The sequence below is a fragment of the Gallinula chloropus genome (assembly GCF_964237585.1).
Source record: "Gallinula chloropus genome assembly, chromosome: 1".
Classification (NCBI taxonomy): Eukaryota; Metazoa; Chordata; class Aves; order Gruiformes; family Rallidae; genus Gallinula; species Gallinula chloropus.
The window spans coordinates 27,997,072-28,069,160 of NC_140085.1; the positions used below are offsets into that span (position 1 = coordinate 27,997,072).

At 39.5% G+C, this 72,089-nt stretch overlaps 1 protein-coding gene across 2 annotated transcripts; it reads left to right on the top strand.

Annotated features, from left to right (window-relative positions):
* Positions 1-2,719: 2,719 nt before the first annotated feature.
* On the top strand, positions 2,720-40,955 carry SYT10 (synaptotagmin 10; the record flags this gene model as incomplete). 2 transcript variants are annotated; one of them, XM_084268239.1, is made up of 7 exons in its annotated part: positions 2,720-2,870; positions 16,993-17,350; positions 24,035-24,599; positions 37,129-37,249; positions 37,612-37,783; positions 39,254-39,383; positions 40,884-40,955. In XM_084268239.1, 7 exons carry the CDS (start codon positions 2,720-2,722, stop codon positions 40,953-40,955), a joined length of 1,569 nt encoding a protein of 522 aa, XP_084124365.1. The 2 variants fall into 2 exon arrangements, with proteins under 2 accessions (XP_084124365.1, XP_084124366.1); XM_084268240.1 differs by having other exon boundaries at positions 2,720-2,855.
* Between the last annotated feature and the right edge of the window lie 31,134 nt (positions 40,956-72,089).

The window sequence follows — 72,089 nt, forward strand, 5'->3', positions numbered from 1 at the left end:
CAATAACTTGACTCCAGCAACAAAAGGTATGCCTAGATCTGGTTTAGGACAGCAGCAGAATCATTCATCTCCTAGTGGAACTCATCTCACACTGCTTAGGCTGAGAAAAACTATTCTGTTGGTAAATTAAATTTTATACCCATGCTACTTACTGAAGAACATGATTTAGATGGTAATGCATTTGATAAAGATACAGTGATACTACTTACTGTGGCTGGTATTTTCTGTATACCTAAAAGCATTTCATAAGTTGGGTACCTGTCTCCAGAAATCTACCTGAAAATCACAGTCTTTTTTCTTTTTTTTGTTTTTTAATGACTAATGTAGAATGCACTTGTTTTGCTTTTCTGTATCTATGTACTTACCAATACTATCAATAGAAATACTAGTAAGCTGGTATGATCGTCCCTGAAATGAAGTTCTTGGGTGCAGAGGGGAACAACATAAGACTGTACCAAAGCCTCACTCCATAAGAAAACGAGCAAAGTGACAAATTAACCTATGTAAAAAACTTTGAGTCTATTTATAATCAATGGCAAAAATGCAAATAACTTCCGAGACAAAAAAAAGTCCCTCATGGACTGCATGTTACACCCATGGGCACAAAGACAGGTTGTAGAAAGGGTCAGAAATAGATGAACGTAGGTCCCAGCCTTTAAACACAGTCCTTATTCTCATTAAAACCAATTTCTGTTTAATGATCCTTCCTCCATAAGTCTGCATATGTACCTCCTGATGGCTTCTGCTAGAGTTCTGAATACAACCCAAAGATAAACAGACTGCTTAATTATTAGTTAGTGGTGCATGACAGAATTTTGGGAACAGGGCTGTAAATGTCACATGAACAGTGAATATGTTCCTATTTTGGAGTTTGGAAGTAGGCATCAGTTGCCTTCAGTGTAATGAAAACATGTACATACATGTACATGGCAAGACTATTTTCATGAGATAATTACACACATTTAGGTCCCTATGAAGGTTAAATAAGTCTTCAAATCATACTACACAGTTCTGTGCCCTACCTAGCGATAGTCTAAACATTCCAGGATTTATCAGAATATTTTGCAGAAATAACACAGACTTTTGATAATGTTAGCCTCAGGAACTGCTTTGAAGGGGGAGTGATTTCCTTAGTAGCATCTGATATTTCTGAAATACATGCTGCATCTGTGAAAAAGCTTTATGGAACAGAATTGCTGTTGATGTTATGGTTTATATACAACAGAGTCTATTACTTTCCTAAGATTTTGAAAAATTATATTCAGATGCATAAATGCACAAGCCTTCAAAATGCTACGAGGCTGATTTTTAGAAGTATGATCCTGTGATTGTTACAAGTATCTACAGTATAAAAAGTATGGAATTTCAGAGTTAAAACTGGAATAAACAGTTTTGTATTGCTTCATAATTTACAGTAATTGATGGTTATAAAGCTTTCAGATATTAAACTTTGAAGTTTGTAAGAGAGAGTTACTGACTTTTCAGGTAACAGATACAGAAACCTGAAAACTGGAGGGAAATAAGCTCAGCGGTACACAAGTTAACTTCTCATTCTTACGCAACCAAGCCACGCCGGCTGCAGACTCCAGGGCACGCTGGTAAGCAGGCTGGCAGCAGACTTCAACGCCGCCCCGTTAGAATTAAGTATTGAACGACACACGTTTGTCCGCGAAGTAGAAGCCTTGTTCTTTACAAATATGTCTCAGAATTTCAGTAAGTATATGAGCAGATTAACAGTTTAAGTCTTCTGTGGCCAACAACTGAAACACCCGCTCGCAATATAGGCTGTATTGACTTTTAAAAGCATTCTCAAGCACATGCAGTACCCGGAACTATTATATCTATTTAAAAACAAAACAAATAACTTTACAGGACTCGTTGAGGGAATAGACCGGACAATAGGACTGTTCTAACCCCCTCACAAGTTAGAGAAATAGCCGAAGTCAACTATTCCACTCGTAACTGCTGCCGAGAAGTGCAGTGGAGATGGTGATGTGGTTAATGAAGTTATCTGACGCTGCCCGGTACACCGTATGGGAGATTTAACTGCCCGGGACATCACAGAAATAACGTTTCGGGGAAAACGACCGGAGCGGTGGGGAATTAACTGCGCTTCGTCTTGTCGGCGCGATGATCGACCGCGGAGCTCCGCACGCAGCGCGCCGCTGCCACCGGGCGCGGGGGTCCTGCCATGGGGAGGGGGGGGCAGCACTCTGCCCGCTACCCCAGCGCTGCCCCCGCGCCGTCCCGCGCTCCGCCAGCGCCCCGACCGGGGCCGGTACCCTGGCATTCGCCCCGGCCGCCGCCGCAGCCCCTGCCCGGCCATGGGGCGGGTGGTGGTGGGGGGGAAGTTTCCCCGGGGACGCGAGGAGCAGAGTACCCCCCGCCACCTGAGCCCCCCCGCGCTGGGCTGCCATTGGCCGAGCCGCCTACCGAAGCCCGCTAGGCACAAAAGGCGTTGCTAACTGGATGCCTTTCCCCCCCCCCCCTCTTTTTTTTCCCTCCCCCCCCCCCCCTTTTTTTTGTCTCTCCCTCTCCCCCCACCCCCCCACCCTTCACTACTTCTTCGGATGAGAGCGCGGGTTCACTCGCGTCGCGCCCGCCGCTCCGCTCCCGCCGCCGCCGCTCCGCCCCGCTCCGCTCCCCGCGGGAGGCTGCGCGGGTCGAGTGCGGAGCCGTCCCGCTCCGGCCATGGCCTAGCGGGCGGCCGGGGCAGAAGATGAGTTTCTCCGCGGAGGACGGCGTGGGCAGCCTCTGCCACAAAGCGCTGCAGATCATCTCGGAGCTGTGCCTGGGCGGGCAGGTGGAGAGGGAGAAGTGCGCCGGCATCTTCCCCCTGGAGACCGCCCGCCAGGGCATCGGCGGCACAGGTACCGATACCGGCCCCTCCGCCCCTGGTCCCGGCCGCCGCCCCGCCGCCGAGCCCGTCCTGCCGCCGCCGCGGGGCGGGCAGCGCCGGCGTGGGCGGCCGGAGAGCGCAACTTTTTCCTTTGCCTTCCCTGCGTGCGGAGGGGGCGGAAGGGGGGGCAGTCACACAGCCCGATTTAAAATCATCTCCCTCTCGCAGCCCGCGGAGGCTTCCGCGCTCGGGTGGCAGCCAGGCAAGCGCCAGGACCTCCGAACTGCCACCGCGGGGTGACCCCCGCGCCTGGGGTGGGAGCCAGCGTCCCAGGGGTGACAGGAGAAACGCCGGACTGCGGGCGGGAGGTGCAGGCGTGGGGACGGGGAGCGAGGAGAGGCGCCGAGGGGAGAAAAACGTGCGAGCCCCGCCGTCGGCTGTAGCCGCGCCGCCGGAGACAGCCCCGGTCCCGTCTCCCCCCCGCAGCTCGCTCGCTTGCCCCCCGCAGCTCCGCTTTGGCGAGGTTTTCCCCGCGGTGGGAGTTTCTCTTTATGCAAAGCACGGACCCGGGCTGTTGCATGCGTTCGTGGGGCCGTGCGTGCGGGGAGCGGCGGAGAGGGCTGTGTTTGATGCTCATGTCGCGGGTGGGTAGCGTTCCCGTACGACGGGCGCGCCACGCGTGGTTTGCCGCCCGGTCGCCCCCCTCTCTTCTCCCAAGCCGGCCGTGTGCGTTTGGCGTGTCGCGCTGTCGGCCCCGAGCGCACGGCTGGCGGCGCCGCGGCAGCAGGTTGCGCGGGGGGCGGCGGGAGGGAGGATGGGGCGGCTCCGCGGGGGGCGGCCGGGCCGGCGGAGGAGAGTACGGGCAGCCTCCGCGGCCAGCTCGCCGAGCCGCGGCTCGGGGTATCCGTGTGATGAAACTTGACAGAGCGCCCGGCGCTCTCTGAGCAGGGTTTTGAGGTACAGCTCGTCCCCTCTGTCAGTCGCAGGGGGCGGCAGGAGAGATTTCTGACAGTCAGTGGGAATCTGTGGAGTCAGGGCAGCTCTCCAGGACAGGTCCAGGAAAATTGGGGATGGGGAGGTGCAAGGGGGAAGGAGGAGGGAATTCGGGTTAATTTAACTACTCAGAAGCCAGAAAAATCGTCGGGGTCGAAACCAGGATTTTGATTGCTAACGGTGATATCTTTGGTCACTGATTGCTGGGTTGTCAGGATCCTCTGGGATCTGCGCTGCGCTGTTGGCGTTATTCTGCACAGCACTCTCTGCACCCCGTGGTTTTGATACTTATTTTTAGGACGGGGCTTGAAATTCAGTCCAAGTTCTGCACTTAATTTCTGCCAGAAGGGATTGGTAACCTATTATGTTTGTCCATAAACGTAAATAGACAGCTTGCGTTATGGCCAGCAAACAACAACCGTACAGTGCAAATTAAATAAATTAACACCAAGTCATGAAAAGCAGCAGGTCCTCAGCATGTGCCCCAGCTGCGCTGTTGTCCCCGCCGCAGCTGTTACGTTTATTTTTTTCTTTCTTTTCTTCTAATGCCCACAGCTTTTACAGCGAATCCCGGGTGATGTGTAGTATCTCAGACCAAAAAACTCTTGTGCCAGAGAGGAGCGATTCATCTTTTAGCTCCCGGTATCTGCGCGGTTTTCCCAGGGCTTTGCGCTTGAGACAAGCCCCGAGTTACCAGCCGTTGGCAGGCGGGAGAGTCCCGGCGCCTCAGCCCGGAGGGATGGGAGGATGTGGGAGGGAGGGGCGCGGGGCGACCCCTGCTCTTCCTGACCCGATGCGGTGGGGTTCGGTCCGCCGCGGGCGCCCGTTCCCCGCCGGGGCAGCAGGGTGCGCGGGGTGGGGGTCATAGAGTGAGTGCTTCCACCCTCACGGACCGTGGATTTGTTGTGCTTTGTAAGTGCCAACTGCTGAGGATGTGTGGGTCGCACACTGTGCGTTAGTTGTCTTGGTCTGAATCCTAGAAGGTGCCATGAAAATAAAATTTCCCTATGGACGTTGGAAGGTTCAGCTCTGAAAAGACGAGTTTCTCTATATGGCTTTTAGAGAGCTCTGCATGAGGTATGAGTACTACATGTCATGTAAAAACAAAGTGGATATGTAAAGAGGTGGGATGTGAACGGTATGAAAATGTCCCACCCTGTAAAGTGAGGTTTGCTGTTTAGAAAACTTAGATATTCAGCTGTTGCCTTGGTACTGCATTGTGTGGGGTAACAGGAGCAGCTTCTTAGGCATTTCTTCAAAGTCAGCTATCTTCTTGGGTTTTTTCATTTGTAAACCATAACTAATTTGTAATTGTTGGATTAGGAAAACTCAGGAGCTTCAACCACTGGGTCCCACATCTCAGCTGAGCTCCTAAATCTCACCTTTTTCTCCTTAAAAGGAAACCATTATAAGGTGATGAAGGTCAACTCTATTGGCACATCTATTAAATGACACATTAATAACGCTGCCAGTGAGCATATATTAATGCTTTCTGGCTCCAGAGGAGGAAAAGACACACCGTCTTTGTTGATAATTGACCATATTTTATTATGTAAACACTGGGATAGACAAGGCATAAATATCACTCACATGAATTTTATGAACTGAGAGGTTATAAATACAATGTCTAGGCTGAAAGAAATGGAATCATTGAAAGATGAATCATGCCATCTCTTCTGCTCTTCAAGTGCACGTAGAGTTCCTTATCATCCAGATGGGTAGCGTTAATGTTGTCCACAGTGTTGAACATCCATAGTTTCCTGTTCAGAAATGTTAAAGTGTTCTCCATCATCATCCTGACGATGAAGCCATAAACGTTTGTGTTTCCCGACATACCTGTGTCTTACATGTAGGGTGACAGTATTTGGTGTCTGAGTCCCTATTGTGTAGTCATATCCTTTGGTGACTGAGTAACTTCAGCACAGTTCTGGTGTCTTGTATCTGTGGCTGTATGGTAGAGAAGAGAAATGGCTAATGTAGCCCTATCAGTTTTGCTGCATGTCCTAAATGATGATGTGGGAAGTGCTTTTCTGGTATATTTCCATACCAGTTCAGTTATTTGCTCTCTGGGGCTCCATCTGTAGCAGTGTGTTGGGAATTAGCTCCTGCAACCAGTGCGGAAGTGTATGGAAAATAAACTATGGTAGTAAAAGTAAGAAGATACTTGAGTTGTAAGAGGAGAACTTCTGGAAGATGTGGAGAAAAGACTGTCAGAGAGTTATTAATAATGGTTTATTTTATGTTGTTATGCTATAGAATCACAGCAAAACTTTAAATGAAGAACCAAAAAGCAGATAGCCCAGGAGATGGTGTAAAACGAAGAGAAAATAACATAATAATTGGCTATATAAAGATAGCATATTCTCTTTAAATGGTAGGCTAATTCAGTTTTCCTAAGCTCAAAAAGAAGACATCTCAAGTGTCGCCAAGACAGCATAAGTAAAAATCACTAATGATATTTCATTGAAGAAAGGAAGCCTAAAAGATGAGGAAACCCATATTTGGAAAGCAAAGAATAAGAAACATTTCAGTAAGTAGAAGAGTAGCTGGTAAAAAGGAAAGCGGACCATTTCTATTTAATACAAGAACAAAATGTGGTCTGGAAGCTGAAAATGTTAAAAAAAGGCAACGAGAACTGCTGTGATACAGTTATGTTGGTGGGTGTAATGATTGCTTTCTGTTCAGCTAGGCTGTGAAAAGCAGCCAAGCTTCTCCGAGGAATCAGCTACTTGAGACAAAAGATGCACCACCCAATCATAGGCTTGAAGCAAAATATGAGATAATACTGACCTCATGACCTGAGAGAAGTGTCACTGGCAAACAGAAAGGCTGGGTACTGATTTTTTTTGATAGCGTAGGTGTCTAGGTATAAGAAAGCAGCATAACAAGGATAACAGAATCAAACACAAAGAGGAGGGAGCCAGAGACACAGAACAAAAAAAATCAAGAGTCTGTCTTTGGGCAGGCAGAGTACAACAAAATAAACCAACAAGGGCATTCAGTTTGCTGCTAACAGCAACAAAAAAGCCCTCAAAAAACTTTCATGTGTTAGATTCCTCTTATACTCAGAGAATTAAGAGTTTGAACATTCTTTGTGGGCAAACAGGATTACACCAAAGAAACGGCTGATTCTTCAGTAGTTTTTTCCTCTCGGTGACACCACTGCCACCTTAGGACCCTCAATTACTGCTCACTGCTTGGGTCAAGAAGGGGTAATCATATTTAGTGTAATGGATAATTAATCTATGGAACTCATAACAAAGAATCTTAGTGAGATAAATCATTTCGTAAAATTCTAAGAGCTTTAGACAATTAGTGTAGAAACGACATCTGCTGTTATATTTTCTGCCCTGGTAATTACAAGGACTATTAATTCTCTCATCTCAGGGGAATGCTTAAGCAAAAAGATTAGGAAGCTGTTTACATTTATGGTACCCGTATATAGTTAGATGACTCTGTGAGCTTTCTTCTGAGGGTATTAGCATCTTTGGCAAAATGCTGACTTAGAAGTGCAACAGTATTGTGGGGCTTTTATACACCTTTATTTCCAGTAGATTTGATGAAAACGATTAAGATGTTTATCAACTAATAGGAAGAATTCAGGTGGAAAATAAATGGGAGCTGGAAGTGCAGGATCGCACCTAACAAAATTTATCTCTAATCCAACTAAATTATGTTCTAGAAGTGTCCAAAATTCATATATGCAGCTTGTTTACACCTGTATTTTTACTCAGGTCATCTGATTAATAAAGGACTTTAATTAATTTTTTGCCAGTTAAGCATCCCTCATCATTTTCAAAGGAACCAAGCACATCAAAGGGCCAGCTGGGAGCATTCCTGAAGGTTAAGTCAATTGCATGGAGTGTAGTAAGAGGAGCTTTGGCATCTTGCTCTGTGGAGACATTTAAAATTCATTGCACGTCCTCTGCAAATGGTGGGCACTTTATGCTGTCTTTGCTTTTTTTTGTAGGCTTGCTGGTCCTGCAGAACTTTCCTGTCTCATTACCAGTTCTTGTGGGGAACCAGTGTTTATAACAGAGCTGGAAACCCAGTTGCTTACCTGCCAGAAGGGCGTATTTTTTCCATCTAGAGTAGCTACAGAGTTTAGGGAGTGATGTTCGCTCTTGCTCTTTTGCTTGTCAGACAATGATTTATTTTAAGTTGATTATGCAAAGAGCATCAGCTTCTACAGGATCATTTGTTATTCACTTAAATATTCTACTCACAATTATTTTGTTGCCATGAACCTATTGACTTTCTAGCCCTTCACCTGATAGATAGTTTTCCATAGAAGTACAGAGTGAGTCAGAAAACACTGGAGCACCCTATGCATGCCCATTCTGTAATATAGCTTCACTTTTCCCTGAGGAACAATGTCACGGGTCCTCTTGCTGTAGCTGGAGTAAGTTTCTCATTGGCTGCCATCTGCGTCCCTGACAGCTCTCAAACCTGTTGATGGCAACTGATGATTTACATTCAGTCCCAGTGCCTTTAAATCTGCATGTGTGCACAGACTGCAGACACACATATACCTAGAGTATAAGGTTTAGGTGTATTGACACTGCCTGGAGAAAGAATCGATTTAGCCAGTAGAGTGCTTGTGAGTTCTCAACTGTGCCAAAGCGAGCATGAAGGGGACCAGAAATAGCTTGAATGAGTGTGGAGACTACTGTCATAAGTGTAAGACATCATACAAGAAAGGAACATTTCTCTTCATGAGAAAGTAACTGTGGTGTGAAACAATTGAGCATTCTGATACATAGAAATGTAATAAAACTAAATAATGAATATCTGAACAGTTAACAGACTGATAGAATTATTTATGGCACAGCTCATCACCTGGTCAGAGCAAAGTTATTACCAGAGAGAAACACAGGGTTGGTGGGGGGTGGAATATGCTTTGCAAAATCGGTGCTAGCAAGCTGTGAAAACCAGAAATGCATCTATCTAGTTGAGCAGCTCAAAGGTAGAACATATTAGAAAACATACCGCAGAGACCAGATTTATGTACAATAAATGCGAAGGCAGTCACATCAATGCAGAAGTGCTCAATATGCAGACAGCAGCCATACACAGTAAAAACAAGTTTTACAAAAGAATCCTCCTCTGTACACGATTTGCAGAGAGAAATAGAGATGAAAAATGCAGAAACGGCTGGAACAGCTGGAGAACATATCTGTAATGATGAAGATAAAGAGACAGAGGGATTTGCTGGGTCTCATGATATGTGTGAGGTGTTCATTATATACCGCCGAGTAAGAACGAACACAACCATGACAATTAAAAAATGACACTTGAGCTGTGTGAACCTTGCAGCAGCTATGGTGTGCTTATGATTAATGGCAGTCCAGTGGGGTTATGACGTGTTTTCATTTCGTTTTCTTGTCTGAAAGGATAATGAGATTCTCTTGAAGATGCTTTCAGGGATGTCCTCACAAGTGTGAGAGCAGTGTGAGACGAAGCCCAAAGCTGGGTTTTTGTTTAATGGAAGGCAAGGCAGGGCAGAGATGGGTTGAACAGAGATGGGAGTTACCTCCTATTGAGATTGAGAGTTAACAAGGAAGGAAGTAGGTAGTCCAGAAAAAGCCTTGGAAGTGGAAAGAAATAATTTATGTTTGGTATGTTAGAGAATAGAGGCCAATGTTCAGTGACAACTTCTTTCACTGCCTACACTGCAGGCAAAACACAACAACCCAGTCAGGCTTTAAAAGCGAGAGCCATCGTCTCTAGTTACACACAGCACGAGAATCGTGCTGAGGCTCATGAACGTGCAGCTGTTTTGGCAAATTCCTTCTGATTTCTGGAAAACAGAAGGCAATGTGGGCTAGGAGAAGGCGCTTTTGGGAAATACCCTATATCTGCTGTACATCAAGTAATCTGAAGTCCCGTATCTGCAGTTTCAAAAGGCAAAAGAGGGCATTCCATTTGTGGTTGGACAGATAGAGATCATCTGATACTTTCATAAATAGTTAACTTAGATAAAATTATTTTGATGAGAGATTACTAATTTTATGTGCTGTGATGATGTAGTAAATCATAGTGATACCTGACTTTGATTCCTTTACCATCACGAAACGTACTGCCATAGAGCTCTGTGAACATGCAGCAGTGATATACCAGCCAGTAGATGGTGATGGCTGTTCTCAACATATTCAGACATCAGACTGAATTAACAGCGTAGGAGGGAACACATTCACAACAGGGTTACAGTCAAAAGGTTTGAGGAAGATCTTCAAAGTATGTTTCTCCATGAGAACAGGCAATCACATGTAGACTTGTAAGTGAAAGGCTATTTTGAAATATAAAGTTAGGAGTTTTGACAGGCTCGGGTTATGAGAGAAAATACATGACTGCACCTGCCACTGTCTGAGGCACACTGAAGCATTATATCCCCATCTTCTGGGATTTGGATGAGGCAGAAGTATTTGTGGAATTTAATGCCATGTAAAAATGAACACCAGCAACTTGTTTTGTTCTTCAGATTTCCCCAAGGCAAACTGAACAGCAGAAATAATGGGTTGGACCAACTAGTGCATGTACATGGGGATAGATAGGGGAGATTTATTTGACCCAGACTGTTTATAACTGAAAAAGCTCCTGCTTCCCTCCAAATGCTACAAAATCAGAGACACTTCCCTTTATCTGATTGAGCTGACTCCTGATATTCCAGGTACAAGAGTTCCCTTTAGAGTGGTAGCTATGGAAAGGTGAAGTTCTTCATGGCTGATGAACAAGAGAACAAAATAAAAGTTCAAGAAAAATGTTTGAAAAAAAGTTACAGAGACATTTTACTTTCAATATTTAAGAGAACTGAGATGAGATACAAAAAAGAATGCAATCCCCATTTTTCCCAGGTGTTCCTTTTCCCCCCTTTTCCTTTGCTGATGAGTACCTTCTCTTTAGCATGGTTCACATCAGATATGTGCCTGCCCTTAAATACACGGGCAGCTACCTCATGGCACTTTCTGGTCTCTCTCTCCATTCAAGATCATAGTTTTGTGGAGTATGTTTTCCCAGAATTAAGCATCAAGGGGCACGTGTTCTCAGGGCACGGACTAAAATGTAAATTAATTTAATTTGTTTTGAAAATGGAAGTCTGCCAATGTGCCTGTTTGTGAATTGATTCATGTGTAGGACTTTCTGAGGCAAGTTTCAAAATGTGTTGGAAGCCATAATACCTAAACCATTGCTTAAGACATTGGCTAGCATCTGGGGGGAAACGAGGGGGTAAGAAAAGAAATATGAAAGACTGTCAAGGAACCTCTTACAGTGGAAATGTTTCTGAGAATATTTATAAAACATTTATAAGACTTTCAGGTAAATAAAATTCATGAGCTTCCCAACAAGCCATGCCTTTCTCAAATGAGAAACATAAAATTGGCCAAAATTCCTTATCTTGAATGAGTAGTTTAAATAGAAAACCATAAAGAAAAAGGGTACTCTCTTCAGTTATGAAATTTTATCAAGAGTATGAAGATGACAGTAAGGACAGAGGTCAATAAAGGAATATCTCCAGGAGGGAAATGGTAACTCCTGGGAGATTTCCCACTGATCAGAAAGGGGAATGTGAGAAAGAGGATTTTCTTCATGTTCCCAAGTTTACCCACAATGTGAACAGGAATGGGAAAAGCATAATTCTGTGTGCACAGATAAGTGTGAAGAAAGGTGTCCTGTTTTGTGCAAACATGCAACATTGAAGACATGCTGTAATTAGCAGTTCAAAAAAAGAGTTGTCAAACAACTGCTTCTAGTTTGAGATTATTTTTCTCTTCCTTAGTACCGGAGACCAGTGTTTACATTGTTGGCAAGTAACATTGTCCCAGCAGAGTAAGTGAATCTCCTTCTGCCTCTGAAAGTTTGGGCAGCCCTTGAATTTCCACCAGTTCTGCATCTTTAAACAATACTTGATACATAAAGTTACAACTCTGGTTGATGACGCATTCATCCTTCAGTACCGATTTTCCTTCCCACCCCGGTTTCCCTGACAGGGAAGTGAAGAAGATCCTAGTCTGCAGAACTGTCTGTTAATGTTTTTTATTCTTAAGCCAAACTTCCTATGAAAAGGAATTCAAGAGACATACCCAGCTTAATCAGCGAAGGGTCTGGGAAGCTCAGTTTGACTGCTCTTCTGCAGATGATTGCGGTTTTCACATAACAGCATATCTCTTGCAACTGCTCAGCTGACTGTCAGAAGGGAGGAAATTAAAGAATGTTATTTTTATGCCAATTTATATGACACACTGATTGCTTTTTAGCAATTATGGCAGTAAATTTAATTAGAGTCTAAAAGTAACTCTTTTGGTCAATTTCCTGGAAATGACAATATTTCATGTTTCTTTTCAAGTATCAGTTGTGTCATGAAGTGCCATAGGTCAGTAAAGTAGCAAAAATCATAGAATCATAGAACGTGTAAGGTTGGAAGGGACCTTTAGAGATTATCTAGCCCAACCACCCTGCAGTAGGCAGGGACATCTTCACTAGATCAGGTCACTCAGAGCCTTATCAAGCCTGACCTTGAATGCCTCCAGGGATGGGGCCTCCTCTGCATCTCAGAGATGTATCATTTGTACAACTGTTTGTAGAATTAGATTCTACATCTTTCATCTGCTCTTGAGACTTAAGATGCTTAATGTGATTTGTTTTTAGAACTATAAACCTATTTTCTGTAAAGATTTTGAGACAGGCATAGAATTGGAAATAGTTTAATGGAAATACAGAAGAAAAAGCCTAGAAAAAGTTGAAGTACAGGAGTAGGTGTTGAAAAGAGATACCAAGTTATTTGAAGGCTTGAAAAATGTCTTTCAGTGAAAAACTTGAAATAGAATTGGTTGGAAATGCTTTGATGGAATGTTTTTCAACTGATAGTATCTATTCATCAAATTGAAACTCAGCTGGAAGGGATCAATTTTCATATTTCTGGTTTTGAAATACTTCCATCAGTTTCAAAGTTATTAAAACATCCTGTTTCAGTGTTTCCTAAATGAAAAAAAAAATACAATTGTCACATCTAAAAGCCTTTTTCTCAAAATGCAACCTAATTATGCCAATGTTAAGATGAGCTGGAAATATTACAAATTACCCCAAATTTAATTGGGTTTTTTTGCTCTCTCTCTGGTTTTTTGGGGGGTTTGGTTTTGGTTTTGTTTTTAATTTCTGATAGATCAACATTTTCAAGGCTTCTACTTTTTATCAGGGTTTGAGAATGGAAAAATATTTAGGGCAGTTTATCAAAAAGTTCCTTTAGTACTCCATACCTCTGTATTAAATCATTAAATTAATTTATGACCATTCTCTGGCACTGAGGCCAACTTGAAGGCCACATCCAAACCACCTATTAAGAATGAACACTGGCCTTCTCTAATTCCTCATCCATGCCCGGGAATTGGCTGGGAGACTATGAAGTGGCCCAATTTAAAATAATTCTAGGAACTGGTATACACACTTGAGTTTCAAGTCCTGGGTTTGTTTCCTGGAACATTTTATTTTATTATTTACATTTTGTACAGGCATGTCTTATTAAGCGTATCATATCTTTTCGTCTCTTATACAAAGACGTGGAAGAAGCAATGACTGTAAATTAGAACTACCAAAAAAACACATCAATAATACAAATTTGGAACAAAATGAGTAACTAATGAAAGCTGCAAACTCAGCATCGTGTAACATCATCTTGTCAAGGTAGGACAGTCTGCTGCGGAATGTGAACAAGCCAAGTAAAAATTACTGCGCTCAGGAAGATCAGGGTAAATAGATTAAACCAGATAGTCTAATAATGCTTACTGGGGAAAAATTATCTAGAAAAATCATATCCAAAAGTAATGTTTTCTTCTTGTGTTACATTATTATTAGACATAATTATGCATCCATTCATTTTATGGAAGTATCTTTATTCAGAATTTGCCATACGAATTTCTTATTAGGCTGCTGTGTATTCCAAGGGCTGCATTTTGTCATTTAACTGCAGGCAGAAAAGGAGGACACCTTTTTCAGGACTGTCAGGAACTGGCCAAGGAGGTAGCAGTTTGTGCCATGCTCTTTAAATCAAGAAACACATACCCTGCCAATTCACCCATGACACTGGCCAGAATGTATATAAAGTGAGGTTGATCAGAGCCATATCTACCAAATCTCCAGACAAAATTTTCTGGGTTTTTTAGCTAATTCTCACACATCTTCATGTTGAATAGGCCTTGGAGTCGGTGTTTGTAACTAAGAAATGTGTCTGGGTATTGTATATTAATAAAGAAAATATTCCAAAATTTTGTATTGGAATCTTCATCTCTCAAAGGACACGTGAACTACATAAGGCTTCATGGAGTTAATCATGGAATGGTCTGGGTTGGAAGGGACCCCAAGGATCATACAGTTCCAACCCCCCTGACATAGGCATGGCCACCAACCTCCAGGCCTGGATCTACACAAGGTTGCCCAGGGCCCCATCCAACCTGGCCATGAACACCCCCAGGAATGGGGCATCCACCATCTCTCTGGGCAGCCTGCTCCAGCACCTCACCACTCTCTCTGTAAAAAACTTCCCCCTAACATCTAATCTAAACCTTCCCTCTTTCAGCTTTAATCCATTCCCCCTTGTCCTGCCATTGTCTACTCTTTCAAAAAGTTGATTCCCCTCCTGTTTATATGCTCCCTTCAGGGGGACCTCACTGACCACACCAGAAGCCCCAGGTCCTTCACAGCAGGGCGACTCTCAAGGAGTTCTTCCCCCAGTCCAAATATATGTCTGGAATTCCTCTGTCCCAAGTGCGAGACCTTACACTTTACAGTGTTGAACCTTATTAGGTTCACCTAGGCCCATCTTTCAAGCCTGCCAAGATCCCTCTTGATGACTTCCTTTCCTTTGATTGGGTCAACTGCGCCGCTCAGCTTGGTGTCATCCGCTTGGTGTCATCCTCATCTTGCTGAGGGTGCACTCAATTCCATCATCGATGTCATTGATAAAGTTGTTAAAGAGTACCAGTCCCAAGACAGACCCCTCGGTTACACCACTTCTTACTGGCTTCCACCTAGACATAGCACCATTGACCACCACCCTTTGCATCCTTTTAACCAGTTCTTTATCCACTGGATGGTACACCTGTCAAATCCACATCTCTCTAATTTAGAGATAAGGATGTGATGGGGGACCATGTCAAAGGCCTTGCACAAGTCCAGGTAGATGACATCGGTTGCCTTCCATTTATCCACTGATGCTATCACAGGATCACAAAATTGTAGGGATTGGAAGGGACCTCGAGAGATTGTCACGTCCAACCACCCTGCCAAAGCAGGCTCCCTAGGACAGGTCATACAGGTAGGCATCCAGATGGGTCTTGAATATGTCCAGAGAAGGAGACTCCACAACCCCCCTGGGCAGCCTGTTCCAGTGCTCTGTCACCCTTACTATGAAAAAGTTCTTCTGCATATTGGTGCTGAACTTCCTATGTTCCAACTTGAAGCCATTGCCCCTTGTTTGGTCTCCATAGGCAATTGTAAAGAGGCTGGTTATTTCCCCGTATCCCACACTTAAGATATTTGTAAACATTAATAAGATCCCCTCTTCGTCTTCTTTTCCCAAGGCTGAACAGCCCCAGTTCATTCAGCCTTTCCTCGTAGGGGAGATGCTCCAGGCCTTTAATCATCTTCGTAGCCCTATGCTAGACTCTCCATCATAGAAAGTCAACAGATTAGTGAGGCATGACCTTCCCTTAGTGAAGCCGTGCTGGCTGTCCTGAATCATGCGTTCATCCCTCATGTGCTCTAACATGTCATCCAGGAGGATCTGTTCCATGATCTTCCCAGGCACAGAGGTGAGGTTCTCCAGCCTGACATTCCCTGGGTCTTCCTTGCTCCTTTTCTTATAAATGGGAGTGACGTGACCCTTTATCCAGTCCCCAGGGACCTCTCCTGACAGCCATGACTTTTCAAGTATGATGGAGAGTGACTTGGCAACCACATCAGGCAGCTCCTTCGGGACCCTGGGATGCATGTCATAGTACATACTTAATACATACATAGAGGACTATCTTTGTTCCTGTGATCCTTTAGAAAAAAAAAAATTAAACTCTCTTTGTGTTTTTCTACTGGTTCAGTTTAGTAGCCTGGAGCTATGGACACAAAATATTAGCTGTTAAACTGTCAAAACAGGTTGTAACAAGCAGCAGCAGACACTGCTTGAGGGACATTTAAGCAGGGTTTACTGAATACTTTTAAAGCACACAAAACACTCTTTCAGGGGATTTTTTTAAGTTATAATATTGCATGATACTGGAGAAATGGAACTGAAGCATGTCATATAGAATAAAACTCCTAATTAGGGCTCAATGGGCATTTCTGGTGATCCACCATCCCCTAAAATACAAGTCTGTTCATAGCATTTCATTGGTACGAAATCCGTTCTCATGTCTTTGTCTGTGCTATTAGATAGGCTAACTAATTGTGGCAGAGAAAGTCAAACACAGGGCAGCAGGGGTAGCTGAGCATACTGTACGGTCTCTGTACAACTCAGGGCATTGGAAAGTGTACTCTGAAGCTAGCTGTGTTTTCAGAGCAGAATTTCAGATGCTGATGTTTATGTGCTGTCTTAGTCCAGAGCTTAATATTTAACCCTAGAATTTCTTACTTGTGACAGGCTGTAGCCTGTCCCCATTTATGCCACTTAAATGCTGGGTTTTCACATGTTTCTGAAGCAGTTCGCACACAGAGTCAAAAGTTTGGCCAGAAATCTGTGTGTCAGCCTGGCGTGTTAGAACCGGTCTGTCTTCATGTGCACTTACAGAAAATGTGGACCGTGGTTTGACTTTCTCAGCAAGATGTGTTCCTGAGCAGACAGCCTTTGATGGCAGTGGCTAGGTGTGTTTGGGACCATTTGGGTAGTCCCTTACTTCCTAAGAAGTCTGACTGAGTGCATGGCAAGGGATACAGGTATTGGCCCCTGGCCTGAATAGCCATTAACAGGATATTTGTGACATAGATGTTAGAGAATGATGACATTTTAAAGTGGAGGTTTAGCTACTAAACGGAAAAAAAGCCCTACATTAAATAAGACTTTAAAGCTCTGTGCAAGATAATGTTCAGAATGCTTCTATCTCCTTACCTGTGTAATTTTAATTCTTTTCTTTTTCTCCATGTTTGTCATGATGATCTTTGTTTCTAATTCTTTGCAGACATCTCAGTCAGTCTGTTAGCAGTAGTTGTCAGCTTCTGCGGGCTCGCCTTGCTGGTAGTCTCGCTTTTTGTCTTTTGGAAGTTGTGTTGGCCCTGCTGGAGAAGCAAACCTCTCACTTCCAATGCCAGTAATGTCCCTCAGAGCAACTCCAGTGCTCCTACGGAGGTTTTTGAGACCAGTGAGAAAAAGGAAGTTAAAGAAAATGGGAAACCTACAACAAAGGTACTTGAAGCTGCATTGAAAATTAGCCACACTTCACCTGATATACCAGCAGAGGTCCAGAACGCGCTGAAAGAGCATCTGATCAGACATGCACGCATGCAGCGGCAGATCACTGAGCCCACATCGTCATCAAGGTAAGTTAGGGGCACTCGCGTTTGTGGCCTGTTTCCTGGGAACGGGTAGAGGCACAACACTGCTGAAAATTCCAGGATCCTGGGTTACTCCCTGACTTCCTCACAGATCTGTGTGAAGCAGCAGTCACGTGAATGCAAAGCCTCGGTGTCCTTTAAACAGAATATTCTGAAACATATGGTGTACCTTCAGTTGCATCATTATTTTGACACATGAAGATCTATGTCTTTTACTACTTTGTAAATACGTATGCTATTCCTTACAGCAATTCCATTTTAGGTTTTCTTTATAGGAAAATCTGTTTCAGTGTTATTTTTTAAAGTACTGCAAGTGTGGCTTTTCACAGACATAGTTTTATAGATACAGCAGCTCCTTTGCTGATGAAAGTTTTCCTCTCCTCGAAATAAGTGACAGATTTGTTGTTGGTGGCACATTTTTTAAGACATGGTTTGCCATTTTTAAAGGAATTAAAAACCCAGTCTAGAATATAGATTGTTATGGACTGATCTTAAAGCAGTGCAGATTTTATATAAATCATTAAATAAACTGCAAGGAGGTAGCATTGCCAAAGTGATGTCTTGTATTAAACTGGAGGACACAAACTTTTGTTTTGTCTCAGTTACTGCTTTATATTGAAAAGTAGTGACGACATGTGCAGTGACCTATACTTTCAAATGAGCCTTTCTTCAAATACTATCAGCAAATTTAATGCATGCATAACAAACAGTGAACTGGAAAGATCATTTCTACAGCAAGGAAAAAAAAAGCGGAATGCTTTATAGACAGAGAGTAAGACAGTGAAGGCTAAAGGAGGCATCTACTAATGACACCTTACCATTAGTAAGACCACAAACGCTATTTAGGAAGTAGCTTTCCCTTAATAAAACATTTGCTGAATCACAGAATCAGAGAACTTTAGGAGTTGGAAGGGACATTGAAAGATCATCTTGTCCAACCCCCTGCCAGAGCAGGATCACCTAGACTAAATCACACATTAGTGTGGAACTAATTTGGTCTAAATGGAATGCATCGAGGCAGGTTTTGAATATCTCCAGAGGAGGAGACTCCACAACTTCCCTGGGCAGTCTGTTCCAGTGCTCTGTCACTTTCACAGTGAAAAAGTTCCTCCTTATATTCACATGGAACTTCCTATGCTCCAGCTTGCACCCATTGCCCCTTGTCCTATCATTGGACATCACTGAGAAGAGCCTGGCTCCATCCTCCTGACTCTCAGCCTTGACATATTTATAAACATTAATAAGGTAACCCCTCAGTCTTCTCTTCTCCAAGCTAAAGAAACCCAGCTCCCTCAGACTTTCCTCGTAAGGAAGGTGTTCCACTCCCTTCATCATCTTGGTGGCCCTGCATGTGGACTCTTTCAAGGAGCTCTATGTCCTTCTTGAACTGAGGGGTCCAGAACTGTACACAATATTCCAGGTGCTGTCTTACCAGGGCAGAGTAGAGGGGGAAAAGGACCTTTCTAGCCACACCCCTTCTCATACACCCCAGGATGCCATTGGCCTTCCTAGCCATGAGGGCACATTGCTGTCCACCAGGACCCCCAGGTCCCTCTCACCTACACCTCCAACAGGTCAGTCCCCAATCTATACTGGTACCTGGGGTTGTTCTTACCCAGATGCAAGATGCTATCCTTGCCCTTGTTAAATCTCATTAAACTTCTCCCCGCCCAGCTCTCCAGCCTGTCTAAGTCTTGCTGAAGGGCAGCACAGCCCTCTCGTGTGTCAGCCACCCCTCCCAGTTTTGTGTCATAAAATGAAGACATGAAACAAACAAGCAACAAAAACTCACATTCACAATACTCAGTGGAGGCACAAAATTGTAGAAGGCACATGCTTTACATTTAGTGAGCACATCGCTGGCCTTCTGTAAGTCCCTAAGACAGCGCTTTGCCAGCTCTGTGCACTCATGGTGAGTGCTGCAGTTCTTGTTCCCAGCTCTTCCACCAGCGTGAAACAGCCAGCAGGCAGTCACAGCATGCTCCCAAAAATGAGACCCCTCCAGCCAGGACAGGTCTGACTGACTTCAGCAGCTGAAACGTGTCCTGAATTATGAGCTGGCTTGAAGCCACACTGCCCAGGCTATGCCTGGCTCCAGCTACTGTCTCCGTCTGCTGAGAGAAGGAGCACAGTATCCAAGCCACACTGAGGAACATTTCCAAAAGACTGAGAAGACAGTTTTGAAATGTTAACTGTTCTACTAAACACAGAGGGACTGAAATTGATGCAGCTTAGCATGACAAAGGTATTCTACAACTCACTATTACCTAATAGGATATTAATTGGAAGTTTTATCCATCATGTACCAAACAGGTAAATCCATAGGTAATTAGACTGTCTGGCTTCCTGAACAGAGAGAAGAAATAGCTGGCTGGCAAATGGGCTTGAATACTCCCTGTGGTACTGAAGGAAGAATTTCAGGAGACGTGATCTAGAGCTACTTTAGGCAGTGAAAATATTCCTACACACCTCTAGAGTGATTTGAACTGGGATCTAATTGCATATGAAATATCTGTGAAGCCAAGGACAGTTTTACATAATTAAACCATGCCATCAATTCTTCTCTTTCTGTATATTTGTAACTTTGCATGGGAACTTTTTCTTGTTATCTCCTCTAGATTAGCAGTTAAATCTCTCCTGAGGGACAGTTCCTTTGCTTTGAGTAACCCTGCTTGAGTTGTCCCCTCCTCCCCAAGCTGTGTTTGTAAATACATTTTTTTTCTATATCTCTGCCTGCCTTAAGCGAGTCTTAACCTTCCCACAGCCCGTATTAATTATGACTGCCAAGAATATCATGTATGAGATGAAGGCTGGACATTTAGGCCAGCTTTCTGTATTATTCCTTCCTTGTGTCACAGAATATTGGATCACAAAATGACTAAAAACTGCCTCTGGTGTCTTTCATTGGTGACCTCTAAATGAAGGAGAGCCATTAACAGACACAGAGGTAGCACAGCTTTCTCCTACACTGTCTTCAACGCAGAACCGCTTCATTGTACTCGGGAGGCCCAAGTGACCCAAATGCACCATCTCCTGACTGTATTCCACTGACAGAGGATCTAAGAGAAATATTTGCTGTCTGGATTGTCTCCTCTGCCTTGATCTCCTCAGAGCTGGGGCAAAGACAAGTATAACCAGTTCTGTGACAGGTTCTTGCAGCCATCAGCTCTTAAGAAAAGAGAATAATATTAAGCCATTGTAATTGAATCAGAAGGATTTTAAGAAACCATTCAGAGGAGTAATAAAATGTGCCTGATCACTTTTTAGACTGTATATTTATCATGGAGACATGTTATTGTACATAAATGATGAATTTCTGCTTAATTAGAACTATATCATTTTCATAGTTCCCAATAATATGAAAAGACCCACTTGTTAAAAAAAAGGTTACCAAAACCAAACCTCTTTAGTCTTTGATCCCAGTTAACCAGTAAACTATGATAGAAAGAGAAGTCCTGCAGCAGTGGTGCATGTTTACAAGCATTTATGCTTTGTGCTGCTGAATGCCACTCTTCCCAGTACCTTATGAAAGTATTCTGTAATGTAGTTTATTGCTTCTGTGGTATTCCTTCCCTCAAATGTTCATCTGTGTTTTCAAATGACATGGGATTTGCTCTTTAGCATTAGGTGGGAGAGGAGCTTCTCATTCGGCTCTGCAAAGAGCAAGTCACTTCCCAAGAGGCACAAGAGGCACAAAGTGAGGTGCTTGGGAATGTTACAGTTAAAGAAAAACAAGCAGGTCTGTTGACTTTAGTGATTGCAAGAAGGAGACAGAAGCATCTGTTCTGTCTAAATACCACAAGTGCTGGTGTCCGTTCCTGGATTTGGTCCAAAACATTGGTCTAATGTCATCTAGGAAAGCTAGACCAGAGCCAACCCTTATAAATCTCAAGTGATACCATAAATCCACATCCTGTCCTTCTCTTTTGTCTTACATATGGCAATATGAGTTAGAAATCAGATTCATACTGTCATTGTCCTTATGCAAGCCCAATTTTATGTTAGAGATTTGCATACAGATGTACCGTCACTCAAAATGTGTTTGTTCTAAGTTATGGAAGGTATGTCTGGTGTAGGAGTGCTTCATGTAGCAGCCAGTAAGGGTTGAAGTACCTGGATTTGCACACGTTAGTAACTTTGCAGCATTTTCACAACCTGGTTGCCTGACATCCTTGTACTTCATTATCACAGTCATTAGTTCCTTTGTTACTGCAGAACAAAGGAAGATAAATATGTTGCTATGACAACAATGAAGCATCTTAATAATTAACAGACCAATTAGCTGTCTTGGTGAAATGCTGTGACTCAGAACAGATTCTAGGCGCTATGTAATTAGGACTTTGGCTTACTAGCGCAAAAGCACGGCTGGTTCCTAGGGGGAACAACCATACAGCTGCACTGTTTTACTTGGTGATATCTCACCACAATAACTATGTTTGTTAGAGGACGTTACATGCATAAAGTTTGAAAATTTGGAAGAAGGTTGGCACCTTAGGGATAATAGATTTGGGGGTTTATTCTGCTTTTACAAGAATTAACCTGTAACTTTTCATCGATGCAAAAGAAGTCAATGAAAAGAGAACTTGTTGGGTATCCATCGTGACTCAAACTGTGAATGCCATGCAGTCAGCTTCACTGCTCCCTCTGCATTGGCAGTTTTCTGCACTGCTTGTCTCTGGCAGGGTTTGAACATGATCCTCTGGGAAACATGCTGTAGCACAGTGTGAGGAGCACTCAGGAAGGCACACCTGCACAGGTTTCATGAGCACAGACAGAAGTAGCAGTGACACAGGTCTTCCTGGACTTCATTATGAGGCAGAGATACTGGAGAGCTGATGCCTGAATTGCTGCGTGCCCAAACTTTTATTGGCACTACATTTTGGGTGGAGGCCAGTTCCTTCCCTGTGTTGAGCACACCTATGAGGCTAGACTTCTCAGAGGACAAAGGTACAATGACAGCCCTGAAAACTGCTGAGGGCAATATTGTACTTTTATGAACTAGCTTTAGGGCCTTTTGATTTCACAAGCCATTCCAATGTAGACAGTGTATAGCATGGATTTAGTGAGTTTTATCATTTAAGAGAAAAGAAAACAAAATGTAGACTTCCTTGTGAGAGGGGTGTGTTTTTCATCTAAACTTGAGAAAACACCTGGATTTTTTTGAGCTACACCAAATCCAGACCATGAAGTTCTCCCTCTCCTATTCTTGTGTTGCAACAGGACTGCTCTGTGCACCTACCAGTACTGAAACAGCCAAAAGGGGAAATGTTCTTGTCTATTATTTAGTGGCTGCTGATTATCCTCTTTTATCTACACTCAGCTGAACTGCCGTAGTTTTGTGCTTCATGCCTTCTGCAACCACTTCATTCTACAGCAAAAGTACAAATAATATCTATGAAACGAGTTCTGGTTGCTTCCAAATGGACAATGTGCATTTCTGATTTAAAGAAAGAAACACACAGCTGTGACACCTCTTGTTTTCAGAACACAACACCACAGGGAAACCAAGCAGTAAGGAACGGCTGCATTTGGCATTAATAAGCAATTGATTGCAAAAAACCCAGAAGAAATTCTGACAATTAAATTGTTTTTTAATGGCTACTAAGTGTGCTCACAGGAGGAGGTATTGAGCTTTTCCAGTACAGATTATTGGGGTAGTGAAGTACTAAATAAATGTGAAAACATCCAAAAAATAAACTGGACACTGTGGTCATAATGACATCTGATGATGATTAATTCCATGAAGCTTTTTGACCATTTTTTTTTATATTACTGTAAGGCTGTGTGGCATACTGGAGCTTTGATTTTACTCTTAGTAGGAAAGGCACAAATTTCCACTGATGCTTTTTGAGTCAAGATAAGCCCATAAATACATATGCTTATGCAACCCTGTGTTCAGAATTATAAGGATTTAAACATATTGTTTCTTGGTAGGAGTACAGGAATCGACTTTCTAATTATGCCTCATAGAAGAGTATGAGAAGGGGAAAAACCCAATCACAAAAGAAGGTTGACCAAGACTTCGAAGTGTATTGCAGCCAAAACAAAAGCTTCCCAGTAGAGTTGGAGAAGGCAGCCTGCATCTCAGTGTAGCAAATACCAGCATACATAAAATGTTGTAGGATAGTAAAGTGCTATGCTGAAGACCTCCAGACATAGCTCTGGTTGCCCTTTTCAGGCACCTTTCACAGTGATCAGTGTGAAACTTGGTAAATATTTAATTGGAAAACCACTGAGGAATGCCTCCAAAACTCAGGAAGTACTGATGACAATTCTGCAAGTGATTTTTTTTGTCTGCCTGACTCTACTTTGCTCAGGCCCTAGCACAGTGGGATCAAGCAGTGTTGGAACTGTCAGCTTGTTCTGTGAATGAACCTGAATTCAGCTTCAGCTGCATAGCCTGAATACAAGGTTATACATTCATGTATTTCCAGGACACCGGCTGTCTCTTGCACCAAGAAGTTCATTCTGAATTATCGTTTCATCTCAAGGATGTTTTAACACTTGCAAAACTTTCTGGTTGGTTGGTTTTTTTTTGGGGGGGGGGGATTATTTTAAAGAGAGGAACCCTTACTAATTTGGCTTTGTCTGTTTTCTACTTAATAACAGCCAGGCCTTTTCCCATAGATAACCATGGCTTGTTTTGTGTGTGTGTGTGTATTTGTGCAGGCACAATTCTTTCAGGCGACACTTGCCACGGCAGATGCAGGTGTCCAGTGTTGATTTTAACATGGGGATAGATCCGATTTTACAAAGGGGAGAGACAACGACCAGCATTGGGAGAATAAAACCAGAACTCTACAAACAGAAGTCTGTGGATTCTGATGGGCAACAGGAAGATGTGAAAACATGTGGAAAACTTAACTTCACTCTCCGGTATGATTATGAGAATGACCTTCTGGCTGTCACAATTGTCAAAGCCTTAGATCTGCCTGCTAAAGACTTCACGGGAACATCCGACCCCTACGTTAAGATTTATCTGCTTCCAGATAGGAAAAAGAAGTTTCAGACACGAGTTCACAGAAAGACATTAAATCCTGTCTTTGATGAAACCTTTCAGTTTCCTGTAGCCTATGATCAACTCAGCAACAGGAAATTGCATTTCAGTGTTTATGATTTTGACAGATTTTCTAGACATGACATGATTGGGGAAGTTATTCTTGATAACCTTTTTGAAGTCTCAGATCTCTCCAGGGAAGCCAATGTATGGAAAGACATCCACTGTGCCACCACAGTAAGTAACGTGTTCCAAAAGCATTAACGTGATATTTTCGTTTCTCTTTTATAGTTTGTGGCAGAGCATCCTGTTTATCAGTGGAGTCTGGAAGGAAAAAAAAAAAAAAGTTGTCAATATTTTCCTTCAAGCATAGAGAACACTTAGGGAGCTATAAAATTTAATTACTAAAAAAATCTTCTGGGAACACACCACCACCCTTATGGCTCACTGTGCAAATAGAAATTAGGTTTATTAATTAAATAGTACATCACAAAAGTTGCTGCTTAACAAGAACAATTAACATTTTTTCTGTTAGCAAAATACCCTGTCCTTCAAATGATCATCTATTAAGGAACTGCTCTTGTTAGCAGATTTTCATGTGCTTAGGGTCCCCGGTAGATGTATATGCTTTGCTTCTGGTTACTAGCAAATCTCAAGAGGCACAAGCAAGTAGACTTAGGAAATAGGAATTATCTGTTTAATGTTGCAAGCAAGAAAAGGAGGCTTGTGCATGGATGACAGGCTACCAGCAGGAAAATCTCCAGTTTGCAAACATTGTCCTTATTAACCTTGAAATCCAAACTCATCTTACTTGGCTGAAATTTGAGAGGAAAAAACAAATTAAATAGTGAGGTGTGGTGTGGTTGGGGTTCTTTTTGTTTGTTTTGCTTTGTTGTTGTTGTTTTTTAACATAGAAGTTTTCCCATCCCTTGTTGTGTAGTGATACCCAAACCATCCCTGGTTTTGAGGATGGGCTGGATTTCCACAGCAGGGATGAACATGGACACAGCAGTACTAGACACTGCTTCAGTGACAGAAGCTTCATACCATCCCTTCAATGGAGCTGGAGACTTCCCATGCCTCTTTTCCCAAACGTTTTCATGTGTTTGTACCTGCTAGGCAGGGACATCTAGGTCTGCATGACAAGGAGGACAGAGGGGACTGGTATTTCCTCACCAGTTTGAGCATGAGCACTGTGTTTCCTAAGAAAAGATAAGGGAGTGGAGCATAGTGGAGACAGTTTTCAAATATGAGTTCACAAAATCAGCTATTTATTTTAACTGTTGGGATGCCACTGATGGATTAAGTGACTGCACTTCCCTCATTACAGAGAAGTATTCATTTGTTAATATAAAATAGTTAACAAAGTCTGATGGTTAACGCGACACTGATTTAGCAAGATTCATTGACAAGGTACATTCGGTTATTTACTGCACAGAGAACAGGGTCAGACAGAGCTTACCAGGGCGACCCTTCCGTTGAGTCATAAGGTTCAGAAAGGACCCCCTTGCATGCTAAACTCCTTCTCAGACAGGAATCTTGGAACAGCTGGATCCAAACTTAGTCCCAGAGTTGGTCAACGGTTTACATCTAAAGGATTTTATTTATATATATGTATATATATATATATGCAATCAAGTCTCTATATCACTTAGCAAAGAATCTTAGTTTCATGGTTCACTTACTGAGTATCAGTGTGATAAGGATTCTCTCATTCTTGAGGAGTAACCTTGAGAGATTTTCCTGCTCAAGGGGAGTTCCTGGTGTGCAGCCTGCTGCTGTGCAGGAGAGCTCAATGGGCTCTCAGGCTGTGCACTCTTCATGGAGTAAGGTAATTGACTTATATTTTCATAGCTGATGTGTATTCAGTAGTTGGATGCTTAGTTAACCTTTGGCTGTAGTGGTGTTATCTGCTTCCTCCGCATTCAACTCAAAAGTTGAATGAGCCATTTCGATGCCACACCTATTTGTGGCTTTAAGGAGAAGGGAGGAGGGAGCATACAATCACATGGGACTACCTAAGTGGTCTGAACGGCCTCTGGCACACCTCCAGAAAACTCTATCCCTGTGCACTTAGCTTGCTCAAGCTCAAATTTCAGGTAAATGTAAGAACCATGTTCTCAAGCTTAAAACTGAATCTGTGTTTAAGGGCTTGGTGTTACAGCCCAGTAACAGTTTTTAAAAATTTCCTCTAGCTTTGGTATTTTCTTTAATAATGCTTTATTTTTGCAACAGACGTGTGTGAGAGACTTTTAGCTGATAACTAGAATGGTTTCAGCACATTAGAATCTCTGTACTGTTCATCACTGGTTTTGAGCAGATTGAAGTGCCACACCAAATGATGCAGTTGGGAGAGATACTAACATACATCTGGATGAAAATAGTTGCTACTCTTGGCGCTGAATTCTGATTCAAGTTTCTTCCTCACTAAGGGCTGGTACATGTAGTTATAAAGCTTAGTTCTGCTGGTATTTTACTATGTGTGAAGTTCAAGAGAAAGCATGAAGTTTGGGATTTCAGCCTTCCACCTAGTATATTTACAACATTTCATGTGTGTGAATATGTCGACAATAAACACATGCAAATGAAATATCTTTGGTATTGGGTGACTGCATCAGCTTTCACAGATGCAGCATTAAGCTTTTAACAGCCTTATGCTATTCTGAGAAAAGTTTGTAAGAAATTGATCAATTGAATTTATTTTCCTGGCAAAATGAAACCTTCCTATAAGATGTCCTGTTACTATATGTGCAGTGTGCTGCCTTGGTGTTTTATTTCAGCTGTTTCATGTAGATTAAAACTGGTTAGTAATAAAGGTTTCTAGTTCTGCCATTTCAGAAACTGTAAGATAAGGGAGCCAATCCTGCACAGGAATAAACAGTTAACGAAGGGGGAATTATATGGTGGTCTTACCCACCAGACCTAAAGTTTATGAAAGTCACTAACAAACAAATAACTAAATAATTATTGCTAGAGTCAGTTGGACTTGTATTAAGTCTTAAAAAAATAATAACAATAAAAAAGATATCAAGATGGTTCTACAGTTAGTGAAAAATAGCTGTACTCCAGGCAAGCATATTTTGGTGTTTATAAAGAATCTTTAGAAAACAATCTGTCTGTCTCAGTGGGAAGGTCCTCACTCAGCAGAGCGTAGGAAGCAGGGTACCGTTATGCAGATATATTTCTCTCATGCTTTTTCAGTCTTCGACTTTGCACTGTTTTCTTGCATGCCCTGTGGAGTTTTTCAGCCTTTTGTTCAGACATGCTTCCTAGACCCAGTGATTTACTCATTCAGCTTGTTAAATGGTAGAGGCAGGTAGAAGTGATGGATGAAAGGATTGGTCCAAAACACAGCAGAAGTAGCCATCCCTCAGCTGGAGTCTTTCATATCTCTTCTATAGTCGAAAGTTTTCTATTTGGAATGCAGAGTGAGAGTAAAACAATAATTTCCTATTACCTCCCTAGAAAGAACCTGGTTTTGTGACACAAGTTGCTGCAGTCTGAGAGTTGACTGTGTGCTAGACAGATTTACCAAGGAAATGAACCACAATTTCTCAGTGAAGGATGTTACCGCAGCAGATGGGGAGATTCTCTGCTCTGCCAAGACTCTCTGTCAGTAGTTAAACATCATTTTGAAAATGTTAGCTTGCACTTCCATAAAGTGAGGGGAGGAGGGGACGGGTGGGACAGGAAATACACAGGCCAGAGAAACTCAGACTGGATGGTTGCAGAGTCCTTTTGGCCATAAAACCAATGACTCTGTGGGAATCCAAGGTTGCAGTACTTTTTTCTTTGCTTGTTATAGTAATTTGAAACTACTTTATAGAGGTGCAGGATTGGCCGCCCCACTTGCTTGTTTTTATTCTTATGATTTTCAATCGTTGATATTTATTCATCTTTTGTAGCTTGTGTTTTGTTCCTTTTAATTTTTCATTCGCATCATTGTTTCTCTGTGTTATGTTGAAAATCTGCAGCTATTGTGTAAGATCTAGTATATACCTCTTGTAAGTGCTAGTGTTTGCATTTCTTAATGTTATATTATCAAGGTAAATTTAGTATAAATCATTCATGGAAAAGAAATATCCTAGGTATCTGATGATCTTAATATGCCCAAATTTATTGACTTTTCAATAAATAAACCTTCATTTACTTCTGTTTGTTTGATTAATTAATGAAAAACTCGAGGCAGTTTTAGACCACCTGTGAAGGTTGTTCAATACATTGGAATACTGTAATTCTTAATACACTTTAGGAAGTTAATTCATAACATCAGGGGTGAACAAGTAATATAAAATTATTTGTTTAGTCAACGTATCTAGCTTCTGTTTTCGTGAAGTGCTTGTGTGTTGCATACATTTCTGAGCCTTGTTACCATTAAAATGTACGGCATCCTTTAAAAAAATAACAAACCCAAAACTCATTTATTGGAATTGCTAACAAATACTTCAGTGCAAATATTTAGCATTGTAAAATTGTTTAGGCAAAAATACCCCGCCTCTTGTGATCTAACACGTGCTGGGTGTAAAAGTTTATTAACTTCCTATTATACTTTTTTAAATGATTGATTGCTTTGGAAATCTCTGCCTCTAACATCATTGCCTAAATAAATTGGCAAGTGACTGTCAGAAATGTTTTCTTTCCAAAGTTATTCTATGAACTCTGTTAATGTAACCAATTATAAGAAATTATGCAATTGGGGAAAAAAAAATGGGCTCAGAATTTATATGAAAGCCATTTCCAGCACAGTGGTAGTGCTTGGGAATGTTAGTTGTGGAGTTGTCATATATTTGAAACCACTTGGATTATCTCATGTAGACGGATGGAACTTGATTATTACTTAGTTGTCGAACACCAGGCATTTCATTTTTGCAGTTTTCTTGTTTGTGAAGTGGGATATAAAAGAAGGTTTGTAAGGACAAAGACTTCATGTCGTGTACTTGATGTGTGATTGCTGTTTCTAAAGCACTTGGAATAGCATTGCTGGAGAAGATATAAGTGCTTAAACGCCTTTTTTAATAAACAGGACAGTAAAATTTGTCACAGTAGACCTATCTCAAACCCTTTCCAGAGTAGGATGTCACCCAGGTAATTCTGCTAGCTGTTGGCTTCTGTTATGGAGAGAGATGCTTCTGGCTTCCTGATCAAACAAGAATAAACCCCACCTTTACCATTCACCCAGAGCAATTGTAGGTGGTGTTTTTTGCTTAGCTTTCTTCATAGTTCTCTATTATGTAAGTGGATAAAAATTGGCACATTGGACCTTACTCTGAGTAAGGAAACAGTGGCACGGAGCTGACAAAGATTTGTCTTGAGATAGTCAGACTTTGAGGGCACATTATAAGGATTGTCCTATTGCTTAGTGTTCAAAGAGCAGCCCTAACAGGAAATGTTTATTACTGGCAATATAGGGGACTATGCTCTACAAGTAGCCGTCCTCATTAGAATGGACTTAGACTGTTGTAGTGTCCAGAAATGTTCATAAAAGCTTTAACACAATGTTAAACACATGCAAAAGAGTAAAGGCTTGTCAGTATAGGAACATTTATCATCTCTATAATGGGAATAACCCCTTTAAAGCCAAGAATACCTGGCATTTGCCATATCTAACCAGGATACACATGATGTCCTGCGGCTGTGTACATGAGCAAATACCCTGGGTTTACAGGAAATGTGTAGATATTTTTCATTTAGGTTTGGGATTGCTTTAGTTCTGGGTGATAACTAGAAAAGATTATGGAAAAAGCGTGGATTTCTGCTTTTCTAGAGGCAACCTGCTACTTTTAATCTACCTTTAAAGTGAGAAATATTAGATGAATATGGTTTCCTCGAGGGAAGTCAGTATCTTCACACCCAGGTGGTACAATGATGGCTATGACAGGGCACACAGCATAACTTACCTGCAGTGCCCTCAGTACTCTTTGAGTTTCTCACTGCAAATCATCTCTTTACATTGTTGCTTCAGAAGAGCATCTTTGTGTTGGAAGACACATATATTTTGTTTCGTTCACCTGCTGGTGGATGCCACAGTTAGTTCACAGAAGTATCTCTGTTCTCAGCTGTTCTGAAGCAGGAATGGTTTTTCTTTCTCCTGGTAAGATGAAACTACCCCACTGGTGCACAAGACCAATGGTTGTGTACAGAGGGAGTGACAAAAGAAGCACCCAGGAGGCTTTCTGGGGTGCTATTGAGAACATTCAGACTGCTTGACCCAGCGTGCATCTCCTCTCTTATCAATCAGGACTGCAATCAGCAGCTACGCTTACCCACAGCAATCAGCATGTCAGGCTAAAACAAGCATTAGGCCTCCACAATGCAGTCGTTACAGTCATTATGAAGTCATACTTCCCCACATACTTCTATACAGAGGCAAGAACAAACACAGACCTCATTTATTCATTTCCCAAGACAACAGCTCAATCAATAAGCAGTGCTGGGAGGAAGAAAAAGAGCTGGGTTTGATATGCAAAGAACAACAGGAGAGGAAAATAAATATTAGCTGTGGGTACAAGGTTTCCAAAGTAAAATCCGCTTGAGATGTGCCAGAATTACCTCTCCAGTTTGAGCTTCATGTAACTTTTGACAATTTCTGTGATAGCATAAGTGCCATGAAATTCTAAATGTATAGATGAGAAAACAGACAGAGTGGTAAATTCCTCTACTGCGCTTTCCTGTAACTCTTTCACTCTTAATCTATATCTCAAAACCATAAATGCCTTCATACATTCTTAACTAACACTCTGAGGGAACAGGTTTCTCACTTTCTTCCATCCGACCCCCAACATTCATCATTTTGTTTTGTTTTATACCTGATTCTTAATGCTTGAGGTCAGTAATTTTTTTTTATTGGAAAACAGGAACATATATATAGGTATAGATCTACAAAAACTGTTTCTAAACAGAACAAGAAAAAGAGAAAGAAATCTGTCCTTTGGGGGAATTATCTTCCTGGGTATTCAAGTAATCCAAAAGTCTAATTCTGCTGATGTATTTTTTAATTTGCATACTATACAGAAAATGGGTTTTCAGTGTGACTGAAGGAAGCAGCTAAAAATCTAGAAATGCAAATTCCTGAATACTGCCTTTGATAGATAGAAAAGTATTATTACTTAGTACAGATACTTACTCAAAATAGGGCAGGAAAATTAAGAGAAAAAATTTGCAAACCTGTTGCTTAGGTATCAAGGACAATATAAATTCATGGCACCCTTTGTATTTTCATTATGCTATTCTCAGAATCAGTCTTTAAATCATCTTTTAAATTACAATTAATAGGAAAATAGTTCTGGATATTTAAATTGAGATTAAGAATTAAAATGTTGAATTGCTGTGGATTATGATAACCTGAATGATAATGAAAGTAGCAACAAAGATTATTTTAAGGAATTCCATTTGTAAGGCAGTATTAATTGTAGAATGTTTGTTTATTTTAACCATGGAGATTAATGGCGCTCTAGTAACAATAAAAGTATATAAATGTTTTAGTTCCAGTAACATTTACATAGCTTATTGTAAGAATCCATTGTGAGATGTTTGTTTAAGACTTTGCATTGCAAAAGTTCATAAAGGAAGGTTAAAGAAACAACCATCAGTTGAAAAAAGGCCTAGAGTTCATTTCTGATAAAAAAAAAAGCAAAAATGACATCTTATTTCACATATCGTCTCTATAAACTTTTCAATCCTGCAGGCATAAATCAGTCAACATCTTGGAATATAGGAGAGTGATTATACAAATTCTTACACTGCCAGTAAATATTTTTTCCCATTCAGTTTAGGATTATAAATGAGAAGATTACAATTATGTGAGAAGACACTACCCTGAACATGGAAAGGTCTCTGCCTAACTTCCTCACTGAAATTGTGGAGGTTCCTAGCTAAAAATTCTCTCTTCAATTGAATTTAAAGGAAACAACTGGGAAAAATAAAAGTAGTAAAAAACCAGCAAAGCTTTCTCCAGCAGCAGTGGTTCTAAACCCTTCAGCAGACTAATCAGTGCTGCCCTTGTACAAGAGCTTCTTGTCACATCCCTCCAGGTTATCCACATTGTGCTTAGGGAGCCTAGCCTCTATAAACATGCTGCTACTTCTTCCACAGGTCTAAGTGGGAAAATAAGAGTGCTGGTGTCCACTGGATAACAAAAAATGAATAGAATAAGGACCATCTTTTCCTCTGACTTTGTCAACCCCTGGACTGTGATTTCCCAAGAGCCTGTAAAGCAGGGGATGAGGACAGATCCTTGGTATCCTAATGGAAAAATGATTAGCACATCCATTGAGGTGTGGTTACTTATGTAGGATGAGAATTACACTATTTCAAGAACCTGTATGCTGCAAGTAGCTAAAAACCCCCAGGTTTTTATCTGAATAGCTGACATATGCATTTGAGGTTGCTGTTATCTTTGTTTTATTTTGTTCCTGCATTGCTGTACCAAAAAATGGATTGGATAGTGAGGTAAACTGGGAGCCATAAAAACAACTGAAGCGGGTGCAGCACTTACCACCGTTCCAGTTCCTTAGTTCTGTATGATGGCTTGTGTACACAGAAGGGAAGTAAATGAAGAAGAGATACGCAGTACAACAAAATTCCTCCTTTTGCATCAGTGCAGCTGTTCTCAGTGCTGGTTTCTCTGTACCCATTATTGGAAGTTGCGGGGGGGGGGAGTCATTATGAGCAATTGCAAAGCTAGCTTTTAATTGAAATCTAAGTTTAATTCAAGAAAAACCCAAAATAGGCCTAGGAAAGAGGTAAAATTTCATGAGAGTTGCCTAAGTAATGTGCAATTCCAGATGAATATGTGAAACCTGTAATACAATCTGAAGCATAGTTAAAATTTTGCATGAATTGCAACCACCGGGTCCAGGCTTGTGTCTTCTGAGTCATGTTTTGTGTGAAGTGAACTGTAATGGAGACATGATTGTCGAGGACAGTCTGTGCTTTGGTTTCCTTAGATTTCCTTATACTGAAGGGTTCCTGTCACATGAGTTGTGTGAACTTGATTATAAAGTGAGATAAATACAAATTTTCAAGAGCAGTGGGATTCTGAAGTAATTTAAATCCTATTTTTAAATCTCAGTTATAATCAATAGTACTTAAGGATCCAGAGCATTTAAAAATATTACATATGATAGTCAGTGTGGTAGACAAATAAGGCTAGGAGTGGTTTAAATGCTGAGCCTTACTTACTTATCTAGGTCTGAACTTGTGTTTTCAGCTCCAAATTCATGAACCTGTAGGGCTTAAATTAACACAAAAATATGTGTGTATGGCGGGGTGGGGGCTGGAGAGGTGGGGCAGAGAATGGTGATGCTACAGCTATTTTACCCAATACCCAGTCTCTGACACTGTCATTTATATATGCATAATTTTAATTTTAATCTTCCAAAAGAACTTTTAAAAGTTTTTAAATCTTGGGCTTCACCCAAATTCAAAAAAATACTTATTTCAATGATGCATTTTAATATCTTAATCCCCAGTTGCCCTATCAGTTCTAGAGCCCCTAACAAATTGTACTTAATTCACCCAAGTATGAAGAAAGACTCCCAATCTTGTCAGGTACTCAGAGTAGATGCTGAGTGAAAGTACTAGGATTTTTTATTCCTTGCTAACCAAAAAGACACTGTCTACCAAACAGCAGATGCCATAACCAGGACCAAACAAAATGAAAAAGAAAATCATCCAGATTGTCTCAAAGGATTCTGAAAGGACTTGCATTTGAACTTGATGTGAGAACCATGTGAACTCTAGTCTGTGGTGGCGATCCAGGACAGCCAGTTCTCTCCACCAAGAGAGTTAATTAATGACTGCAGACTAGTGCAGGGTAACTACTAATTCTATTTCTCCACCTTCGATCTTACAGTGCATGACTCATAAATGTCTTCTATATAGACAAGAGTGTTTATTTGAAATAATGTCTATTGTAGTCTATTGTAGAATTTATTTATTGAAACAGTACATAGAGGAACATGAGTGTTTTTCCACTAAATGAATATCAGATATTCCAGGGCAGCACAAGCCACATTTTTTTCCAGTTATAGGTCACAGGTGTCAGAAAATGCTTGTGTAATGAATGGAATAATAGGGAGTCTTTTCCCAATTCTAGAACCATCCCTTACCACTTCAAAGTGGTAGTGTCAGTAGACAAGTTACAGAGCTCTGGTAACTTGAGTGCATCTGCCCTTTGGATAGTCTGCTGTGCTAAACAAAAAATGTTCCCCTTATTTGCTGTCCAAGCATTTCTTTTTGAATTAAGGCATGCTGCTTTTTAATTTCATGGTCAAATCTTCGGGTTTGAATGCAGGTGATTTTCCAAGCTGTTTTTCAGTATAACTTCAGTATGTGATGTTCAGAAAGGAAAGAAAAAAGACCGAGCAGAAGTCTCAAATGATTGTCATTTTTGTTAAGCACTGAGGATTTCTCTGCTCTTCAGAAAAGTAGGGTAGAGTAACCACCATACGTAGTTCTGCAAGTATTTTGAGCAATGTTTCTTCTGAAATATTAAAGTCATGGGAAATAGTCCTGTCTGTATTCTTGCTTATCATTTGAGCTCGCCCAAACCTTTGAGTGTCTATCCAATTTTTCTTCTAAAAGAAATAGTAGAATACTCAAGTTCATACTCCCATCTTGCAAAAATGGCTTTTTCTCTGTTCACCTACACATGTAATCTCTGTGAGGAAGGAAGAATTAGACCCATTTATGAGCTGCCCACTGTGTTTTTTGATCGAAATCATCTTCATCACCTCCTTCAACATAGACCTTAAATGTTGAAGCACTGGGTGTGAGAGAACCTTTTCTTTTTCAAACAGAAGAGTGAGGTCTCTCTCACATATGGATATGAGAAACAACGATCAGACTTGGAATTCAGAAAGTAGTGCCAGCAACAGAAGCTATGCTTAAAAAAGATTTTGGGTATGACAAAAACTGCAGAGAACACTAGGCATTTTTACAAATTATCCAAAATAATTACACTTCAAGTTTTATTTATATTTTCTGAAATAGAAAACTGAGATCATTAATGTACTCTGTGGCACAAAATTCTGTGCCCTCTGTTGCAAAGTAAGGGGATGGGCTAAGGAGGTGTCAAATAGCTGGATTTTTTCTATGTGGACTGAATGTGCTAAATCATTTTGAAATCCTGAGAAATCTGAAATCCTGACAAGCGTGAAATTTGCCCACAGTGCATGTTCACATACTTGTCAATCTGTTAATTCTCAGAACAGATTCCCAGCAAAATGACTGAACATGTGAATTGACCAACCCACACAAAAGTCAATATTTTATTAACAGTGCAACAGAAAATTTAAAGCTGTCCTGAAACTATGTTCTTTGATCTAGAGTGTGAGACACAGGGAAAAAAAAACCAAACCACCAACAAAAGCCCTGAAGCAGGTGATTAAGTCCATCTTTACTTGAGAAGGATCTGAAATATCTATTTCAATTTAGACACAGCGTTAACCCGAAGGGAGTCAATAAAACTATTCATATAAGCCGCTGAAAAATGTGAACAAGAAGCCCCAGTCTGTCTTGTAACTATAAGCAATGTATTTGTCATCCACACAGCAACCATTATTTTCCTAGATATCATTTTAAAATACATCATGCTTGCCTTCTGATGCTAGAGCAGCTGTGCCATAACTCCAGCGGTTCTCAAACAAATTTGTGTTCTTGAAGTAGCTGGAGGTTTAACAGATAAAATATTGAAGCTGGGATATTAAAAATAAGCTTTTCTAGTAGTATTCAAAGAAAGTCCTTTAGCAGGCATGAGAATGGCTGCATTACAGAAGTGACTTGCTTACATGCTCTTTACAAGCTCATACTTAAAAACCTGGAGTTGTTCTTAATATGCAATTTTCATTGGCCTTTTTGGGGGGCGCTTTAAAAATCATAGATGTACAGGAATTACAAATTTAGAACACAAGATCTCAACAACTAAACATTTATGGAATAAGGAAAGTTGTGCAACTGTGAAGAAAGTAAAAGTAAGAATTGATGGAACCTCTCTTAGATTCCATTTACACTGGTGTGTGGCAATGTCATGAATTCACAACATGTTGAGTTCAACAGGCATGAATTCACAGCACGTTGACTCAACATAGAAACTGTCTCTTTTACGAGGATTATGAAGATGGACCTTACCCGTATTTCAGAGCATATTATCCTCCAAAAAGTCACCCTTAGGGCAGGAAAGGTATAGGAGCTACTCCTTTTCTTTGCCTTTCCCTAGAACAGAACACCACCTCAAAGAACAGGGGGACCAATAAAGACAGCAACTTCTACAAACACTTTCATCTTTTTAAAGCACTTAGTGTAAAATTTTTATACGCATACCTGTGTGTGGAAATAAATGTCCTACAGAAATTCCAGCAGTTAAAAGGTGTGTAAATGTGTGATCTAAATGTTCCACAGTATTTCTTTCTGAAAGGAGGATAAAGTCTGAGTCTTTTCAACATCAAAACTTGATGTGCTACATTCAGCACCTTTTCATTTGTGTGATTCAACATGTGCATATCAGGAATACTGAAAGTTTTGGCTCTGATTTTGTTTTAATTTCTCAGTGTAGTAATTCTAGATCCTGTCACTAAAATATTGTATTGTACTGTTGGTACTCTTTCCCTATTTTATAGAAATAATTTCTGAAAATTGTTTGTGACCTCTTCAAAAGCATCTGAGCCCGCAAAAGAAGTCTCTTAAAAACAAAATTAAATTTTTGCATGATCTGAACTGAGTTGTTGGAAATATGGTCAGGTTTCTAATAGTTTCTTTTCTTTTTCAGGAAAGCATAGATTTGGGTGAAATAATGTTTTCCCTCTGTTATTTGCCTACTGCTGGAAGAATGACATTAACAGTCATCAAATGTCGGAATCTCAAAGCAATGGACATAACCGGTGCATCAGGTGAATCTACTTCTGTTTAAAATAACAAGGCAGAGTCCATTCAAGAAGGGGATAAATAGGAATTCCTTGGGGTTTGTGTCTGTAGTGCAGTTCTGAAATGGAAGTAGCAGGAGAATGGGTACAGGCCCGGTTCAAACCTCCTGGCTGTCTCCACTCCGGAAGTCAGTATGTCTGTTCAGAATGTCTGTACCTTTCCTTGGCACTGACAGCATAGCGAAAGCAGTCTTTGCCAGGGTCAGTTCAATCTTTGGAATATTTTATCAGTCGAATTCTTACCAAAGACAAATAAAAATGTTGCCCCTGTGCTACATATTTGAATGACATTAAGTCTAAATTTCCACAACTGACATTCTCTTACTCAGATCCGTATGTCAAAGTGTCACTGATGTGTGAGGGTCGAAGACTGAAAAAGCGGAAAACGACCACAAAGAAGAACACGCTCAATCCCGTTTATAATGAGGCCATCATCTTTGATATCCCTCCAGAGAATGTAGACCAGGTCAGCCTCTCCATTGCAGTGATGGATTACGATCGGTAAGCACAGGTTGCTTTCTGAACATTAATCTTCAATGAGAGGTTACCTGGTCATTGCAAGGAAATGCTCTCTACCTCCCTGAACTTTCAAGTGGGTTCTGTGTCACAAAAGATAAAGCCTTTGGGTCTTTTTTTTTCTGAAGAGGTTTAAAGCTTCCATGCCTTTTAGAGCACAGGACATTTTATCTGCATCATAAGTAGCCATGATGAGGAAGAAACATGGCTCAGACATCTTATGGGCCACTGCTACCATTGGCATACATTTCTGTCCCCATCTGGTGACTGGGCTGTTTTAAAGCTTTATGAATCAGGTATGTCCTGGTTTAAAAAAGACCTTCAGACCTTTAATTTCTATTTAAGTTCCAGGTATTTAAAATCAAAGAAAAATCTTGATGACTAAAAAATAATTAGATGCTAATCACTGCATTGAATTAAGTAGTAATTATTCAGTTGACTCGATAAAGAAGCTTTGTAACCTTTGGGTTCAGCACTCACTGATAACACATCTGAGCCTCAATTATCTATGTCCTCACCGAGAACTGACAGGAAGAGACTCCTGTTTAGAGCAGCTCAACGGCTGCTGGTTAAACTAGACAGTGACTGACAGAACCATGTCTGAGCCAAGTCTGCTTCATTCAAGTGCTATTAGTAATGAGCTCCTGAGACCGCAGGGCAAAAAACCAGCGAAAGTCCAGTTCAGTAGAGGAAACCAGATTATTGTTCATTACCATTAGATTTCCAATAGTCCCAACTTCTATCAGGAAGACTTTCCCTGTTGGATGTGAAAGGGGCACTGCAGTGCCATTAGGGGAAGAAGAGCACAGCAGTTTGCACACTTCCAGCTCTTTCCAGCTGCTCCTTTCAAAGCTATTGCTAACAGGAAGTTAAGAAATGTTATTCTGAGGTACACAGAGGTCAGGTATAGAAAACTACTTTCTGAAGTCTCTCAGCAACTCTATGGCACACTGCTAGGAGTATGAAACATTAAGGTTATACCCATTGCTTTCACACTTTTGGCTGAAGTTCCAATGACCACAAGAGTCAGGCTTGGGAAATGGATTGTGAAATAACATCTGAAGCATTTGCAGCTGGAAATGTACTCTCCACCATTTTCCTTGACCTTCCTCTCCTACAAAATTTAATTGTATTTTCCTTCTGGATCACTTGGTGTGTTGTGGTCCTTTTCTATCCTTGTGCTGTTTGGGTTGTAACCTATTAATGGCAAAGGTTATGTCTTCATTGCTATTTTTACAGCTATTAGAAGCACTCTGGTAGTGGCTGGAGGTTTTTGATGCTACGATTACAGAACTTAGTATTACTATACTCCCACTGCAACTAATATCTGTAATAAATAGTGTGAAAACTTTGGGCATGTGTTCTGGGCTGCACTAAACCAGTAAACTGAATTATACATCAGATGTTATTAAAACTATTTTTATTAAAAAAACCTTCTGTCTCTGCAATTCTCAGAGTAGGGCACAATGAGGTCATTGGGGTATGTCGGACAGGAATCGATGCTGAAGGGCTTGGAAGAGATCATTGGAATGAAATGTTGGCTTACCCACGTAAACCAATAACTCACTGGCATCCACTAGTGGAGGTAAGAAGTAGCAGAATTCTCTCTTCAGTATATCGAATGTTTTTGTCTCTCTCACACTTACATGTTTCTGAGAATTGTGAAAATGAGCACAGCATGTATGGAGCAGCTCCAAGATACTTAGAACAACCTAATCTAATTGCATGGGTTTATTGATTGCCTAAATGCACCACTTCAAGTTTCTATGATGTGCCAACTGCATTATATCATTAAACAATTAAGACAGTTGAAATTTCTAGAGATTATGATAAGAAGCTTACATCCACTTAGAAAAAATCATTTGCAAGTAATTCAAAAGCAATTATTTCTTATTCAAAAAAAATTAGCGTGAAAGTTTTGTTGCTGAAATGTTAATATGAAACTGGCCTGCTAAGTTGAGGCAATATACCAGCAGCTATTTCCAGAGTTACTCAGATGCTTATTGGAAGCTTACTGAAATGCATGTGTGATTACAGAATCATAAAGTCATAGAATCATAAAATCTTTAAGGTTAGAAAAGACCACTAAGATCATGAAGTCCAAGCAGCTGTCCAGTACCACCATGTCAACTAAACCATGTCCTGGAATACCACATCTACGTATTTTTTTAACACCTCTAGGGATAGTGTGACTCCATCACACCTCTGGGCAGGCTCTTCCAATGCCTGACCACTCTTTCAGTGGAGAATTTTTTTCCTAATATCCAATCTAAACCTCATCTGGCACAATCTGAGACAACTTCCTCTTGTCCTATCACTAGTTCCTTGGGAAGAAGTAACCAACCCCCACCTGGCTACAACCTCCTCTCAGGTAGTTGTAGAGAGTGATACGGTCTCCTCCTATCAGCCTCCTTTTCTCCAGGCTGCACAACCCCCAGTACCCTCAGCTGCTCCTCATAAGACTCCCCATATATATATATATATAAATATATATATAAATATATATACATATACGGGTTCCAGGGCTTGGACTTCCTCTTCAACTTGCTGTGGATACATCTTACTCTTTTTCTCTATACAAAATGCTCACAGCTTTTAGTTCAGAAAAAATTACATTGAAGCATCAAGAAGCAGCAGACCCTGCTGTGGGAAACAGAGGACACACTGTTTAGCCCTCCCCAAACCCAATCTCTGTAGAATATGAGTTGTTACCTGAGGCATAACAGGACATTTGTTTTCCCCACTGTGTAGCACATGGCTGCACAGCGTCTCCAGTGGCTGTTGGTAAAAGTCCAACAGCAAGATTTCAGTAAAACACCTAAAGTGTGAAGGCAGAGAAACTGAGTCAGTGCAGCAGAGAGGCCTCTTTTCAGAATTCCTGGCTTTCCCTGCATTATGTACCACCCCTGACTGCACTTTTAAGGAGCTCACTTTAGGAGATTTCTTTTAGTTATTAGTTCTGCCGAAGACTTAGATCTGGACAGGAACTAGATGTGATTTGGGTTCTTCTTTGAGGGAGTTTCTCACTTTCTGAAATGAGTGTCTGGATATGATGGCATTTGTAAAACTGACATTTTTCTTGCAGTTACCTGGCCGAGCAACCAGTTTCGATAGCCAGGGATCTTGTTCATCACCGAAACCACCGCTTACACCCTAAGGAACAAGAGTGGATTCATCATGTTCAGTGTCCAAAGCTCCCTTGTAACTCACATCTACATAAATAGAAGGTTTGGCTTCTGCAGATGAACTGTATCTGTATTTTTTTATTAAAATACATTTTTCTGAGTCTTATATTACAGTTTATAATAATTTCTTAATGTTTGAATCAAGTTGAATTGAGCCAAATATAACCTCCCTCATATAAATCCATTCACCTGGTTTCTCACTGGCATATATCCAGTGTCATATCCAAGCAGTATTTTGATATGACCAATAACTTTGATAGGCAAATCAGAAAAAAATACCCTCCACAATTCAAAACCACTGCAGCTTGTAATGCCTAATTCTCTTGAGGGAAAGCAAATAGTAATATATAGCTCTTGTTGTAATCTTCTAAATTGCACTAAAATCCTATATGACTTCTCAAGATAACCTTGAACTGAATGTTGCATGAAAAATACCCAACTGATGTCATGTTTTGAGTGTCTGGAACGTCAGTTCATTCCTTGGGCAGGGAGGAAGGGCTGATCAAAAGCCCACTGGAGCCAATGAGAAGGACCATACTGGCTTCACTGGGTTTTAGTTCTGCCTTTATGGAACAGAATTCCAACTGGATCTATGCAGTTATAATCTTCCAGCAATCAAGATACCCACTGCACCTACAAGAACTTGTTAGCCTGTCCAGGCACATGTAGCAAGGCAATTGGCTGTGCTCAGTGGCTGTTTCCCTTCAGCTACCCACCAGCTGAAGAAGAGCTAGCGCGGATATCTCTGCATGGCACTGAACAGCACACATACAGGTATCATTGTGGAAAGCAAAGGTGTCTGCAAGGAACTGTGTGGAAATTTACATGGCTCCACAGGGATATAGTTGTCTGCTGATGAGGTACATCCAGGCCCTTTGAAACAGTCCATTTGTTGCTGCCCTTAATGCAGTCCTTATTCGGTCTTCATGCAGGTCAAACTAGGTGAGAAAATGGTCTGATGTAAAATAATTTATTTAATCTATTGTAGTTATTCAAAAAATTGACCAAAAATGCAGTAACACAGAAAATTTTTCTGATTCTTGATTTAGTGTGACAGTATTAGATTTCTTTGAAGTTACTTTGACTGATAGCTCACGTGGAGCAGTGTCTGGTCCCTGTCTGGCTGCGCCTAGAATTATATGTCAAATATGAATTTGAGATGTGTTTTGTATCAATATATGATGAGAGAAATTTAAATGTAACAGTTTTATAAACTAGTAAACTCATTTATTAGAATACACAGTGACAGAAGTACAAAAAATAGTGTTGGCTGAAGTGAGCTGCTTTAAAAACTGGAAGAGAAATATATATTATTTTGCAGATTTAGCTCTTTTTAGCACTGCAGTTTACCTCAGACAGACAGGTGTTTGGGTTTTTTGGTTTCTTTGGGGGGATTTTTTAGGTTTTGGGGTTTGGGGGGGTAGGGTGGTAGGGTTTTGTTCTTTTTTCTTTCTGGAAAGCATGGCAAAGACTGTGGGATTGGGCCTGAGATTTTAAAAGCTAAACTGTGACTAGAAGAATGTTGGGATGATAGCTGGTTTTGTGTCGTTGTAATGTGCAAAGAAAACTGTGAAGACAGTCTTTTCCAATGTCATACAAAAGTGTCATACAAAAAAAATGCCAATGGAAGATTGTTTAATGATAATGGAAGAATTTTTCAGAATTTATCTAGTTATGAAGGGAAAAGTCAGTTTAAACAGATTACTGAAGAATAGTTTTACCTTGATTAGTTTGGCCTGATTGACACAAAATATGCTTATGAAGATCCAGTCCCTCCATTCCACTCACTAAATTCTAAGACAGATGTTTCTTGAAGTGTCTTAACTGCACCTGGAAATTTAGGAAGGATGGTCTTAACATTACAGAGGCAAAAAAGGAGGCAGGTTTTATACCTTGCCTTCTGTGCCTACAGACACAGAAAACAAACAAATAAATAAAGCTTTCAGACATTCTTTAGAAATAAACTTTTTTAAAAAAATTGAAAGAATAAAAAAAAAGGCTCCAGAGCAAGGTTTTGAGTGCCTGTTCCAGGTTGCTATTATTGGCCTCTAGAAATAGTTTTTCCCAGAGAGGGCTGGTAATGTCAAACACTGATCCTTCCTGCTCAGAATTGTATTTTCATCACCGTAAAGACAGAGCAGCCTTGCAGAATTTTGTTCTTCTGTTTTCTCTGGCTGAGTAATGTTTTAATAGGAGAACAAGCTTTCCTCTGTGGGGCGCTTTTTTTCCTCCCATCATCGTTATTGTCATCAGATTCTGAGGCCTAGATCATTTTCATCACGATTTTGCAAGGTTGATATAGAAACAGGTATATATATATATATGGAGATCGAGAAACTATTTTGTGTATACATTTATCTTAATATAATTATTTCAGCAGTGGCCTTTGTGGCCTAGAAAATACTTTTTGTAATGTGGTACTGTAACAGTTAACTAAATATTCTTTGCACTTTTTTGCACCTAATATCCAAAAAGCTAACAAATTCATGATCAAATGTAGCATAAGTGTTCAGCAATGAGCAACATCTTTTTAACTATTTCATTGTTCTTTGTGAGTATGCTGTGTTTCATCATAAGTAGTAAGGTATTTCAATATTCATTTTTTTTAAATTGTTGTCAAACACCAAAGGAATAATAGCTTAATTTGTGCCCTCTTGTTGTGTTATTTTTGATATTGTTAATAACAGTAGTTAATGACTTCTGTGTCTAAACTTGATTTATGGGTGCTCTGCATCTAGGAAAAAAACAGGCTGCAAAATTATCAGGACATTTAACTTCAAAAATGATCCCCTAATTAATTATTTTAGTCCTTTATTGGTGATTAATACAATTAATGTGAAAGATTATATATTTTCCTCCCCTACCCTGACTGCTTTTTTAGCTCACTCACAAGACAGGATATATATTTAGTATAACCAGCACATTACCTTTAGATCCTACTTCACATGCTACTCTCTGAGTGTAGTGACAGAAGCCTGGAGTAAAAATTTAGCACAGTTTTAGTCAATGCATGTGGTTTTTTTATCAATCCGTTTATTAAGAAATTCCAAATATTTTAATTTGGAGAACTTACAAATTCCCTGTTCCCATCCTGAATGTTTTTTAGAGTGATTATCCACATTTCTGCTATATCACAAAAATTAGCCTCTTGTGAGCAAAATCAAATCTGGCGAATGTAGTAATTTTACAACAGTTTGCAAAACTCACATTCCTAAAAGCCCGAATTATTTTTATTGAAATGATTTACTGGAAACACTAACAGTACTTAATAAGAATTGTATTTTGCACTGTAGAGCTTTTTTATACTTTCACAACAGTAAACCACAGAACTGTACAGAGAAAGTACATGATGGATTAAGTGGTTCCAGGGGAGCTGTTACACTTTTATATTTATTTTCAATAATGCACTGTAAAGTGAAAAAGCCCACATACAAATGTATCTAATGAGCCATTCTAGTCTTTCGGGTAAATATTGTTTTCAAGCAATTGTTTCCCTTTCCCACATTAAATAAGTTTTCAGGGACCATTAGATTTGCTCTAAGCAACCATAAAATTCTTATTATTAGGTCTATGCAATATGTTAAGTAGGACCCTAAACCACAGGTAGATTTAGGATTCTAGTGGCATTGCAGACAATAGCATTGGTGAGCAGATGCCCAATGAGATCTAAGTGATGTATTGCAGTCTGTGATCTCAACTTTAGATTGCTGTATTATATATTTCTTCTGAGATGGCCCTTCCCCTCACCATCCCAGCAAGTAACCGTCTCATTCCCCACCATCTTTTGTCTATCTTGGGCTTCAGTTCAAGCAGTGGAAACCTGACCCTTGCTTTTGTCTGCAGTGCTGAAAGCTGACTCCTGGCCTTAATAAAATAGTCATATGAACCCTATGGGGTCTTGACCAAAAGGTGTAGGATAACTAAATCTCTCATTTTCATTCTCTGAAGAGCTGTCAAGGAAATAACTTCCCTTCTCCACAGTCCTTTATGATCATCAGACATTAAGAAGTCAGTAATGCTGGCTGGTTTTTTGCTTCTAGTAAGCACTGAAAGAGCAATATACGTATCTTAAGCCTATGTATATTGGTCAGGGACAGTGAAAGCGCCAGAACTGAACCAATAAAATGAAATAAAACTTAGCATATCAGGACAAAATTTCCCCTGCAAAATTTCTTCTTCAATGTGTGGAGTGTTTTTCACTTCTTATGTTTAAGTAACAAAACTATACATTTTTTCTTAAAGAATCACAACCATATATTTTTGACGAAAATTTTGAGCGAACATGAAATGTTTTTATTGGGTTGATTTCCAAGGGAAAAAAAGTAATCACTTCCTAATTTCTTTCATGGATGCATTTTTGCATCAATATTAAGAAAACTTTAAGTTTCAAAAAAAGAGACTTAGGTGATCCTATTTCTCAGTGTTTTTAATTGGCTTCAGTGTAATCCTTTTGAAAGTTTTTAACATGATGATGCACTACAAAGACATGATATTCTAGTTCCAAGAATCTTCTGCTATATCTTTTTAATCTTTTAATCTTACAAACTTTTATATGTACTAAATTTTTATTACAATGCATTAATTTAACAAGCTTTATACATCTGAAATAATTTGATTATATTTTTTAAGTGTGTAAAAATTTAAAGGAAGGGTGAATATTTTAGAACTCAGTAATAGAGTTCTTCTCTTGCTGAAAATAATAAATTTTTCAGCGTTCCAGAAATGTGCCTGTAAAATTTGAAAATCACCTTATTAGAGCATGCAAAAACCTAGATTTGCACATGTAAGCATATGTACTTGAAAAATGTGTATACCCATTACTACTTAGCTCTCCTATTACAACAGAACACCCACACCTAATTAGAAATACGTTTCAGCTCACGATAAATACTGGACAAATCTGTGCTGAGTGACAGTTTCTTGATCTGAAAAGTTCATACGACCATTTCTACAAATCAATATGTTCAAAAATTCTGTAGGTGTTAAAGTATATGATCTATCTGTTAATTAGACAGTGAGGCAACTTTTAGATATAATATCTGCTCATATAATATCTGTCTGACCATCCAAGATATTGATAAAAAATATTATATGTGACAGGAATATTAATGCAGGTTTTGATGGAAAATCTTCTCTCATTCACACCACAGATGAAATTCAGTTTAACCCTTTAATCAAGATTCACTTTCACTTGGCTTCTGAGGCTTCTCAGTCTAAACCGAGCACTCTGGTGTCAGAAAATAACTAAGCCTTGGCACAGAGGAGACTGCAGAGCTAAGAAAGACAAAGGAAAATGTGGCAATAGACACAGGGCTATACAATGCAACTGCAAATGCTCTGAAATGAAAAGCCTTCTTTCAAAACTGACAATCGTGACAATATTCATATCACTTGTCCTTTCTTTCTGTACTGTAAAGCGGGAAGAAAGAGAGGCGTTCCTGAAGAAAAGGCAGCATCAGGCATAGGAGATAATTGAGGTGCCGATGACAACCATTTGTCACTTTCAAGGCAAATAATGCCTTAAATTCAAAAGTGTCTTTTGTTTACTTGTCCAAATGACTAAATGTCTCATACACAATTCCCCTTTTCCTTAGCCCTGGCTGGAAACTGACAGGTTTTTAACAGCACACAGGAAACCAAGAGCTGGAACTCAAAGAGAAAGTGAAGCTGCAGGTGAGATTCAGATATCACAGGGGAATCTGGCCAGGAAAATGGAACTAACACCATCAGTCTTGTTCTGAGTGCTAGGGGATGCTTGATGATAGCAAGTGCTCAGGGCTGTGATTTTATGTTTTATCTGATAGCACCTCTACAGTGTTGCTGTTGCTGGGAAACCTCTTTACTGGCTCAGAGGGGAGAATGCCGTTGATATTGCCATGTAAAATTTTTCCACTCAAGTATAGACTGTAAATCTTGTGTTACATAGGACTCAGCCCTCTAAAAGGGCACACAGCATGTTAAACTTGCATAACATAAAAAAAAAAAATATCAGTTAAAGCTTAGCAGTGTACTATCATGAGGACTATTCACTTTGTTGATAGTAAGGACACGTTTTGATGCCTTACTTATCCAAGAGAGCGTTTCCCACAGTACACTAGCAAGCCCATGTTGGTGAACTATGTCAGCACTGATGAAGACCCTCAGTAACAACATTGTCAATATAATAAACACAAATACAGGTTATATACATTATCAGAGTACCAAAGCTCTCTCCAGTGGGAAGGACATACCCTGATACAAGGCAGTGTCTAGAAGTTACATCTGCAGGAAGTCACATAGCTGCTGTGATGAAAGTGGAGCTTCTCTGTAATAATTTATGAATGCAGTATGTTGACTTGGCTATTGGTTTCAGATAAGGTGAGTTCAATACTTAGGCTTTAAGGAAAAAAAGACAGGCAGAAATGTTTGACAAGGCAGTGAGTCTTAGAAGAAAGATTCAGAAAACATTAATTGTCCGCACTAGTTGCCTGGGAGATTCTACCAACACTACAACTGGTCTGAAAAATGCACCTCATCTAAAATAGTGAAAACCCAAGCAGGCATAGGAAAAAAAGCATAGGAAAGATCAACAGATCTGTTTCAGAACAAGCAAGATTTATGTCTGAGCAGGCTGGGATGCAGACTGTTGCTACAGTTTATTGAGAAATTAGGCTGGATTAATGTCTCATTAAGTGATGGGAAAGTTTGAGGCAGGACAGATATGCATATGGACTGTTATTTTCATGTCCATGCATTTTAAATTCCTGAGCTTACATATTTAAGCTTAAATATTTAAATAGAATTCTTTTTTAATGCACTGAAGTATTCCCAGACTCCCTTAAAGAAAAGTTGCAAATCCCTCCAGACCGCCCAGGTTAGCATGGTTACTACAGAGATGGTGTCCCAGAGCCCAGTATAATAGGAGAACTGCAAAGTCCTTTTTCTCCCCTGGAGAGATGAAATCAGGAAACCTGACATGAAGGGAGAGCTGAAGACAGACAGCTATTTCATGACAGCTTCAAAGCTCACACAGAGTTGCCACTTGTTTATTACTCAGGACATAGCAGAAGAGTACCACCAACATGTTTAGAGGACAGGAACATAGCCTGTTCGCACAGCTTTACCCTTCCTGAAAATACAGGCATAGAAATGTTTTGGAGAGATTGCTTTTTAAATAGTTTGCAGTTTTCTTCATACCTTAGAAATTCAAACCCCTAAAGTAAAGCAAAAAAAGGGGATGGGGGAGGCATCAAAACCTTCAGTAAAGCTCTAGAACATGCCTACAGTTGCTTTTCTGTAGAGAACAATGGCATAAATTTAAGACCTTATATCTTGAGATCTCTTAGAGTTAAAAGGAAAGGCTGTGTCTCCAATTATAAAACAATATTTTTCAGTAGATACTCAATTCCTACTTGCCTAGTCCCTCTGTGATTCCAAATATCTGAGATGCTTGTCAGCATAACAGACAGGTATTTTAGGCACTTAACATTGCCAGAAAGGAACCTGTCTTTTGGGACAGCACGTAGGTTAGTTTCAGGGCAGGAGAGGTTGTGGGCTGTTAGCTGGTCTTGTGAAGTAGCTATATTTATGTGAACGAAGAGATGAGAGGGCAAGCCTGTGCAGCATGTAGATAGCACTCTAGAAAAAAAGCTGTTGAAAGTGGGAAATACAAAAAAGGGGTGAATTGGCAGCATTTTCAGTCGTCAAAAATGTGTGTGTAGCAATCACTTTCAAAAGGAAAAGATTTTTGATGTAATTCCCCTACCTCATACCTTTTACAGACATTTCCAAGCTTACAGGGGTGGAGGGAGCCATGTTGCAGAACTCAGGTCTGTTCTTAAAATTAAACAGAGCCCTCCAGCCCACAGATCCTGATCCCACAGGATTCATAGTGCAAAGAGCACTGGCAGCTGCTCATGGCGCATCCTCTCCCTCCGGTCTTTCTTTTGCAGTGTAATTGAAGCAAAAAAGGTACATTGCATGTGTTCAGAACCATTACTCTCTCAATGCTATAATGACCTCCTATTTATTTGCACCTGGCACAGATTGGAAAATCTCCAACAGGTGAAAAATAATTTTTATATAATGTCCCCTCTTCACATTTCCGAAGCTTCTGACAATCAGTAATTGAATTACCAATAGGGAAAACCTTTGAAAATGCTGCTGTGGTACACAAGGTACTGGTTTTGTTTTCAAGTCAAGCCTAAACTAATGTCACACAATGGTGGACGAGTCATTGGGCTCTCACAGGTGCTAATTCTCCAATGACTCACAATACTGAAGTCATAATTATGGTGTATTTCTCACTTAATATACCCCAGGTCTTTGTACACGAACAGGGCCCTGGAACTGATGTGCCAGACAAATCCCATCTCCTCCTGTTCTTCCTATTCATGCAGCTTCAGATGAATAATGAATTCTTATTCCTTTGTCCTAAGTTGTCACATAGGGTTGGGTGTACCGTGATTATTTCACCCTGGGAGTGGCTGCCTCTTAGTGAAAATCAGAGTGATCAATAGAGGACCATTACTTCCCTCACCACGGTTTTCTGAGGCTTAATTGCATAATAATAGTTATGAGGGAAATGACTGCATAGCTGAGCAAGACATAGAATAATTACCGCCAGTTGTAATTATTTTTGGCAAATGGGTAAGTGTGGATGGGTGTGTCTTTCTTCTTTATGTAAGTGGAGATTTGGCTACCACAGAAAATGAAAAAGGAGATTTGGTAGACTCTCCAAAGAGCACTTTACACAGTTACATTTATTCCTTTCAAGCTGTATGTAGTATAAGTGTTTAATGATCTTAATTATCCTCATAGCACAAGAACTTGATTCATTTGCTTAAACCTACAACCTTTTCAGTTCTTGGTCTACCAAGGTAACTTTGGGCCAGAGAATCAAAATCGCTCATGAAAAAATATAGCTTTATCTTAGCCAGCAACTGAATCTGCACTGCTGGACCTTTTCTGCATTATTCTGAAAGGGAGCCTGGCACTTTCGCACTTTAGCTACTCACCAGTAGCAGGAAAAAAATTAATAAATTGTAGGTCATAGCCAGGTTTCAGAGAAGCTCTGAGGATTAAGCTCTAAAATCTTGGATCTGATTCTACACACCCTCCAGAAACAGGGCAACCTATGAAATCAAAGAGGGCTGAATAATGAGCACTCTGTGCTGAGAAAAGACGTTTCATTCAAATTATTCCAAGGCATCTTTTAGAATTTGCTGCCTTTTTTTGGTACTGTTGCTAAAAATTAACGTAAGACAAAACTTTATAATTTAATCTCTAGCAGGGCAAAATGTGGTACTAAAGTACCGATCTACTCATGCACTGAAAATAATATTCACGCAAAAAAAAATAATTAAAAAGCCTTCAGCAAAAATACTCATAGCATCAAAATATAAAGATGCTGGTGAAAAGACTTTTTTTTCTGTGATTTTTTTTTACTTTCCTTTTTAAACAGAATTAGAATACTTCACCTCCCTTTTTGGGCTATTTCAAGAAAAACACAAAATGGTAAATGTATCTATGTAGCTTTAATATTTATTGAAATAGCGTAGCACAAAAAAGCGATTCAATTCAGCCTTTTAAGGTGTAGTTTTAACAATACACATCTGTATATTTTACATTACTACAAAAGCTTACCAAAATCTATTCATTACCTTTTTTCCAATATACAGGAATTATAGCGTGCTTTCAAAATAGGTTTACTTTTGGTTGGTCTCTTGCTGCTTTATATGACAATTGTTCTTGTGTTGATTAAAATTAAAATATTTTTTAATATCGTGGCAATAGACCATTGAATATATACAACAGATATAATACGTCATTTCATTTCAAAGAATAGTGTTACATACTTGAGCAACCCACCACTGAAATTGAGCACAAGTGCTGCGCTTGATTTCTCTTGGCTTTGCATCAGGTTGCATGTGATGATATATCATAACATCTTATAAAACGAACCCAGAAAGAAGTCTCAAGGCAGGAAGAATGAATTCTCTTATATCCACCATGGATGTTTGTGGCTTGCTGACAATTGAGACTATGTTAAAAGTCTTCAGTGCATGTCTAGGGTATGAACTATTAGTGCAATTGCTTATTTTAATAGTAACAGTAAGGAATATGAGCCTCAGCTGCCTGATTTGGTAAATAAAAATATCTGGTCTCTGTAGTCAGGCATGGAAGTTAGATGTATTTTTACTGGATCATTCCTTTTTAATAGTGGCCTATAGTTTTTCACATGATGCCATCTTGCTATTGAAGCTCAGAGAGTCTCTGTATAGATTAAATCTATAATATGTAATATTTAGATAGTCCTGTTGCACATCAGATATAAAGCACTTCTTTTCACTCTATATTTCTATGGAATAATATCGAACAGAATTTACTTTTGTTAAATAAGTAGAAATCTATTTCTCAAGAAAAGGAAAAAAGTATAGATATATATTTCATATTGATTGTTCTTTTTCTTCCAAGTGTGAGTCTAAATTCTTCTCTAATCTTCTCTATTTAAATGAGTAGTCTCAGTAGGATACATCAGAATTAAATGCAAATGTCTACGGATGGGATATGGCTAGTTCTGTACCCTACAGGTAAGCACTGTTGGCATCCTGATTTTGAGACACTCACCTGGCCATGCTTTCTCCCCTTTCTGGTGGAGATTATCAGGGCTTTTGTTCAGCAAACCATGTGAAGTGTTTTTTAAATATGACCTGCTAGTTGAGTCTCCGTGAAGTCAGGATGGCTTGGGCATGCACCCTGAGCAGAGTACACTCTCAGGTGCTTTGCTGGCTGAGAATAGAGTGGTGTGGGGAGTCTCATGGCTAGTCTGCTAAAAGCACATCTCAGCATCCTCCGTGCCAGCGTGACCATACTAGCCAAGATGAGTGGGCAAAGCCAAGTTGCATTTCTCCATTGTCCTGTTCTGCCCAGTCCTCACCACCTTAGGCAGCAGAACTGCAACGCTGGTTCCTCTGCCCACCAGCCAGACGCCCCTCTAGCCACTGCAAGAGGCGTCTCAAAAAGCCTCTCCTTTCTTCTCATGAGCCTGTAGTCTGCACTGCATTCGAGCCAACTGGCTTCAGTGCACTTCTTGTGAGAACTGAAGTGGAAGAGTAGAATACAAAAATTAGCCACATCTTCAGTACAGAACATTACAATTTTCTAGTATATGCTTGTTTGTGGGGAAGGCATTCTCCAGAGTGTATGCTTCAAAAGGTAGGAAGTTAAATTGGAGTTCCCGGCCACAGGAAGCATTAGCAGCTCAAAAAAACCAACCCCAAACCAAAACCCCAAACCACTCAATATTTGAACACTTAGTAGATTGACACGTTAAAAGAAAGCACCAATACAATGCCTGTCATAACAGGCATCTTTGCTATGACAATGTGAGGTTCTGGATTAGGCCCGAACTGGCCCAAACTCTAACAGAACTCCCTACCTTTAAAATTATCTTTATGATTAGATCAGAAATATTGCCAAGTCTATGTAGCTTACAAAGAACTGCAGAGTTCTAAGGTTTTGTCTCTTCTTGCTATGTGGTGTTGGCTGACCAAGATCTAATATTAAATACCTGACTGTTTTAGTACCCTTTATTCGGTGTTCATGATGTGACTTTTTAAATGAAGTCTGTGATTTGATACCTAGACATTGTTCAAGTCAATATCCTTGGCTTCTGCATTATAGAGACAAGAAAACAAAACTTTTTGAACTTGTGTTACTGGCTTTTTGTATGCGCTAAATGGCCATTTGTGAAACTTGACAGCATAAAATTGTACTACTGATAGTAAATGTTATTTTTTTGCACTAGCCTTTGAGAGCTGTAACACATTTCAGTATTTTTACAATGTATTATCTAGAAAGTGTGAATTTGTCAGTTCTGAAAAAAATATGTAACAATGAAACCTCAAAAGATGTTATGAAGTGTACAGTTTGTGATAATTTTATATTAAAAAAATACAAGAACAAGAACTCATTTGAAATAATTTTATTCTAATTGTTTCATATGTATTTTGAACAAGAAATAAAGTGATCAAAATTATTAATTTTTTGTCTTTCTTACAAAAGCAAACTGTTCAGAAGTAAATAGAAATAAGTTGTTTATGATTGCAGAGGTCATGTTTTCCTCTTTATTCTCTCCCTTTTCCATGCCAGCATTTTTTTCACAATTACAGAATATTCCTGTTGATCTGATACCTTAAGATCAACTCCTAAGACAGAAAAATCAGTTCATTTTCATTTCCATGGGTGGGAAGAGCAGCCTTCTTCAACTGTTTACCCCAGGTTGAGCACCCCTGTCTGTATCCAAGTAACATTACAAAATGTTTTTTTCTTGTAATTCTGGTACTTTAAAATTCTACACTATTTGGAGGTGTAGGACATTATTGCCACAAGCTTTACATGGCTGAAGACAGATCCTTTTGAATGAAAACAAATTAAGCAGCTCCATTATTAACTAATACTTTTGTGTAATACTTTTCACATTATCTTCCATTTGCTGCTATGGTATTGTTTAACATAATCTTCAAAGTCATTAGACCATATTTTAAATAATGGTTTAATTCTTCAATTTAAGGTTATTAAAGTATTTAAGATTAGTGAAATATTTCGCTGAAGACACATAACCTTAGTTCTCAACTTCATTGCCCCTGGTTGCCTAATCATTTCAATTAAACAGAAAAGGACTTTACTTCCATGCAAACAAATCAAAACAAAGCAAAAACCCAGATTTGTACAGGGCTTAATTGTTGCTAAAGACAGTACAGTATGAAGTGATGACGATCCAGTGTAGGCAGGCTCAAGCATGCAGATACTTTGTTGGTTCTTAGCAGTGCAGCACCGTTTAAAGAAGAAACCTAAGCTGCAAGTGTTCAGTTTCAGCTGGACATGATGGCTTTTTCATTCTACCACCTGTTTAGTCAAATCTGATAAAAACTGGGGAAAAAACACCATTATAGTGTATCTACAGCACTGGAGAATATTGCCTGGAGAAAAACAGTATACAGGTTCAACATACAAGCAGTTGCCCCTTGTCAGTCTTCTGCAATTCTGAAGTGAAATTAGATACACAGTATTGAGGTTCCAATCCCGTTTCTGTTCTCTGCTGAAAGAACATCAATCTACCCTAAGTCAAATTTCTGAGAAGTTATTAAATGCAATTCTGTTTCCTGCTTCGATTCAGGGACTTGGTTTGCGTCTGTGACGGAAAGATTCAGTATTCTTTCCAAAACTGCTTGTCTTTATCTAGCAAGTGTTATGTCACTCTAGGTTGCCATTACTTTTAAACTTAGTATATCGTCTTTCATATATAAAGTAGTCATTTTCATTAGAAGGATGGCATCTGATTGTTTTGAGTAGCGTAATTTATTTTGGTAAATGAGCCATAAGCTGCACAGAAGCAATGCCACCTTATTCTAAGATTCTGTTGAAGTCTGTGTAATGTAAATTCCTTTTAAAATCCTAATTCTTCCACTTCAATCATTCCTGAAAGTATCTGCATTCCTTACAATAATAAAATTTACTAGCCCACAGAGGAGCTGGAGAATATGCAACTTAAAATGGTCCATGACCCAGAGGTGAAACCAGGGGCAGATCTGTTGTGAAAAGAGAAGAAAGGAGGGAAAATGAATCTCTGAGACATTTAGTCTTTCAGTTAGTTCTACTCCAATCAAAAAGCAAGAAATGGGTTGTCTCCAGGGCAGTGTGGTGACTTCTCAGCTCCCTGACACAGGCTGCATGGGAAGAGGTGTTGGGCTGGTGTCTCCCCCTTTGTCAGTCCCACATCCCCCGAGCTGGCCCCTACACAGGGGAGGCTTTGCCCTGGTGGGAGGTTTTGCCCCTGCTCCTCGTCTACACCTGCTTCTCCAAGTGAAAGGACTCATAGAGCATCATGATATGTTGTTTCCAGGGTTCCACTTGTTTTCAGACAACCTTATGGTTTGGAGAAACTTTTTGTGGCTGTTGCTGCCCTTTTCAGCTTGCCTCAGAAACACCCTAAACAATTACATCCTGTAGACTGCAGGAGAGAAGAGTGGTTCCTGAAAAAAGCTGCACTGTTCTACCCTTTAGCCCAGTGAAACATGACATAATTTTACAAATATTCTTACACACAGAGAAGAGCACTGTCTCTGCTAACACACAACAACATTAAAAGCCATGCAGAGAAAACCAGGGATCAGAACTGAAACCAGATCTCCTGTCTTCCAGGCCACAAAACCACCATTCCTCTAGATGGGGTTTGTACTGTGTGTGGAATATATGAGAGTCTCCCAAAGGAAAAGTTGTTAGGCATACTGAGGTGGAAAATTAAGGTTTTTATAAAAACATATATAGATGCACATTGTGTGGTCTCCGATCCGGCTGGGGAACATTGGTTCAAATAAGGAAACAGAAATATTTTCTCACTATATTGCCTACTGTGTCATTCTGAAAGTTGAATAGAAGCCCTCCTGCTGCTACTGTTGTAGATAACAGAAACTGTTGTTTAACTCACATGACAGACACATGTATTTTTAGAACAAAAGGTCCTGCATGAACTCCATTCTCTGTGCTGCTTGTATGCAGCTCAGTTCATCACAATGCTGGTTATAGTCATACAAAACAGAATATTTTAAAAGCTTTAAGTCCTTGGCAGCAGAAAGACAGAAATCTTTATCACTTGTCACATTCTGAAGGTGGTATTTTGGGAACAGTGCAAGTGCCCTGATTTGCACATGCACTGATTTTGCTTGATATGCCCACCGTGCTTAAATTGCTCAATTACTCTCCCCTTTGGAATTTAAAAATGCAGCAATCACAGCCTAAGCTCTTCTGCTGAAGTGGTGAGCATACTCACTCCCACTCAGGTGCTATTTTGCCTTCTCCAACATGCATCTTTTATGTCCTCAGGCTTACACACTATACCTCTTCAAAACACAGCAGTTCTTTGTGTCAGAATCATACATACCCACGGCGTAGTTCATTTCCTCTTCAGATGACCAACCACGTTTTCCCATTTCGATTTCTTTCATAGTTTTTAAAAATAAATTCTCTTTGTTCTAATGGTGCTTCTCAAGGAAAAAAGTGATGAAAATCAAGAATCAAGTCAAAATCTGAGAATTTACATACTAAACACCATATGCGATTTTATATAACACCAAATTATTTGTAAAATCTTTGGATTGGGTAGGCAGGTTTTATGCAAAGCTGATTGTGGTTCATTTACTGAATATTAATTTTGTACTGTCAACAGTACAAAAAAAATTCCTAACAATATATTTAATTATAATGATTTTGTGCTTAAATATAGATGAAACTAGGAAAACAGAGGTATGGCTCACATACTCAAATTTTATTTAACTTAGAGTTTACATTCGGGAATTCTTGACATTTGAGCTCCTCATTTCTGAGCTCTGTACCCATTAAGTCTGCAAAGAAAGCTGTGTAATAAACTTCTCTGCCCTTTAGCCTTATTCTTAAGGATATGTTTGTTAAAGCCAGCTTGTTAGAAACCAGTCAAACCTATCAGTTTCAGACAGCCCTGAAATAAAAACTCGTTACATAGGTTTTCTTAAGGAAACATCCTGCTAAAATCCCTCTGCTACCCAGTCAGTCTGAAACCAGCTAGCAAACCATCTTAGGCAGTTGCCTGCCACATTCCTCATCATTACCAAATTACAGCCCAATAAAAAAGTTCCTGTGCCCAGGCTCTTAAAGGACAGAGCCCTGACCAGCACAGCACTGTACCTCCCAAACCTGGAAGGTAACCAGAGAGATGACATCAAGCAAATTTTGTTGATTTTCCTTTGTGGATTGGGCTTCTGACTTAACTGTGATGAGATTTATACAAATATTGACAGGTCTTCTAGCTGTTGAGTTGGTCTTGGAAAATACATGGCTGCAGAGCATCATCTCCTTGCTGATCACTGGTACAAGGAATCAGCAGCTTAGTTTTCTCCGCATGTGCAATCAGCAGACGAAGCATTTTGAAGGAGGAATTTATAGCAAAACTTTGGAACTGTGGCTGGTGGCTAAAAAGTGGATGTAGATGTTTTAGGAAATGTATGTCTCTTCCTTATTCTTAAACCTTTATTCCTAAACTTTTGACTGGTTCTTCATTCCTAAAACATGGTAAAATCAATGCACGAAGTTTAAAGGCTGGGGATTGAACCCATCACACAAACATGGAGTAGTGGCAAGCATAGGAAAAAAATATTTCCTCCTCTTCTTCCCAAGCTCCATGACATCACTTATGTATTTGAAATGACCATGTCCCACAATAACACAGGAGATAGTTTTCGTTGTCTCACATTTTCCTTGGCAGCAGAAACGGGTTCACACACTAGCTGTGGCATGAATGCTCTTGAATGAGATCAACATAACCATATATTCAACCACCTTTCAAGGATCTTTCTGAGAACCAGCCTTTGGGTGTCAGACAGAAGGAAGAAATTAATGATAGTCAAGAAAAAGAAAACAAAATATACTGTCACACTATACAGTGTTTGGTTGCTGTCACATAACTCCCTTTACTTCTCTTGCCCTGATTTTAAGGTGCTTTACATAAATATCTCTATTAGAAGAATAAACGTCAATCAGGCAGATAGAATCGTTTATCTGAATAGCAGGAGAGCCTGGTTTCCAAGTCTTTCAAATGGGAGAAGGAAAGGTGTCTGACACTACCCATCCATGGTGCCACATGGGCTCTTAGCTAGCTGATTGTGATAACCTGCCTACAATGCGGTAATACATGCTAATTTTAGCATCCATATTATTGCTTGAAGAACTCACAAGCTCATATAAACTCTAATTGTCTTCCAAGTGCAGTGAATTATGTGTAATTTTGAATGACATTGTTGTCTGATAATATTTATCTGTGCGCTTGACTGCTAGTAATAATTTAATTTAAATATTTACATTGAGCTCTAATTCAATTTGGATATTTAAGTTATATTATGCAGAGAAATACAAGCTGCATACTCAAGTAAAATGATACCAAGCATAGCTTTCAGAAATCTAATTGAAAATCTGTAAGTAATGTTTTAACAGTGCATGCTGTATGAATGACTCTGTGTGTTATGAAATTAAATTTTTTTAAAGTTTTATTTTTTTCTCCTACTTCAGGAATGGCACGTTTGGCTAGGAAGATCACATCAAGATTCTTTCCTGCTTACCAATGAACATAAACTCTTATTTTGTTTTAACTAGAGACCATATCACCACAAGCTGTGGGACTGGACTGAGAGGAACTATTGTCTTGTTCTTTTTCAGGTATGTCACCCCAAAGCCTTCTGCAGTGCTCAATTGTATCCTTTCCTTCACCCTTCATATTTAGGTGGCTGGACTGAGCCTCACTTCTTTCCGCAGGAGCAGGACTTTAGAAAATCCGGGACCAGCCTGGGGAAATAAATGTAACCTGTGACATTTCACTGCCTTCAGTGGCTTCTCTTTTTGCTTCAGGAAGGAAAACATGTGTGACCAACCTCCTCATAATGGGTTATTCTCTCCTTAATCTGGGTCATTTCCATTTGAAATGATACTTTCAAAAAAGTCAAAGTTTAGTCCTTTTCCTCCCTTCTCTATCTCCTTGTCTGCACGAAGAAGAAGAAGATGACATGAAACCTCCTCTTCTCTCCGAAGGACTGCAGTCCTGGCATATTGCAGTTGCAGAAGACAGTGTGGTCTGCTGGTCTGTCTTCCTCCACTGTGTAAACAAGATCATTTCTTGTCCCCAATTCCTGTATTCCATGCAAAAGTGGAGTCCCACCAACACAGCCTCAAAACTTTGTTTCCCACCAACATAATTTTCAGTTGCAAGATTGACTCTCTGCCTTGCTCATTAGTATCTGCTCATGTTAAACATTTCCAACCTAACTAGAATGACAAGGAGTTAACAAAAAAGAAGAAAGGAAAGGGAAGGAAATAGTAAATTCTAGTGAAAGTCATGCAGCTTTGATTCTATAAATGTACCACAGCTGGTGTTGCTTGGTTTTGTTCATAAAATTTAGTGTGCTCAACACTACACCCTGGCAGATATTTCTAAATAATTGTTTTGTCCGAAGAAGTTGAATTAAAAAAATTGAGCTACCATTAAAACTGATTGTGGAAGGTGAGATGCTAAAGAGTAAGAATATATTGTTTCATATCTTCAAAAGCTTTCAAAGTTGGAGCTGATTTTCTGTTGAGTGATGACGCTTGCCAACTGCTGGCTTCAGTCCTAGGCTTAAGAGAAATCCACTGAAAATATTTTTCTATGTTGAATTGAGGATGCCTGCTGCTGTCAGTATAGGATTAGTCACCAGAATATGTTATTCTTCTTTTGGTCCACTGGCATAGGGCTTGATGATGTCAATATTAATCAAAATGCCCTAGGGCAAGAATAGAGGAACAGAGACACATTTCCTTCAGCTGTTTATCTAAGAAACAGAAAAAAACCTCAATGAATTTTATCATCCATCTTCAATAGCAATGCTTGGTGACAGCAGTCAGCAAATCACTTTGAGAGTTTAATGTCACTTTGTATTATTTAGATTTAATAAACCAATGAATTGTCTTATTTTGGAACATACATTCAGATTGCAAGCATTTTGATTCAAATATAACTATGCCTTTCACAGAAACAAATGATATACCAAAATACATCTTTTGATGTACAAAGGTGTATTTTCCCCTGAAAGAGGAGTGTTCTTGTTCCCTGCATCCAAAGAAGAAATTCTGAATATGCAGGTCGATTCATTACAGTCCACAGCCCTGACTGTTTATAAAACAACCCCATTGCCCTCTGTGATGAATAAGGCCAAGCTAACACTATTCAGGTGTTGTTTTTGAGGAGCACTGGTGCACTGGCATACAACACTGGCTGCTATACACAATCTGTAAAGGGTTTTCAAATTAATAGATCCAATTATTGTCTATCAAGATTACTGCACCCTTTGTTTTAACCTTGGTATAGGGCTTTTGTCTGTAATGTACAAAGGAAAACACAGAACTGGGAGTTGCCAGATATCTTAAGTTTCTTAGGAATCTCACAATATTTGTTCTGAGGGTTTTTTTGTTGTTGCTTTGTTTCCTAAAACCTCAGGCTTTGGCCCCACAGCAAGGTGCTAGGTTTCAAGCTTTTATTAAAGACATTTTTTTCTTTTTTTTTTCTTTTTTTTTCTGTAAAACTGAAAGTACAGCTGAAGTATACCTGGAAGACTACAAATTCTGATACATATAAATGTTGGCATTCACTATCCACAAGTACATAGCACATACATTTTTAAATAGTCTGTGAATGTATAACTACTTGGACTGAGAGCATTGCATTTGTGCTCTTGAAAATTCTGTAGTTTCTTTCACCTGAAGTAATATGGCAACTAAAGCCAAGGATTTATTAGGTGGATTACTAGAGAGATCACATGCAAGAGTTTCCAGGATATCTCCTTCTTTATGAAAGGCACAATTGAGCCTCCTGACCTGTAGAGAGTATGAGCAGAACTAAGATCACTTTATTCATTCAGCACAATTTAATACTAACCATAGGTAACATACAATTTGGCTATATGGCATCATAACAACAACTTGTTATTTGAGATTTACCCATGTATTACTTTAAAAAGGTCAAAAGTAATTCTTAGGCTCCAAAGGAAAAAAAGTCTCCTTTGTTTGCCTGACTCTTGTCATATATACAGACATTTATATATGAAGAAAAAGCCCACTTATCTCCAACTATAGTAGAAAGGATTTTGTGTCATCCCAGGGAGGATCCCACAAAGCAGTGTGGCTACTAGCATGAATATGAACAGACCTCAGTGACAGCACCCAAATCAATTCTTTCAGGAGATCAATCATCCCTCATCTTTCATTCATGCCAAGTTCTTACAGAAGAGACCCCAGACAGAAGGACTAGGTATATCTGAACATGTCCTAATAGTCAGAGCAAGTTATAATCTTACTTTTGTACATGCCAGTAGTGGAAAGCTGGATAGTTCAGTTCACAGTGTCTACCTGGGCTAGAAATGGAGTATAACTGTATTCCAGATGCAGGATTATTTCTTGAATGAACAATGAGAACATTTGCAGTAGTGAGAATTTGGAAGCATGCAGTACTCCTGCCAATTTATAAAGCATAAACTGTAGGAGAGAGCCAAAAAAGAATCAAAATAAAAACAGCAGGAGGAAAGAAGTTCTTGAGAAATAAAAAAGAACGCAATCCTTTTGAAGAGAATTTTTCCCCTGAAGAGAATTAAATTTCCCCTGTGGTTCCTCCTTACATATAAACTGTAATTCCACCTGCAAGTCTTCAGTTCTATGTCTGTGGTTCTTCACAAAAGATACTACCATTTTTGCCAGCAAGTACTAGTTAATGATACATAGAGATTCCCAATAGATACTCCAAGAACTCTAAGACCGGTGAAGTTTAATTTGGTCTAGTCTGATTTGGTCAATAATATGAAAATGAATCCTCTATCAAACAGCTAAACTGATTTCATGTCTTTTGAGAGACTTAGGAGAAGTAAACATACCCCCTTGGAAGCCTTCTTCAGACCCCCATATATACCCAGAGTTCTGTCATGTAATCAATAACAGATGCAGGTATTACGCTGCTTTTTCTGTTTTCTATAATTAACCTTTGGATACCCACCTACAGTCATAATCTTGATAATCACAGTTGACATTTCAGTCATGCCTAACATGCCTATAATCAGGTGGGGTTTATTCTTTCTAGCTGAAAAAAAACACCAATTCTGCTTTCCTGGATGTAGAAGCATTTGATAGGTCTTTTCTATCACTTAGTCTATTGTGAGTTTTATCTAAGATTATAACATATTGTTAAAGGTGATAAGCATGTTTTACAACCATGGACAAACACCTGCACCTCTGTATCATCAGTGCTGTTTTATCAGTGAGCTTTTGTCAGTATCCCCAGTTCACAAGGATCTGCTGTTCCGTTGTGACCTTAACTTTAAGGAGACCTATCCAGTGACTGTTGATGGATAATTTAATTCCAAAATTGCTGTCACATCTGAGCTGACACCTACTTAGTGCTGTGCATCAGACCTGCTGTTCATACTGTGTTAGCCGAGCATGGGCTATCCTTGAGTATGCAGGGACACAGAGACTTTTTGAAGACTCAAATAATTATCCTAAATGGAAATTTTATGAAAGGCAACACTTGGAAAGAAGACTGGACCCCAGGCAAGAATTTCCTTCTAATTGTTTGAATTTTAATGTGTTTTGTTTCTACCAGACAAAAATAAAGTGGTTGTCCTTGATCTCAGGCTGTCCTGTGTGAGTGCAGAGGCTGGTTTACCTGCTGGCTGCCACTGAGATTTGGAACGTAGGTATAGATCCTTGTAGCAATTTCCTCACCTTAGCATTACTCTGCACTGGGCCTTGTATTACACCTGTATTTTCATGATTCAGACAAATTGTTCCTTAGCTTGTCTGAGGAGCATGGGGTCCCACACAAACAAAAAGGTAACTGTATCTATTTACATCATCACTGCAAAGCATGGGCTCAGATATAGTAATCCCCATCCCTGTTGCTTCTAGAGAGCTGATGCATACACTACAAGATCTGTGATTACCCACTGTCCTCAGCCTGTTTATTCAAAAAAATTGAACAAGACAATGTGAGGAAAGCATGTAAAATTATTTCAATACATTTAATCCTGTTTTCAAAAGGAAGGGTAAAAGGTAATTTTTCATTCTAATTTATTTAGATGCATTTATATGTTATTTCTCCTCAGAGAAATGGTGTGAAACAACCATCCGTGTAATGTACTTTAGTCCCATACTGCAGCTATTTGCAGTGACTAATATCTTGTTGCCCATCACCTAAGCTATTACAATGCCAAATATGCTAATTACTTCCTTGAATGTGCAGTACAAAATGTGCTTGGCTTGAAACCATTCTTTAGACAAGTAAAGCATGTATTTTTTTTCCTGGCAGTTTAATTGCACGACTGTCAGCTGGATCACAGCAAACATCTTTTCCTTCCTCATCTTTCATGCCCTAGTCTGTCTTCTTGCAGTGTGCTTGCAATTGCTAAGTAGGAAAAAAAAATAAATAAGACAAAGAGCATTTTCGTCTTGCAATGACACATATGTGAACTTCTAAATACATGTGTAAATACTGGTAACACAGTCTTCAGGTAAAGGAAAGAAATGAGGGGCAATGGCTGCAAGTTAGAGCACAGGAAGTTCCACACCAACATGCTGAAGAACTTTTTCACAGTGAGGGTGACAGAGCCCTGGGACAGGCTGCCCAGGGAGGTGGTGGAGTCTCTTTCTCTGGAGATATTCAAGACCCATCTGGACGCCTATCTGTGCAATATGTGCTAGGGAGCTGCTTTGGCAGGGGGGTTGGACCCGATGATCTCTCGAGGTCCCTTCCAACCCCTACAATTCTGTGATTCTGTGACTCTGTGATTCCCTACCTTCCTTACTCCCCCAGCTAAAAATAGGAAAGCCTCAGAGTTCAACCTCAGTTTAAGATTAGAATCATTGCCCACTTACGTGTTTCTGTGTTAAAAAAAATACCAAGATCAAGGCCAAGGCATTCATCCACTTCATCCACCTCCAGGAGCACCTTTGGTCCACATGAAAACATGCCCCATGTGCAAAATACCCAAACTGGTTTTTATTCTTTGCGTTGCCCAACAGCATCCATCTAAGCTCTGTCTGCTGTTGCCTTCTGATGAACTCTGGTGGACAAGACAAACTGGCATGCCTTTCTGCCAAAAAATACTGACAGCAATAGCTGAAAAAACACCTGAGATTTATAATTTTCCAAAATTCAAACTAAACATCAGTTGCCAATAAGGTCAATATGGTCAGCTATCCAGAGTATGCTGGGTGTTCCAATAGTTTTGGAGGCCTGCTGTCTCAGATGTAATGCAGTCATGGACTTAACACCTCTTCTGTCTTGTTCATGTATACATGAGCAAGTAACGGCCCCAAAAAAGCCATTAATATTTATTAATAAGAAAGGTATTATTTTGAATCCCATCATTTTCTTCATTTCACTCTCTTTCTTTCTTGAGATAGAAAGGATCTTTGGGCCTTGTTTTCTTAAGAATATTAACATCCCTGCAGACAAGACTGAATCCTCGCAGTTGTTGTTCATATCCCCTGCAAGCTACAGTGTGGCCTTGTGTGCAATTTAAATATTCAATGTAAAACTAAGCTTTGATTGAGTCACAGAATAGCCCAGTTTGGAAAGGATCTTGAAATATCATGTGGTCCAGCCTTTGGTGGAAAGGGAGCCTAGATGAGATTATCTAGCACCCTGTCGACGTACATTTTGAAAACCTACAGTGAAGGGGATACTACCACATCCCTGAGGAGGTTGTTACAGTTAATGGTTGTTCTTACTGTAAAAAAATTTCTTTCCTAGGTTGAGATGAAACCTATCCCAGTGCAACTTGTACACATTGCCCTTTGTCTTCTCCTTGTAGCTCCATGTACAGAGAAACCTTCCTTCCTCTTTGCACTGCTCTTTAAGTATTGAAACACCATGATTGGCATTTAGTTGTTACTAACACTATTATATTTAAGAGTCTGTTATATGAGCCATATCTTTATAATAATTGGAAAAGTAATGGCCTTTCAATCTCAACAAAGATTTCCTGAACATCCAGATAAAATTTAACAAAGAAAAGTCAATAGCAAGAAAAAAATCACTTGAACCTTGAACCTGTGTATTGTGAGGAGTGTTACAGTTTTGTATGCATGGAAGACTTAAAAAGCATTGTGTTGCTTTGGATATTTAACATGGAAAAACAAAGACTGAAGTTAGACCTCTGGTCTTAATTGTAACTAAATTAAAGTTCTTGGGAAAGAATTATAAAAATAATGTATCATTATGGACACAGCCTCTTCATGCCTGCAAAAGCATCTAGAAATGACAGTAATGTAAAAAAGCAACAAGAAATGGAGAGAAGACTGTGACTTGCCACTGAGCCTGTAAACCCATCAGTTGCCAGACATAACCGTAAGGAGTGCGTGGAGTTGTATTCCAGCTGACTACAGATGAGCAACAGTTCTATTTTTTCTGCAGCTGCCTCTGAAAAACAATCTGCTTCCTTCAGCCAGACCCACTATAACCAAACCAACTATATAAAAATTGTAATAGCGCCTTAAATATCTTGTTTTTTAAAGGAGGTGGAGGGATTGCTAGAGGAGACAACGTATTTTATTAAGCCAACACGTGTGCATGAGTTTATCATCTGTGTTTGTGACTTTTATATGTCTATGATTTTGAGCCTTCAAGGCTTATATTCTATAATTGTTTCTGCATTCAAATTGTTTGGAATTTTTTAATGAAACACAGATTTTTCTTAATGTGTTTTAGAGAAAATTAGACTAATGCTCTCCTTCATATAGTTAACTGAAAGAGAAAATAGCAAGATAATTAGCATGACTGAAAGCACACACAAAATGGAAACACCAATGTTTCCTGTTAAAATACATGTCTACCTCTAAACTGGTGTCCAGTGTGCAAAGACCTAAACAGATTTTTGACAGCAAATCGAAATAAAACAAGAAAATGTCAAGCTTCCTATTTTTGTTTTTAAGTCAGTGGTATTCTATAGTTCAGGAGTTACTTTCTGGTGCACCTTTTTACATATGGCAACTAATGTTTGTTACACTGAAATACAAAAGTTTTGCATCCAAGATCTACCTTGCCAGGTGGCTGTAGCCTTGCTGTACAAAAGCCTACCTTTCCCCAGCCCATGTGCCACCCCCACCACGCACACACTCACAAGCTCATTTTTGTCTGACGTCTCTGTACTCTGGATCCTTGCAAATTCCAACTATAGCTTTACTGAAGAGTCATAAATATTTTTCCAAAATAAATATCTATCAGCAATGCAGAAGGATGCTTATGAACAACACAGGCTTATCACTGACAGTGGATCAACTTCAAGACAAACATTCCTAAGATTATGGTTTGATATCAGTGAGGTTTTTTTTTCATGTGGCATGTCTAAGTTGCTTCTATTTTTCCTCTTCTCCAGAGAAAAAATCCAACAACACTCTTCAGTAAAATTTTGAGTTGTAACAGTTCCAGACTGGTCCTACTTACCCCTCTGGCAGATTGATGAACATTTTAAGACCCTTTCCTGCTGGTTTGCTGTAGATGCCTTTTGTGGTGTTTATTACCATTTTACTTTAAAATCCAGCAGTAATAGCAGTGCAAAAATAAAACTCGGCACCAGTTTTATGATGTCAGTTTCTACCGGTTTCTGTGTTGTCAGTTTTATTGTTTGATTGTTGTGAGCCTATAAATAATCCTAAATTTTGGGGCTGGGTTTTCAATTTTCATTTTCTTCTTTAAATAGTATCGTGAAACAACGCTGTCTTCCATAGCCCACTCCAATGCACTGACTATAGTGAACGATGGGTCACAAGTTATGAAAGAATTTAACCTGGAAATATGAAGACCGTGTACTATGGAACTTTAGCTAAAATGGTTTTATTTGACAGTTAAAACTTTCTTTGCTAGAGGTCAAACAAGTTAGTAAACAACTGATCTGAAAATTAACTGTATAATTAGCAAAGTGAGTGTATTATTAATAATGCTTAATCTCCAACAGAAATAGCTTTAAGTGACATGAATTTCCATAATGCTCTGTAAGAAAAGACAGAAATGACAGGACTAGAAACTGACAAATGACGAAGAAGGATGGATAGAAAAGTCTAAGGAAAAGGCACTTACTCCTCAACAGCTTGAGAGGACTATTTCTTACAATCATACAAACCTTCACATCGCCAATCTGGGAACTACAATCCATGGACTTCAATAACTTTTTTTTTTCTTTTTACCATTAGCTACCTCTAACTAAATGTCCACAGTTACTACTTCCAGGATGCAGACCTTAGAAGATTTTCATTAGGAGATGCAAATCACTGCACTGTAAACTTACGCCAGCAGGCTTGCCTTTCTTACTTAATTTCTACATTCCAGGTGCCTTTGGGAATCACTTGCCTTACCTACCAGTCTAACCATAGGAAATTCTGGAGTTCTTCTGGTCCAAAACCCTTCACATAAGAGGGCCAACTCTGAAGTCAGATCCAACTTTCCTGGTGTTCAAGGTTGTATCTGGTTGGAGATCCTTCTTCCCATTGCCTTAAGGATGTGAAGATGAGATTTAGAGTCAGGTTGTCAAGAAAGTGGTAGCTGAAGGCTAAGTCATAGCCTTTTTCTGCAGAATGTCAGAAACACTGATAACAAGTCAGGCCTAGCAGAAACACATAAACCAGAATACTCAAACTCAAATGTGAAACTTCCTGTGCAGCTTGAAAATTCAATGAAGTTATAGCCATTATAATTATAGGGGGGGGGGGGGCAAAAGATTGGAAAGGACTTTTGGATATGGTATAGACTAAGTCTTGCTCAAAGCGTAATTTCACCATGCCTGTAACTAGTTGGCTTTAGGTGTCTCTGTAGCTGGGTCAAGGGAAAAGCAGAGGGGGTCAGAGCTAAGATATCACTCTTTCCATCCTGGGCACTTTACTCCCTTATTTATGTCTTCAAATTAATTTCTGGACTCACTTAAGTGTAGAAAATCAAAATTTATCAAATCTTTGTTTGAAGGCAAACCGAGTTTCATCCTAGAATGCCTGCTGTGTTCCCTGAAAAGGCTAAGGAGAATCTGAACCTTAAAGGAAAACACATAAAAATCATAGTTCTGTGCTGTTTTACAGTATTTTATGAGTATGTCAATAACACAAACAAAAAGCCTGTATAGAGACTAGATACTGAAAAACAAAGTGTGCTGGAGTTTACATCCTGAAGTTGCAAAATTCAAAACATGGAGACATAGGTGTTGAAATTTAAATTGCCAAACATGAACATTCTTCCAGTGCTATGATTTCAGTTCTACTTTCTTTTCAAATGCTGATTTCAGTATGGCATAAATTTCTTGGAAAACAACAATTTTCCTAAAATGTATATAATTTATAGCAAACACATACTGACTTGCTCTTGCAGTTTCCTAGAATTAAGGATAGAAATTTTAAAAAGCAGTGGCTTTAACAGCGAAGTCCAAATTTCATTTTAGATCTGGATTGTTGGTTTAGCTGTAATATATATTGTGGATTCTAGTACTGCTGTCTTGGCCCAATATTTGGGAGCTTTTTGACCAGATTCCCTGGCAGAACAAATAGACAAACCTCACTGAAGTCAGTGATACTGTACAGAGTAAAATTGCCTGCAGCAATGAAGCTGTTGATTGCTTATGTTTTCAAAAGAACTGAAAATCAATGGATAGTATATCTGATTTCACAAGGTATCTGTATTTTCCCTTGGACAAATCAGCATCATTTAGAAAAGAGAAGAAAAAATTATGAAGTATGAAAATGAAATCACAAAAGAAAACAAAATTAAAAATACAAAATCTATGAGGTTTACAAAGTATTTCCTTAAAATAATATAAATATACATATATAAATAATAGTTATAAAATGATATATATAAAGATAATTTTTATACTTTTTTATTGTTATGCATGAGGGTTTGGTGTTGCAGGCTTTACCCAAGAGATCTATAAATATAAAAGAAAGGTCAGACAGTAATATTACAGCAGGTTCCTTGGCTATTTGTATAATAAATTAAATAAATATTATATACATCTTTTATAAATTAAAATAAACCTTTAAAGCACAAGACCCAGAGGTATAAGAATAATAGCAAGTCAGTTTTAAAAAGAAACTCTCTCCTCAAGTCAGCCTTTCAAGTACAGTGGGTTAATTTACACACTGAAGGACCATTTAGGGAAGAAAAATCTTGTAGAAGCTGACTGGACAGATACTTTCTTCTTTCCTTTTTACTTTCCCAAGGAATTGCAGATTTATTTTCTTCAGAGTGAATATACTTTTATGAAGTTTTCTTGTGTTAAATTGATTTCTTTAACACTAATCAGCAGTTTTTAAAGAACAGAGTTTCAAATACAACCTTCTCCTCTCGGCAGGACATTTTATATTCATGTGCCTCGAAAATAAACTGTGGATGAGGATTGATTCTCCGCTTCAGTAATCCAGGTAAAAGAAGTCCCAGGTTTATAAAGGTGGTCTGTGAGATACAATGAGAAACAGCATGTGAGAGCCCCACCGGTGATACCTGTCACCTTGGCACTGGAGGGAAATCCGTTTGCATTTATGACCTACTCAGTGGGAATAATGCAAGGTGCATGCCTCTGACACTGCATCTTGTGCTTTCTTAAGCTGGGCCCTGCACATGAGGGACGAAAGCTCTTGACAGCTACACAAATTATGCATATCAATGAGTACAGGCCTGTATATATGCAAATACATATTCATTTATATGTACACATATATGTATGTGCAGCTGAAAATGCAAAGCATATTCTGAAGGCTATTTATCATGCCAAGAGTTCTTTGATGATTATAAGAAAGCTAATTAGCAGCAGACTAGAGCTCTGACATGAGCATTTTTTGCCAACCTGCCTGGTCCCACCTGATTCTACCCATTCTTCTGAGACAGCTGTGCTCACCTTTACCTGGAGATCAATTCTGTATTATGAATTCAATGTCATGTGTGACCTTTCCAAGACCACAGAAGAGATTTGTAGGAGCCTGGCATGAGTGGCCCCATGGATATGGTAAGCTTTCACTCTTTATGTCATCCAGGGAGGGAGATATTCATATAGGAGGTAAGTGGTGCCAGGTGGCCACAGGCTCCTACACATGTGCACTTGACGTTTCTGTTGCCCATTTTCTTACGGGATTCAGAGCTCTGAGGTGATGCATCACTACCCAGTGCATCAGTGGTCTGCACTGGAGCATCAGGTCAAACTCCTGAGTAACTTTAAATGTATTGTTGCAAGCCACCAGCTAACATTATGCAGGCAGAACTAGCATATTTCACTGCTTTATTTTAAAGATTATTCTAATACCTGCTGAGAAAAATGTTTTGTTTTCCTTGCTTTCTTGCATAGCAATAAAAAAATTTAAAGGCTTTTCATCTCTGTGTTTGCAATCCATATATATATACAGATGAGTGATTTTACTGCAGACACTAACTTTTCCTGTAATGTGGCTACATATTCTTCCGTTGTCTCTTGATAAGTGCTAACAATTTTAACTGTTTTAATATAACCCTGTAATAGCTACAATTTCTATAATATTTGTAATTTCCCTATGTTTCCTGAATGGCACTTTTTTTTTCTACAGTTTATTATCCAATTTTTTCTGGAATAAGTATGTATCATTTTTGTGTTGCTTAATCTGCATGGGAGCATTTTTTAAGGCATGTATATACTTCTCTAGTAACCAGGACCCCAAAGTGCACTGAGATCTGTAGAAAAACAAGGAAAAGTGCTATTAAGAAAAAAAACCACTGTAAGAAGAGAGCGGTTTATCTGCTGTATAATTTCTCTAGCCAGATTGGTCTGTATTGATACTTAGAGATCTTATGGGATATGATTTTACATGTTTGCTTGGTATCAAAGGGCCATTAGTGGAACTACATCACAAAGCTCAAACCACTACTGACTTACTGGCCAGTAATCAGAGTATCTATTTGCTAAAAACCTCTCGACTCCATTGTTAGAAACTGGGGGTCTTTTGGTGCTGTTCTGTCCTTATGGTTTGTCCATTTGGATACCCAAACTGACAGTTGCCATTGGGGAAAAAATAGGAAAAATGTCTACATGGAAGTAATTGTGTTAATGAGTCTCAGCCACAGAAAGAGAAGAAATACGTCACTACCCAGACAGAATACGACCACCAAGTACAATTCAGAGGATACACACAGAGAAAATACAGCTACTGAAGACACATTATACAACTTTTCTGCACTGTAATGCTCTGATGACTGGCTGTCTGGGGTATTTTCAAAGCTCCTCCAGACTGTTTTACTTTCCTCTAGTTCCTTTTTAGTTTTTCCTGTATGCATACTGTGAGAACAGTCCACAATGTGTTAGCTCGCTCTCTATTTCTGTGATCATCTTTAAGTGAGCAGTACGTTACTCAGTCTGTATGTAAGCTAAAGCTCAATGTGATGTCTTCTACACAGGATAATATAACAGTCTTCTATAAGGACTGGAGGCAGTCTGACTTTGACTACACTGCTCTGTTTCTCCAAGCTATAAAATAAATAAACCAGCAATAAATAATAAAATATGTAACACTGAAGACCAGATAAAGAATAAAATAAGCAGATGACTAGGCATTTTAGGCAATGATAAATGTTGTGCAATTATATGTTAGATATGATGGTTTGAATCACTGTATAGTAGGATAAGAAAAACAGAAAAATTAGTTTTCAGTATGTGTAATTCATAAAATTGTAGTCATTCTTTTAAAAACACTTATTGTGAAGGGGGAAAAAAGAAGAATGTTTATTCATGCACATTATCTGTTTCTGATTTTAAATTAGACCAGAAACTATTTTCTTCTGAAAAACAATTGGTGGAATTCTGAAAATAGGAACCATTTCAGTTTAGTTTTTGTCATTCTGACATTATCAGAATTAAACTTATTTCTTCATTTTAAAGCAATTAATCAATGTTCTATTTAAAAACACAAGCAAACCCAAGAAAAAAAAATGAGCAGCTAAAACAAAACAAAATATTCTGTTACAGAATAAAAAGAAAAAAAGATGTTATTTACATTCATGTAAAATGAATTTTTAGGCAAGGTTTCATTCTGCTAATAATAGTCAGCATAGCTTCCTTCTGTTTTTTCGCTTGAGTCACTGAGAGAGACATCATTTGCTCAGTTCCAGTTACACATCAATTATGCAGTTATGCATTCTGCTTCTGATCCATGGAAACTGCTTATCCTTAGATGTTGATTTCAGGTTTTGCCTTCTTCTTATGTTGCAGAAGTTCATGTTTTCAGCTGAAAAGATTCAGACCCTGCTCACAGCCAACATGGGGAAAAAAAAAGTCATGAATAGCATGATGAAGCAACTCTGCTTATATATTGAAGTAAATAATTTACAGTGTTTAATTCATTCATAAATGCAGCCTCCACCACCTCCTACTTGGCACATTCTCCCCTGTATGCACTACAGTAGTTCTTGCCACTGTGGGGAACTAGCAACACCATAAATAAATAAATACCCAGCAATGCTTATCTTGAGAATTCTTAAGAGTTATTAACTGCAGGTCTTGGATGAATAAAGTGCAGTTACA